The sequence below is a fragment of the Pseudophryne corroboree genome, chromosome 7, assembly GCF_028390025.1.
Source record: "Pseudophryne corroboree isolate aPseCor3 chromosome 7, aPseCor3.hap2, whole genome shotgun sequence".
Classification (NCBI taxonomy): Eukaryota; Metazoa; Chordata; class Amphibia; order Anura; family Myobatrachidae; genus Pseudophryne; species Pseudophryne corroboree.
In genome coordinates, this window is record NC_086450.1 from 478,205,053 (window position 1) to 478,277,141 (window position 72,089).

At 46.5% G+C, this 72,089-nt stretch overlaps 1 protein-coding gene and 2 pseudogenes across 1 annotated transcript; 2 read left to right on the forward strand and 1 right to left on the reverse strand.

Moving 5' to 3' along the window:
* Positions 1-10,989: 10,989 nt before the first annotated feature.
* On the reverse strand, positions 10,990-11,108 carry LOC134945966 (5S ribosomal RNA; annotated as a pseudogene).
* Positions 11,109-26,762: 15,654 nt separating this feature from the next.
* On the forward strand, positions 26,763-26,881 carry LOC134947261 (5S ribosomal RNA; annotated as a pseudogene).
* A 1,810-nt stretch (positions 26,882-28,691) lies between these two features.
* On the forward strand, positions 28,692-29,300 carry LOC134944368 (taste receptor type 2 member 41-like). Its single transcript, XM_063932946.1, has one exon. The coding sequence runs from the start codon at positions 28,692-28,694 to the stop codon at positions 29,298-29,300; it is 609 nt and encodes a 202-aa protein (XP_063789016.1).
* Positions 29,301-72,089: the final 42,789 nt, after the last annotated feature.

Sequence of the window (72,089 nt, forward strand, 5' to 3'; positions counted from 1 at the left end):
ATATCGGAGGATGATGATGAGGTGGACATCTTGCCTCTGTAGAGCCAGTTTGTGCAAGGAGAGATTAATTGCTTCTTTTTTGGTGGGGGTCCAAACCAACCCGTCATTTCAGTCACAGTCGTGTGGCAGACCCTGTCACTGAAATGATGGGTTGGTTAAAGTGTGCATGTCCTGTTTATACAACATAAGGGTGGGTGGGAGGGCCCAAGGACAATTCCATCTTGCACCTCTTTTTTCTTTCATTTTTCTTTGCGTCATGTGCTGTTTGGGGAGTATTTTTTTGAAGGGCCATCCTGCGTGACACTGCAGTGCCACTCCTAGATGGGCCAGGTGTTTGTGTCGGCCACTAGGGTCGCTTATCTTACTCACACAGTCAGCTACCTCATTGCGCCTCTTTTTTTCTTTGCGTCATGTGCTGTTTGGGGAGTGTTTTTTGGAAGGGCCATCCTGCGTGACACTGCAGTGCCACTCCTAGATGGGCCAGGTGTTTGTGTCGGCCACTAGGGTCGCTTAGCTTACTCACACAGCTACCTCATTGCGCCTCTTTTTTTCTTTGCGTCATGTGCTGTTTGGGGAGTGTTTTTTGGAAGGGCCATCCTGCGTGACACTGCAGTGCCACTCCTAGATGGGCCAGCTGTTTGTGTCGGCCACTAGGGTCGCTTAGCTTAGTCATCCAGCGACCTCGGTGCAAATTTTAGGACTAAAAATAATATTGTGAGGTGTGAGGTGTTCAGAATAGACTGAAAATGAGTGGAAATTATGGTTTTTGAGGTTAATAATACTTTGGGATCAAAATGACACCCAAATTCTATGATTTAAGCTGTTTTTTAGTGTTTTTTGAAAAAAACACCCGAATCCAAAACACACCCGAATCCGACAAAAAAAATTCGGTGAGGTTTTGCCAAAACGCGGTCGAACCCAAAACACGGCCGCGGAACCGAACCCAAAACCAAAACACAAAACCCGAAAAATTTCAAGTGCACATCTCTACCCTGAACGCCGACTGCGCCCGCCTGCTAAGGCTGGCCCGACCACCGGCGACACCGTGGTCCGCGCCCTACGTCCCGCACCCCTGGAACTCGGTAAGGTCCCAGGGGACGGGACGCCGTCCACAGGGCAAGACACCCCGTCCCTGGGACTAGCCCCACCGCCCGATGAGCGGTAACAGGCTGGGGTCCCAGCAGACCGACGTGGGCGATTGGAAGCCATAGTAGGGAGGCTTTAAAACGATAAGACAAATGTCACAAATTGAAAGGGGATAAATTCTGCACAGCAGCACTTGTTAGGCGCCGGGGTCCGCTCGTCGGTGCGGCCCGGCGCCTAGCAACCAGGGACGCCGTGCGCGTTCAGCCGCCGGCTCCCTGGCAACGCTAGACGCCGGGCGCACAGAGCCGCTCTGACCTTAGCAACGGGGACGCCACGTTCAGCCGCGTTCCCCGTTGCTGGGTCTGTCCTAAATTACCTGATTATGTGCTGGCCGTGCAGCATGCAAGCTGCACGGCATTTCCATTGATTACCCTGTCTGGATCTTGATTGTAGGGTTCCTGAATAAAGGCACCCTCAGGACTTCTTACAGACGCCGGTGATAGCTTCCTGTTTGCCTGTGTGTCAGCTACAGAGAGTTTCCAGTCCTGCTCTATCCGGTTGTTCCTGTCCTCAGTGATCCTGTACTCGGAAGTTTGTCATCTATTCCTGGAGTCTGACCGAGCACCTGTAACATCCTGTGGTGTTCGTGAGTCGCGGCGCAGCCGTGTGTTGCGGCTTGTCCGCTTACTGCTTATTATTTAGTATCTTTGTGTTCTGGAGCTTTTGCGGAGGATTCCGCTCCCACAGATCCACTCTGGTATCCAGCGGTGCTGGATAGGAGTACGGATCAGTGGATTTTTGGTTGTCCTTTTCCCTGGCGGCTAGTCCGCACATACCGTTTGTTTAAGTTAGTTAGCTTGTAACCCCTGGCCTGGTTGCTTAGTCAGAGGGCCCCTTGTTATCACCCTGTCTCGGATTTCCCTTTGTCTCCCATTAAGACCTGCGGGGGCATCGGGGTTGGGCAGACATAATCCGCCCTTCGAACGCGGCTGCCATGGGCTCAAGCAACCATAGTCTTGCAAGGGATTTCTGATAACACGGGCGAGACAACGGAGTTAGGGTGCCAGGGGTTACTAGGCTCTCCTGCTCCCACAACCAGCATATCTTCCCAGTACTCAGACCTCTGCTATAAGATCTCCTCGGGTCTGGAGTACGGGAATCATAACATTATCACCGGCCAGACAAAAGAAAAAATTTAAATTAACAGGAGTTAATTTTTTCACTTATTCAGTTGGGAGATTTTGTCGGCCTCATGAATCCCGCCGGTATTGGGCCAAATCCTGGCCAGCTTCTAGTTAGTCAGATTCAAGAACTTACTCAGATGGTTCAGGATCTGTCCCTCCGGGTGAGGTCACAGGAAGATCTGTTACGGACTTCCCCGAGGGTCATCCCTGAACCAAAAATGCATCTGCCTGACCGTTTTTCTGGGGATAGAAAACAGTTTTTTAATTTTAAAGAGTCTTGTAAACTTTATTTTCGTTTAAGACCAGTCTCCTCAGGTACGGAGGCTCAGCGGGTTGGAATTATTATTTCTCTGCTTCAGGGGGATCCTCAGACCTGGGCTTTTGGTTTAAAGACAGACGATCCGGCCTTATCGTCTGTAGACGCCTTTTTAAAGTCTTTAGGGCTATTGTATGACGACCCTGATAGAGAGGCGTCCGCTGAGAGTCAGTTACGTGCTCTTAGACAGGGTAGGAATCCCGCAGAGAATTATTGTACGGAGTTTCGCCGTTGGTCGAACGACTGTGGATGGAATGACCCAGCCCTGCGCAGTCAGTTTCGCCTCGGCTTATCTGAATCTATAAAAGACAGTCTCCTTCAGTATCCCGCTCCTGAGACTCTCGATAAACTCATGGAGCTCTCTATTAAGATAGATCGTCGGCTCAGAGAGCGGCGGGCTGAAAAAGGGGCATCTGTCGGGTCTTCTCCTTGTGTGCTTTCCATTCCTGTAGACATAGAGGAGCCTATGCAGATAGGTCTCTCCAAATTGTCTCCTGAAGAAAGAACCAGGAGGCAAAATTCTGGTCTTTGTTTATACTGTGGAGGTAGGGGACATTTTGCCCGTAGTTGTCCGAACAAATCGGGAAACTTCCTGACCAAGTGAGTTGTGAGGGGGTTCACTTTGGTCTGCAGCTCATCTCCTCAAATAATTCACTGTTAGTTCCTGCTAAAGTTTCCTTTGGCAGCCTCTGTTCCTAGGTCTCTGCTTTTGTGGACAGTGGAGCTGCAGGGAACTTTATGGATTTAACATGGGCCAAGGCCTTAGGTATTCCTCAGTTAACCTTGGGTAGGTGTGTCACCATGCATGGTTTAGATGGGAGTCCCTTGTCCAATGGGGTTATTTCTCTAGGTACACCTCCTGTTTTACTCTCGGTGGGTGCCCTGCATTCTGAAAAAATTTAGTTTTTCCTTACTCATTGTCCAGCAGTTCCTGTGGTTCTGGGTCACCCTTGGCTGGCCTTTCATAATCCCATAATTGATTGGCAGTCGGGGGAGATCTTACAATGGGGTACCATCTGTAATAAAGAATGTATTATGCTTCCTATCCGAGTAGCTGCCGCCGTTCCTGCACCCATTCCTGAGGAATATCAGGTTATTGTCGACGTGTTTTCCAAGGGCAATGCGGATATTCTGCCTCCCCATAGGCCTTACGATTGTGCCATTGAGCTAATTCCTGGTGCCACGTTGCCTAAAGGAAGGTTATATGCATTGTCTGGTCCTGAAACTGTGGCCATGAAAGAGTATGTGAAAGAAAGCCTTGGGAAAGGTTTTATCAGGCCATCTAAATCCCCATTAAGTGCAGGTTTCTTCTTCGTAGAGAAGAAGGATGGTTCACTCAGACCCTGCATTGACTTTAGAGCTTTGAATAAAATCTCAGTAAAGAATACTTACCCTCTGCCGCTGATCTCTGTCCTCTTTGATCAGCTACGTTCGGCCGTGATTTTTTCTAAAATTGACCTTAGAGGAGCATATAACCTCATCAGAATCAAGTTAGGGGATGAGTGGAAAACGGCATTCAGTACTCAATCAGGCCACTATGAGTATCTGGTTATGCCATTCGGCCTGTCAAACGCTCCGGCAGTTTTCCAGGATCTCATTAATGATGTGCTCCGTGAATTTCTTGGAAGATTCGTTGTAGTCTACTTAGACGATATTTTGATATATTCTGACTCTGTAGAACAACATGTTACCCAGGTGCGTCAGGTGCTAAAGAAATTACGTGAAAATCACCTATATGCCAAACTGGAGAAGTGTGAATTTCATGTCACGGAGGTATCCTTTTTAGGGTACATTATTTCCCCTCGGGGATTCCGTATGGAACCGAAGAAGCTCCAAGCCATCCTTAGTTGGGCGCAACCCACCAATTTAAAAGCAATTCAGCGCTTTTTAGGGTTTGCGAACTACTATAGAAGATTTATTCACTCTTTCTCTGACCTAGTTGCTCCCATTGTGGCACTTACTAAGAAGGGAGCAGATCCTACCAATTGGTCATGTGAAGCTGAGTTATCTTTTCAGGCCTTGAAACAAGCCTTTGTCTCAGCCCCTGTCCTTAGACATCCCAACCCAGAATTGCCTTTCATTGTTGAGGTTGATGCCTCGGAGGTTGGAGTAGGGGCTATCCTTTCTCAGAAGGATCCAGATTCCCTTGAATTACATCCTTGTGCCTTTATGTCCAGGAAATTCTCATCTGCAGAATCCAACTACGATGTTGGTAACCGGGAATTGCTGGCTATTAAATGGGCGTTCGAGGAGTGGAGGCATTGGCTTGAAGGAGCGACCCATACCATTTCAGTTTTGACTGATCACAAAAATCTTCAATACATTGAATCTGCTAAACGACTGAATGCCCGGCAGGCTCGTTGGGCTTTATTTTTTACTCGTTTCAAATTCATTATCACCTTCAGGCCAGGTTCCAAGAATACTAAGGCAGATGCCCTGTCACGCAGTTTTCTTCCAGTTCAAGACAACAGTCCTGTTACTCCCATACTTCCGTCTTCAGTCATTCGGGCAGGCCTCACACAGGATGTATTTACCCAGTTAAAGCTGCTTCAACATCAAGCTCCTGGAAATACTCCTGCTGGTCGTCTTTTTGTCCCTGAGTTTTTGAGAGCTACTATTTTGGCAGAGTTTCATGATAGCAAGGTTGCCGGGCATCCGGGAATCGCTAAGACTTTGGAATTAGTCTCCCGCTCAGTATGGTGGCCTGGTCTTTCCAAAGACATTAAAGAGTTTGTTTTTTCGTGTCAGGTCTGTGCACAGCATAAAGTTCCCCGTTCTTTGCCTATAGGTCAACTTATGCCCTTGAATGTTCCCCTTAGGCCATGGTCGCATATCTCCATGGATTTTGTGGTGGACCTCCCTCTGTCAGCCCGATGCCGAGTCATATGGGTGGTAGTGGACCGTTTTAGCAAAATGGCCCATTTCATTGCTCTTCCCCGATTGCCATCTGCCCAGGGATTGGCAGTCTTGTTCCTCCGCCATGTTTTCAGACTCCATGGCTTACCCACTGATATTGTCTCTGACAGGGGTCCACAATTCATTGCACAATTTTGGAAGTCCTTTTGTGCTTCGTTGAAGATGAAATTATCATTAACCTCCGGCTATCATCCCCAATCCAATGGACAGACTGAGCGAGTTAACCAATCTCTTAAACAATATTTGCGTTTGTACTCGGCCAAACTCCAGAATGACTGGTCTGAGTTTCTTCCATTGGCGGAGTTTGCTTATAATAATGCCTGTCATTCCTCCACCAATGTGTCTCCATTTTTTGCCGTTTTTGGTTTTCACCCCAGAGCTAATTCATTTTTTCAACATTCCTCTGTCTCCTCTCTGGCCCTGACCTCTCATCTTAAACTTATTTGGAAAAAAGTGCACCTGGCTCTCAGAAAAGCAGCATTCCGGGAAAAAAGATTTTCTGACAGGCTCCGGCGGCCGTGCACTTTTAAAGTAGGAGACAGGGTGTGGTTGTCAACTCGCAACATTAAACTCCGACAAACCTCAGCCAGATTGGGTCCTAGATTTATTGGACCATTTCTCATTATCAAAAAAGTCAATCCAGTTGCTTTCCGGTTACGCTTACCAAAAACTTTACGGATCGGAAATACCTTCCATTGCTCATTGCTTAAACCTTATGTTTCGTCCAGTAGATTTCCTCGTAAAATATCTCAGGGGAGATCTCCAGTAAATGTACAGGGTCAGCAGGAGTTCTTGGTGGAGAAGGTTCTCGATTCCAAGTTGTCCCGGGGTCGGCTTTATTTTTTGGTACATTGGAGAGGTTATGGGCCAGAGGAAAGGTCTTGGGTCCTGGATGAGGACCTTCATGCCCCAAGGCTCAAAAGGGCATTTTTTCGAGAATTTCCTCAGAAACCTGGCTTTAGGGGTTCCTTGACCCTTCCTCAAGGGGGGGGTACTGTTAGGCGCCGGGGTCCGCTCGTCGGTGCGGCCCGGCGCCTAGCAACCAGGGACGCCGTGCGCGTTCAGCCGCCGGCTCCCTGGCAACGCTAGATGCCGGGCGCACAGAGCCGCTCTGACCTTAGCAACGGGGACGCCACGTTCAGCCGCGTTCCCCGTTGCTGGGTCTGTCCTAAATTACCTGATTATGTGCTGGCCGTGCAGCATGCAAGCTACACGGCATTTCCATTGATTACCCTGTCTGGATCTTGATTGGAGGGTTCCTGAATAAAGGCACCCTCAGGACTTCTTACAGACGCCGGTGATAGCTTCCTGTTTGCCTGTGTGTCAGCTACAGAGAGTTTCCTGTCCTGCTCTATCCGGTTGTTCCTGTCCTCAGTGATCCTGTACTCGGAAGTTTGTCATCTATTCCTGGAGTCTGACCGAGCACCTGTAACATCCTGTGGTGTTCGTGAGTCGCGGCGCAGCCGTGTGTTGCGGCTTGTCCGCTTACTGCTTATTATTTAGTATCTTTGTGTTCTGGAGCTTTTGCGGAGGATTCCGCTCCCACAGATCCACTCTGGTATCCAGCGGTGCTGGATAGGAGTACGGATCAGTGGATTTTTGGTTGTCCTTTTCCCTGGCGGCTAGTCCGCACATACCGTTTGTTTAAGTTAGTTAGCTTGTAACCCCTGGCCTGGTTGCTTAGTCAGAGGGCCCCTTGTTATCACCCTGTCTCGGATTTCCCTTTGTCTCCCATTAAGACCTGCGGGGGCATCGGGGTTGGGCAGACATAATCCGCCCTTCGAACGCGGCTGCCATGGGCTCAAGCAACCATAGTCTCGCAAGGGATTTCTGATAACACGGGCGAGACAACGGAGTTAGGGTGCCAGGGGTTACTAGGCTCTCCTGCTCCCACAACCAGCATATCTTCCGAGTACTCAGACCTCTGCTATAAGATCTCCTCGGGTCTGGAGTACGGGAATCATAACAGCACTCACCCCAAGGCAATTCACCAGCAAAGAGACCACAAAATGGCCTAGCCTGTCCTATATATATTAACCCTCCCCTTTTCCTAAGGGCTGTACTTCCTCACAGCTAGGTCCACCCCTCACAAGATGTTTAACTCATTCCTTTCCTATGTAGTCAATTCTCTCTCCTACTGTGTAAAATGATGTATTAGATACAGTGGGGCAGATGTATTAACCTGGAGAAGGCATAAGGAAGTGATAAACCAGTGATAAGTGAAAGGTGATAAAGGAACCAGCCAATCAGATCCTAACTGTTAATTTACATATAGGAGCTGATTGGCTGGTGTCTTTCACCTTGCACATATCACTGGTTCCTTACGCCTTCTCCAGGTTAATACATCTGCCCCAGTATTCCCGGGAATGTGCCCATAACCGTAATAATGTGGCAGCTAGAAACTGAATCACCAGCCTCATATGGGGCCCATTAATCAAACAACATTTGCGACTAGTTGGGGTGTTTTTTTTTGTGGTTAGCTGCAAATATTAAGTATCCCCCAAAATTATGGAGGGATCACAGCTGGTTTCTCCGATACCTGCAACGATCCTTCCATTACCATAGGCAGCTGCATCCAGTGACGGACTGGGCCTCCATTTCGGCCAGGGCACTTGTGAAGGCCCGTCACGGGGAGGGGCACACTGTCACATTGTATGGGGGGGGGAGGGTGCCGTGAGTTGTGGACTCGTGGCACGCCCCCATTACCATGGCGATGCTTGCTGGGAGCAGGGGCACGCCGCAAGTCAGTGGGGCGTGGACGCACAGCATGCCCTCATTTCCATGGAGACTGGTGGGGTCGGCTCAGCCAGAGAGCCGCAGGATGCGCTGCCTGCTCTCTGAGGGACCAGACTGGCCCACCTGCCCATCGGCCCTGCCAGATGGGCAGTCGGGCCCTGGTTGCATCCCTTATCAGTTTCTATGGGGGATGCGATGCAGACAGATTTACCAATATCTGGAATGTGATGCATTGCCGATATAGGCCCCTGTAGCTTCCGCCATCTTCAGATTGCAGTTGCCAGTTGTAGCCTGTAGGCTACACATCGTAGATGTAGGTCCAGCAGGGTTCCCCAGGAAGTGGCTGCTGTGCATGGCGGTCGACATTGAAAAGGCAGACAGTACAAAAGGTCAACAGGGTCAAAAGGTAGAAAGGGTCAAAAGGTCGACATAAAAGTGGTCGACATAAAAAAGGAAGACACTGTTTTTTTTTTTAAATTTTACATGTTTTTGGACTATTTCATACCTTCTCTATCCATGTCGGCAAAGAGTTGGTTATGAACCTTCTGGCGAGTGCAGCGAGCCACCGAGCCCGAAGCGTTGCAAGCGAAGTGAGCCCCCTGAGGGGATGGCTTTCTATAATTGGGGGTCCCAGATGATAAAACTATCCACACAAACCACAAATATGCTAAAAAATTGTGACTACCTTTTTGATGTCGACCTTTTGACCCTGTTGACATTTTGACTGTCTAACATGTGGTGTTTATCTATTGACTGTCTAACTAGACACTGTCTATTATATCACACCCGTATTTACCCTGCACAGAAACAATATAACACACCCAAATCTAACGCTCTCTGCACACGTTACATCTGCCCCACCTGCACTGCACATGTTACATCTGCCCCACCTGCACTGCACATGGTTTTGCACATTAGAGAAAAATGTTGCTGCTGCGATCAGGTCTGAATTAGGCCCAGGGAATGCTGATTAACCCAATACACAGAAAGTCAGTATCTATTGTATGTATTTACTAACAAGTAGGGGGGGGGCGGGCTTCCCTTTCCCCGCAGGTACCCTCTTAGTGTTATAGAGGAGACAAGCCACCCTCTCCCCGCAGGTACCCCCTTAGTGTTATAGAGGGGAGAAGCCACCCTTTACCCGCAGGTACCACGTTAGTGTTATAGAGGAGACAAGCCACCCTCTCCCCGCAGGTACCACGTTAGTATTATAAAGGAGACAAACCACCGTTTCCCCGCAGGTACCCCCTTAGTGTTATAGAGAAGACAAGCTATCCTTTCCCCGCAGGTACCCCCTTAGTGTTATAGAGGAGACTAGCCACCCTTTCCCCGCAGGTACCCCCTTAGTGTTATAGAGGAGACAAGCCACCCTTTCCCCACAGGTACCACTTTAGTGTTATAGAGAAGACAAGCCATCCTTTCCCCGCAGGTACCACCTTAGTGTTATAGAGGAGACAAGCCACCCTTTCCCCGCAGGTACCACCTTAGTGTTATAGAGGAGACAAGCCACCCTTTCCCCGCAGGTACCACCTTAGTGTTATAGAGGGGACAAGCCACCCTTTCCCCGCAGGTACCCCCTTAGTGTTATAGAGGGGACAAGCCACCCTTTCCCCGCAGGTACCCTCTTAGTGTTATAGAGGAGACAAGCCACCCTCTCCCCGCAGGTACCCCCTTAGTGTTATAGAGGGGACAAGCCACCCTTTTCCCACAGATACCCCCTTAGTGTTATAGAGGGGACAAGCCACCCTTTCCCCACAGGTACCACTTTAGTGTTATAGAGAAGACAAGCCATCCTTTCCCCGCAGGTACCACCTTAGTGTTATAGAGGAGACAAGCCACCCTGTCCCCGTAGGTACCACCTTAGTGTTATAGAGGAGACAAGCCACCCTTTCCCCGCAGGTACCCCCTTAGTGTTATAGAGGGGACAAGCCACCCTTTCCCCGCAGGTACCACCTTAGTGTTATAGAGGGGACAAGCCACCCTTTCCCCGCAGGTACCACCTTAGTGTTATAGAGGAGACAAGCCACCCTTTCCCCGCAGGTACCCCCTTAGTGTTATAGAGGGGAGAAGCCACCCTTTACCCGCAGGTACCACGTTAGTGTTATAGAGGAGACAAGCCACCCTCTCCCCGCAGGTACCACGTTAGTATTATAAAGGAGACAAACCACCGTTTCCCCGCAGGTACCCCCTTAGTGTTATAGAGAAGACAAGCTATCCTTTCCCCGCAGGTACCCCCTTAGTGTTATAGAGGAGACTAGCCACCCTTTCCCCGCAGGTACCCCCTTAGTGTTATAGAGGAGACAAGCCACCCTTTCCCCACAGGTACCACTTTAGTGTTACAACAAAAGGGAGAGAAGAAGACTCTTTTGTGGGTGCACTCTTGTATGTTTAAGAGGTCTCAGAAGAGACAATAAGTAAAAATTATAAATGAATTTTTAAATATAACTTTTATTAACAACAATTGATAAAATAGTAGAGTTTACTGTCAAAAATTGGAGGTAGGGGTGGGGGGAAGGGTGGGGGGAGTTGGGGAAAAGAAAGGGGGGAACACAGAACGAATTAATTACAGTGTAAATACTGAATATTGTTCTGGAATGCCTGGGTGCGATAATAACAGCTGGAGACCCTGAAAATTGAAGTGTTTTTATTCTCTCATGAGCGATGATGAGGAGACAGATGGGATGATTAAAGATGGAATGAGCAAGATGAATCTGCTGTCAGTGTTAGACGCTGAGCAAAACCGTCCAGGAATTTCTACTAAACTGAGTATTCCTCGAGAGTCTCCCACTCGAGTACTGACCCAGCCCTACACTGCTTAGCTTCCAAGATCGGAAGGATTCGGGCGTTACCAGTGTGGTATGATAGTAGAAAAAATATTTGATATCGAGGGCTCGAGAATCACTGATGAGAGTTCACGAAAATGGAGAAATAAGAGAAAAGAAAAGACAAGAGAATGGGTGGAGGAGGAAAATAGGGGATCTGCTGCCACCGTTAGACCGGGATAATTACCCCTGAATCAGTGGTGAGAGTCCTGAAGATAGTATAAAGTGAGGAAAAGGAAACGATACTGATAGGTAAAAATTTTTGAGATTGGTTGATAGACAATGGGCTGCTTGATTGCAGGATGCTGATAGTACCTATGATAAAGGTATTAGGTGTGATAAAGAGCAATTTGTACACAATTAGCAGTCAAATAAATTGATTAGACCCATACATCACCATCAATTATCAGATTATTACAATTATACCAAAATGGTATCAGGTGGAAAAAGAAGGAGAAAATGAACAACAATTTCTTATTTGTGTTCCGCTGTATGCAGAGCTGCAGAAATACTATATAATATGATTGCAAGATGCTGATAGTACCTATGATAAAGGTACTTGGTGTGATAAGGAGCAATTTGTACACAATTAGCAGATAATTAAGTTGATTGGAACCATGCATCACCATCAATTTGATGCTGACAGATTATTGCACATTGTACCAAAATGGTATCAGGTGAAAAGAGAAAGAGATAATAAACAGTTGATTGTACAGAGCTGCAGCAGTGCTATATAATACGCAGTATAGAGGATAGTGATAAATTGCTCAGCCAAATGATTAGATCAATATTGATGACTGAAAATAAAGGTTTAAACAGTATCCTATGTGGTATTAAGCCGCTAAATGCCGACTATCTGTAAAACGGGTACTTGCAAAAAACAGCTTGATGAATGCTATTATCAAATATAAATATGCAAAAAGATGCTGAGATTGAGCAGATATTACCCGGAATTGTATGGAACGATCAGTCACTAATATGAGCAGGATACTTTCTGAGTACGGAATGTCCGTGTCAAAGTCCAGGCAAATTGAAGATGCAGGATACACTGGTTCTCAGGAGCTGAGCAGTTCGTTTATAGCCGCACTGCCGATCAAAGTACCTGATGTATTGTGGAGACGTGGTCAGGTTGGCTGAGGAGAAGAGAGACACAATGTTCCTGGTCCCATCGCGGTAGTATCTAGCGGCTGCGGGTTGATGCAGCGGCTGCTGGGGAAAGAGCGGCTCGTGGTTCAGGATGTCCGGAATCAGCTGTCACACCCAGGCAGTGGGGGTAGGGAACGGAAAACTAGTTTCACCCGTTCACCGGGCTTGATCACTTCCTGTTCCCAGAGGGGATAGTGCAGGCTTTATCTTGCAAGGGAGCTGGTCGTTGTCCAATCAAAAGAGAGGCGTGTCCTGCGTTTGTAAATTGCTGCACAGGTGGAACGGTTGTTCTGTTTAGTATTGGTTCCCTATTATGCTTGCAATTAGTGGCCCATTGCACAAAAGGAAAAAACAGAGAATAACACTTTAGTGTTATAGAGAAGACAAGCCATCCTTTCCCCGCAGGTACTGTACCACCTTAGTGTTATAGAGGAGACAAGCCACCCTTTCCCCGCAGGTACCACCTTAGTGTTATAGAGGAGACAAGCCACCCTTTCCCCGCAGGTACCACCTTAGTGTTATAGAGGAGAAAAGCCACCCTTTCCCCGCAGGTACCACCTTAGTGTTATAGAGGGGACAAGCCACCCTTTCCCCGCAGGTACCCCCTTAGTGTTATAGAGGGGACAAGCCACCCTTTCCCCGCAGGTACCCTCTTAGTGTTATAGAGGAGACAAGCCACCCTTTCCCCGCAGGTACCCCTTAGTGTTATAGAGGAGACTAGCCACCCTTTCCCCGCAGGTACCACGTAAGTGTTATAGAGGAAACAAACCACCCTTTCCCCGCAGGTACCCCCTAAGTGTTATAGAGAAGACAAGGTATCCTTTCCCCGCAGGTACCCCCTTAGTGTTATAGAGGAGACAAGCCACCCTTTCCCCACAGGTACTACGTTAGTGTTATAGAGGAGACAAACCACCCTTTTCCCCGCAGTTACCCCCTTAGTGTTATAGAGGAGACAAGCCACCCTCTCCCCGCAGGTACCCCTTTAGTGTTATAGAGGGGACAAGCCACCCTTTCCCCGCAGGTACCCCCTTAGTGTTATAGAGGAGACAAGCCACCCTCTCCCCGCAGGTACCCCCTTAGTGTTATAGAGGAGACAAGCCACCCTCTCCCCGCAGGTACCCCCTTAGTGTTATAGAGGGGACAAGCCACCCTTTTCCCACAGATACCCCCTTAGTGTTATAGAGGGGACAAGCCACCCTTTCCCCACAGGTACCACTTTAGTGTTATAGAGAAGACAAGCCATCCTTTTCCCGCAGGTACCACCTTAGTGTTATAGAGGAGACAAGCCACCCTTTCCCCGCAGGTACCCCCTTAGTGTTATAGAGGGGACAAGCCACCCTTTCCCCGCAGGTACCACCTTAGTGTTATAGAGGGGACAAGCCACCCTTTCCCCGCAGGTAAACTCCTTAGTGTTATAGAGGGAACAAGCCACCCTTTCCCCGCAGGTACCACCTTAGTGTTATAGAGGGGACAAGCCACCCTTTCCCCGCAGATACACCCCTTAGTGTTATAGAGGGGACAAGCCACCCTTTCCCAGCAGGTACCACCTTAGTGTTATAGAGGAGACAAGCCACCCTTTCCCCGCAGGTACCCTCTTAGTGTTATAGAGGAGAAAAGCCACCCTTTCCCTGCAGGTACCACCTTAGTGTTATAGGGGGGACAAGCCACCCTTTACCCCGCAGGTACCACCTTAGTGTTATAGAGGAGACAAGCCACCCTTTCCCCGCAGGTACACCCTTAGTGTTATAGAGGAGAAAAGCCACCCTTTCCCTGCAGGTACCACCTTAATGTTATAGAGGGGACAAGCCACCCTTTCCCCACAGGTACCACGTTAGTGTTGTAGAGGAGACAAGCCACCCTTTCCCCGCAGGTACCCCCTTAGTGTTATAGAGAAGACAAGCCACCCTTTCCCTGCAGGTACCACCTTAGTGTTATAGAGGGGACAAGCCACCCTTTCCCCGCAGGTACCACCTTAGTGTTATAGAGGAGACAAGCCAACCTGTCCCCGTAGGTACCCCCTTAGTGTTATAGAGGAGACAAGCCACCCTTTCCCCGCAGGTACCCCCTTAGTGTTATAGAGGGGACAAGCCACCCTTTCCCCGCAGGTACCACCTTAGTGTTATAGAGGGGACAAGCCACCCTTTCCCCGCAGGTACCACCTTAGTGTTATAGAGGAGACAAGCCACCCTTTCCCCGCAGGTACCACCTTAGTGTTATAGAGGGGACAAGCCACCCTTTCCCCGCAGGTACCCCCTTAGTGTTATAGAGGGGACAAGCCACCCTTTCCCCGCAGGTACCCTCTTAGTGTTATAGAGGAGACAAGCCACCCTCTCCCCGCAGGTACCCCCTTAGTGTTATAGAGGGGACAAGCCACCCTTTTCCCACAGATACCCCCTTAGTGTTATAGAGGGGACAAGCCACCCTTTCCCCACAGGTACCACTTTAGTGTTATAGAGAAGACAAGCCATCCTTTCCCCGCAGGTACCACCTTAGTGTTATAGAGGAGACAAGCCACTCTTTCCCCGTAGGTACCACCTTAGTGTTATAGAGGAGACAAGCCACCCTTTCCCCGCAGGTACCCCCTTAGTGTTATAGAGGGGACAAGCCACCCTTTCCCCGCAGGTACCACCTTAGTGTTATAGAGGGGACAAGCCACCCTTTCCCCGCAGGTAAACTCCTTAGTGTTATAGAGGGAACAAGCCACCCTTTCCCCGCAGGTACCACCTTAGTGTTATAGAGGGGACAAGCCACCCTTTCCCCGCAGATACACCCCTTAGTGTTATAGAGGGGACAAGCGACCCTTTCCCAGCAGGTACCACCTTAGTGTTATAGAAGAGACAAGCCACCCTTTCCCCGCAGGTACCCTCTTAGTGTTATAGAGGAGAAAAGCCACCCTTTCCCTGCAGGTACCACCTTAGTGTTATAGGGGGGACAAGCCACCCTTTACCCCGCAGGTACCACCTTAGTGTTATAGAGGAGACAAGCCACCCTTTCCCCGCAGGTACACCCTTAGTGTTATAGAGGAGAAAAGCCACCCTTTCCCTGCAGGTACCACCTTAATGTTATAGAGGGGACAAGCCACCCTTTCCCCACAGGTACCACATTAGTGTTGTAGAGGAGACAAGCCACCCTTTCCCCGCAGGTACCCCCTTAGTGTTATAGAGAAGACAAGCCACCCTTTCCCTGCAGGTACCACCTTAGTGTTATAGAGGGGACAAGCCACCCTTTCCCCGCAGGTACCCCCTTAGTGGTATAGAGGAGACAAGCCACCCTTTCCCCGCAGGTACCCCCTTAGTGTTATAGAGGGGACCAGCCACCCTTTCCCCACAGGTTCCCCCTTAGTGTTATAGAGGGGACAAGTCACCCTTTCCCCGCAGGTTCCACCTTAGTGTTATAGAGGGGACAAGCCACCCTTTCCCCGCAGGTACCCCTTTAGTGTTATAGAGAAGACAAGCCATCCTTTCCCCGCAGGTACCACCTTAGTGTTTTAGAGGAGACAAGCCACCCTTTCCCCGCTGGTACCACCTTAGTGCTATAGAGGAGACAAGCCACCCTTTCCCCGCAGGTACCACCTTAGTGTTATAGAGGAGACAAGCCATCCTTTCCCCGCAGGTAACCCCCTTAGTGTTATAGAGGGGACAAGCCACCCTTTCCCCGCAGGTACCACCTTAGTGTTATAGAGGGGACAAGCCACCCTTTCCCCGCAGGTACCCCCTTAGTGTTATAGAGGAGACAAGCCACCCTTTCCCCGCAGGTACCCCCCTTAGTGTTATAGAGGGGACAAGCCACGTTCTCCCCGCAGGTACCACCTTAGTGTTATAGAGGGGACAAGCCACCCTTTCCCTACAGGTACCACATTAGTGTTGTCGAGTAGAAAAGCCACCCTTTCCCCGCAGGTACCCCCTTAGTGTTATAGAGAAGACAAGCCATTCTTTCCCCGCAGGTATCACCTTAGTGTTATAGAGGAGACAGCCACCCTTTCCCCGCAGGTACCCCCTTAGTGTTATAGAGGAGACAAGCCACCCTTTCCCCCCAGGTACCACGTTAGTGTTATAGAGGAGACAAGCCACCCTTTCCCCGCAGGTACCACGTAAGTGTTATAGAGGAAACAAACCACCCTTTCCCCGCAGGTACCCCCTTAGTGTTATAGAGAAGACAAGCTATCCTTTCCCCGCAGGTACCCCCTTAGTGTTATAGAGGAGACAAGCCACCCTTTCCCCGCAGGTAACCCCTTAGTGTTATAGAGAAGACAAGCTATCCTTTCCCCGCAGGTACCCCCTTAGTGTTATAGAGAAGACAAGCCACCCTTTCCCCGCAGGTACCACGTTAGTGTTATAGAGAAGACAAGCCATTCTTTCCCCGCAGGTATCACCTTAGTGTTATAGAGGAGACAAGCCACCCTTTCCCCGAAGGTACCCCCTTAGTGTTGTAGAGGAGACAAGCCACCCTTTCCCCACAGGTACCACGTTAGTGTTATAGAGGAGACAAGCCACCCTTTCCCCGCAGGTACCCCCTTAGTGTTATAGAGGAGACAAGCCACCCTTTCCCCGCAGGTACCCCTTAGTGTTATAGAGGAGACTAGCCACCATTTCCCCGCAGGTACCACGTAAGTGTTATAGAGGAAACAAACCACCCTTTCCCCGCAGGTACCCCCTTAGTGTTATAGAGAAGACAAGCTATCCTTTCCCCGCAGGTACCCCCTTAGTGTTATAGAGGAGACAAGCTACCCTTTCCCCGCTGGTACCCCCTTAGTGTTATAGAGGAGACAAGCCACCCTTTCCCCGAAGGTACCCCCTTAGTGTTATAGAGGAGACAAGCCACCCTTTCCCCGCAGGTACCACGTTAGTGTTATAGAGGAGACAAGCCACCCTTTCCCCGCAGGTACCACGTTAGTGTTATAGAGGAGACAAGCCACCCTTTCCCCGCAGGTACCCCCTTAGTGTTATAGAGGAGACAAGCCACCCTTTCCCCGCAGGTACCCCTTAGTGTTATAGAGGAGACTAGCCACCCTTTCCCCGCAGGTACCACGTAAGTGTTATAGAGGAAACAAACCACCCTTTCCCCGCAGGTACCCCCTAAGTGTTATAGAGAAGACAAGGTATCCTTTCCCCGCAGGTACCCCCTTAGTGTTATAGAGGAGACAAGCCACCCTTTCCCCACAGGTACTACGTTAGTGTTATAGAGGAGACAAACCACCCTTTCCCCCGCAGTTACCCCCTTAGTGTTATAGAGAAGACAAGCCACCCTTTCCCCGCAGGTACCACGTTAGTGTTATAGAGAAGACAAGCCATTCTTTCCCCGCAGGTATCACCTTAGTGTTATAGAGGAGACAAGCCACCCTTTCCCCGCAGGTACCCCCTTAGTGTTATAGAGGAGACAAGCCACCCTTTCCCCGCAGGTACCACGTTAGTGTTATAGAGGAGACAAGCCACCCTTTCCCCGCAGGTACCCCCTTAGTGTTATAGAGGAGACAAGCCACCCTTTCCCCGCAGGTACCCCTTAGTGTTATAGAGGAGACTAGCCACCCTTTCCCCGCAGGTACCACGTAAGTGTTATAGAGGAAACAAACCACCCTTTCCCCGCAGGTACCCCCTTAATGTTATAGAGAAGACAAGCTATCCTTTCCCCGCAGGTACCCCCTTAGTGTTATAGAGGAGACAAGCCACCCTTTCCCCGAAGGTACCCCCTTAGTGTTATAGAGGAGACAAGCCACCCTTTCCCCGCAGGTACCACCTTAGTGTTATAGAGGAGACAAACCACCCTTTCCCCGCAGTTACCCCCTTAGTGTTATAGAGAAGACAAGCCACCCTTTCCCCGCAGGTACCCCCTTAGTGTTATAGAGGAGACAAGCCACCCTTTCCCCGCAGGTACCCCCTTAGTGTTATAGAGGAAACAAGCCACCCTTTCCCCGCAGGTACCCCCCTTAGTGTTATAGAGGGGACAAGCCACCCTCTCCCCGCAGGTACCCTCTTAGTGTTATAGAGGAGACAAGCCATTCTTTCCCCACAGGTATCACCTTAGTGTTATAGAGGGGACAAGCCACCCTTTCCCTACAGGTACCACGTTAGTGTTGTAGAGGAGACAAGCCACCCTTTCCCCGCAGTTACCACCTTAGTGTTATAGAGGAGACAAGCCACCCTTTCCCCGCAGTTACCCCCTTAATGTTATAGAGAAGACAAGCCACCCTTTCCCCCACAGGTACCACCTTAGTGTTATAGAGTGGACAAGCCACCCTTTCCCTACAGGTACCCCCTTAGTGTTATAGAAGAGACAAGCCACACTTTCCCCGCAGGTACCCCCTTAGTGTTATAGAGGGGATAAGCCACCCTTTCCCCGCAGGTACCCCCTTAGTGTTATAGAGGAGACAAGCCACCCTTTCCCCGCAGGTACCACCTTAGTGTTATAGAGGGGACAAGCCACCCTTTCCCAGCAAGTACCACCTTAGTGTTATAGAGGAGACAAGCCACCCTTTCCCCGCAGGTACCACCTTAGTGTTATAGAGGGGACAAGCCACCCATTTCCCGCAGGTACCCCCCTTAGTGTTATAGAGGGGACAAGCCACCCTTTCCCCGCAGGTACCACCTTAGTGTTATAGAGGGGACAAGCCACCCTTTCCCCGCAGGTACCCTCTTAGTGTTATAGAGGAGACAAGCCACCCTTTCCACGCAGGTATTCCCTTAGTGTTATAGAAGGGACAAGCCACCCTTTCCCCGCAGGTACCCCCTTAGTGTTATAGAGGAGACAAGCTACCCTTTCCCCACAGGTACCCTCTTAGTGTTATAGAGGAGACAAGCCACCCTTTCCACGCAGGTATTCCCTTAGTGTTATAGAGAGGACAAGCCATCCTTTCCCTGCAGGTACCCCCTTAGTGTTATAGAGAGGACAAACCACCCTTTTCCCGCAGGTACCCCCTTAGTGTTATAGAGGAGACAAGCCACCCTTTCCCAGCAAGTACCCCCTTAGTGTTATAGAGCAGACAAGCCACCCTTTTCCCACAGATACACCCCTTAGTGTTATAGAGGGGACAAGCCATCCTTTGCCCGCAGGTACCACCTTAGTGTTATAGAGGGGCAAGCCACCCTCTCCCCGCAGGTACCCCCTTAGTGTTATAGAGGGGACAAGCCACCCTTTCCCAACAGGTATCACCTTAGTGTTATAGAAGGGACAAGCCACCCTTTCCCCGCAGGTACCCCCTTAGTGTTATGGAGGGGACAAGCCACCCTTTCCCCACAGATACACCCCTTAGTGTTATAGAGGGGACAAGCCCCCCTTTCCCCGCAGGTACCCTCTTAGTGTTATAGAGGGGACAAGCCACCCTTTCCCCGCAGGTACCCCCTTAGTGTTATAGAGGAGACAAGCCACCCTTTCCCGGCAGGTACCCCCTTAGTGTTATAGAGGGGACAAGCCACCCTTTCCCCGCAGGTACCACCTTAGTGTTATAGAGGGGCAAGCCACCATTTCCCCGCAGGTACCACCTTAGTGTTATAGAGGGGACAAGCCAGCCTTTCCCCGCAGGTACCCCCCTTAGTGTTATAGAGGGGACAAGCCACCCTTTTCCTGCAGGTACCCCCTTAGTGTTATAGAGGGGACAAGCCACCCTTTCCCCGCAAGGACCCCTTAGTGTTATAGAGGGGACAAGCCACCCTTTCCCCGCAGGTACCCCCTTAGTGTTAAAGAGGGGACAAGCCACCCTTTCCCCGCAGGTACCCCCTTAGTGTTATAGAGGAGACAAGCCACCCTTTCCCCGCAGGTACCCCCTTAGTGTTATAGAGGGGACAAGCCACCTTTTCCCCGCAAGTACCCCCTTAGTGTTATAGAGGGGACAAGCCACCCTTTCCCCGCAGGTACCCCCCTTAGTGTTATAGAGTGGGCAATCTCCCCTTTCCCCACAGGTACTCCACGTAGTGTAATATACAGATGGGGCAACGCTAGCCCTGGCTCCATGTGTGCCTAGGCATGCTTAGGACTCAGGTGTTTCCATCCCTGACTGGGCGCGCGTACCCGTGATGGAGACACACCCCATTAACTACAATGGGAGAATGTCTCCGTCCAGGCAGGCGTGCGTGCCCAGACGGAGACGCTCTCCTATTCTATGAATGGGAGAGTGTCTCTGAGCACTCACAGCTTCACTAGGCGGATGGATTGCCTAGTCACGCCGTGAGTGCACGTCTGCGATGGAGCCGCATCAGATGAGCGCTGCTCCATTTGTAGGGGCAGGCTCACATTCTCCATCAGGCTGCCCCATTTATCCACCGCTGCACACTCTGAGAGCACCCCAAAAGTGTTATATAGGGGCAGGCACTTCACATCCCTCAGACTGCCCTGTTGTCTCTCCGCTGCATGCTCTGTGGGTGCCCCTGAAGCGTTATATAGGGGGCAGGCTCCCCTCCTCCCTCACACCGCCCCATTGTCCCTCTACTATGCTCTCTACGGGTGCCCCTGAAGCGTTATATAGGGAGCAGGCTCGCCTCCTCCCTCACACCGCCCCATTGTCCCTCTACTGTGCTCTCTACGGGTCCCTTTGAAGCGTTATATAGGGGGTAGGCTCCCCTCCTCCTTCACACCGCCCCATTGTCCCTCTACTGTGCTCTCTATGGGTGCCCCTGAAGCGTTATATAGGGGGCAGGCTCCCCTCCTCCCTCACACCGCCCCATTGTCCCTCTACTGTGCTCTCTACGGGTGCCCCTGAAGCGTTATATAGGGGGTAGGCTCCCCTCCTCCTTCACACCGCCCCATTGTCCCTCTACTGTGCTTTCTACGGGTGCCCCTGAAGCGTTATATAGGGGGTAGGCTCCCCTCCTGTTTTGCCCTGCCTCCGTAAATAGTTATTTATGAGGTAGACTCAATTTGTATGAACAGGTTCTTATATAACAGTTAATTGCTTGCATAGACTGCTTAGCTTCATCTGGTGTACTACAAGTACTACAATGGCCTGCATAGACTGTTTGCCCTAACTTCAGCTGGTGCACTTCAAATGTTACAGTAGCCTATAGGCATTAAACTGTGGTTACACTAGAAGGTAAGCAATTGCGTGGATTCTCTTGTACAATTGACTGCCTAACCTGTTACATTCTAAGTGTGTAATACTGTGTAATACTGTGTCATACAGATGGAGCCACGCTAGTCATGGCTCCGTCTGTGCCTAGGCGTGCCTAGGACTTGGCATCTCCGTCTCCGACTGGTCGCGCACGCCCTTGACGGAGAGGCGCCCCATTCACTTGAATGGAGAGCATCTCCGTCCCCGCGCCTGGACAGAGACGCTCTGAATGGGAGTGTCTCTGTGCACTCCTGGCGTGACTAGGCAGGCGGATCGCCTAGTCACGACGGGAGTGCGCTTTTGCGATGGAGTCACCTCAGATGAGCGCAGCTCCATCTGTATTTGTTACACAATTGCATTGTAAGTATTTGATACTGTTCCAAAGTGTCAGAATCAGCCTTCCTGGAGTTGGAGCCTAAAGAAAGAACTGCTTGTATCAATGTATTTCCTTTACCCGCAAAAATAGGTAATTGGGGGGTGGACTGGTGGTCCGTGAGTGAGGACATGTCTCCATGAGCTTCTGCTCCACTTGGGATATTGCAGATACATCTGTGTTCCATTTTTGGGTTCTCTCTAAAAGCTGTTGTGAGGGGCTCAGCAATCCAGGTGGCAGATTTAATCAAGCATATCATCAATGCCACAATGAGGTGGAGGCAGCAATATCAGAGGCAGCCCATAAGGTTGACTCTTCTAACAAAAAGTTGTTTAAAGAATTTGCCAAGCGACAGGGAGAATGTTAGTGTTTTTACTCCACAGGAAGTTCATCGTAACATAGCTAATCTCAACCAGAACTTTTTGTTTTTGTTTTTTGGTAATCTCACTAGCCATTTGCTGGCACATAAGATGAGGGGAAGGTTGACAAAGGAGCGGGTGCAAAATGTTTTTAATTCTAAGGGTGCCAAAGTTTCTGATCCAATAGAGATTGCAAACATGTTTGTGGTCTACTCTTCTCATTTATACAATCTCAGGGCTGATTTTAATAACCCCTCCACCCCTTCCCCTCAGCTTTCTACCGTGTCAATTGACACTTTTCTACAAGAAGTATACCCCCCCCTCCTTGGACCCTGCGACTGGCTTGTTCCTGGAATCCCCTTGGGTTTTTACACTATCTCCCATGCTTTTTGCACTGGGTGAAATAATCAGACGTCATGGCCTGGTCTACCGCTGCTATGCAGATGATACACAACTGTATATGTCCTTTGCTCCAGGCACTGAGAACCCAATAACAACCCTAAATTGCTGCCTAGCCGAGTTTCAGGAGTGGATGAGTCCCAGTTGGCTGAGACTGAACCCTGATAAAACAGAAGTCCTGATGATAGGTCTCAGGACAAGACTGCAGTATAGCCAACTGACAGGACTTACGCTTGGAAGTTCTGAACTACAAAACACTGATCACGTGCAGAATCTTGGTTTTGTCCTGGATAGTGACCTGACACTTAAACATCAGGTGTCAGCCGCAATCAAATCCTCATTCTTTCATCTGAACATAGCCAGTATCAAGCACTTAATTCCCTCAGAAGACCTGCCTAAAGTCATACATGCATTTGTATCATCACACCTAGACTACTGCAATGACCTCTACCTTGGTCTCCCAGAAAAAGAATTGCACCACTTGCAGATGGTACAAACTGCAGCTGCCAGACTACTAACCAACCAACCCCGTTCCAGCCACTTAACACCCATTCTCTACTCCAGGGACGTGCAGTGAGGTAAATGGCTCAGGAGGCACTGGCTAACACTAGAACCAGATTTACACACAATATATTAGCCAAAGGGTACATCTGGGCATTATACACAGGTGCAGCAGTATAAACTCCTGGAAATTTGGTGAGATTTGATCAGAGATGTGCAGAAAAGATAGGCAAGTGAGGCATTGTTTCACCTGCCATATACTTTTTACTCTACTGCATCGCCTGCCATATACGTTTTGGCTATAAAAATGATTAGAATAATACAACGAAGATATTGCAAACATATTCTTTGCATTTTTCATATACTTTATACAGTGAAAACTCTGGAACAAACATTAGTATGACAGGAAAGGCTCTGCCTCATCTGCCTCACCCCACCGTACGTCACTGCTCTACCCCCTTCACTGGCTGCCTGTACAATGGAGAATCGTTTTCAGGATTGGCTTACTCACTTTCAAAGTCCTACATGACCAGAGTCCAAGGTACTTGAAGCAGCTTCTGATTTTTTACTGTCCCACTCGATTGCTGTGATCTGTAGATGAAGGACTATTAACAGTACCTAGAATCTCCCGGAATTCATCTGGGGTCGAGCTTTCAACTTTGTGGGTCTGAATCTATGGAATTCTTTTCCCCGCACAGTGCGAGACACCGCAACTATATAATCCTTCAAAAATAGACTAAAGACTTATCTATTTACTCAGCATTTACTGTTAAACTTGTTTTGTATTTTGAGCTGTAAAGACAATTGCAAAGCACTTTGAGTCCTATTAGGAGAAAAGTGCTATGTAAATATCATATTCATTATTATTATTATTATTATTATTATTATTGGTCGCTTGAAGAGATAGAAGCTTATATAGACTCTTTGCAGCTAGAAAAAAAGCCCTAGAGCCAGATGCTTACCCTTCCACTTTCTATATAACTTCTAAGTATGATCTAGCATGGGTTTTGGTTTCCATGTTCAATGATGCATTGGAGGAAGGCTGGTTCCCGAAGGAGATGTTGGAGGCATAGATTGTTGCTATCCATAATCTGGGAAAGGCTTCTACTTAGGTGCAAAACTATGCAAAACTATACTACCCAATGATCTTATTGAATTTGGATATTGAGCTAAATGTTAAGCTGTTACAGAAGCTGATAAACCCGGACCAGGTAGGGTTCATCTTGATCAGGCAGGCCGCAGATAGCACTCAATTGGTTTTTACATTATTGATAAAGATGTGCACCGCCCCCAGGTATTATTTTTGGTTCTATTATGTTGTCTGGTTTTGGTGTTTCCAAAACTGCCCTCAAGTGTTTGGATTTTGGATGTTTTTTTTCCCTAAAAATTTATAAAAACAGCTAAAATAACATAATTTTGTTTTTTGTGTTCCTACATTATTATTAACCTCAATAACATTATTTTCCAGTCAGTTTTGACCAACTCACAGCTCAAATTATTGTTTTCATCCAGTTTAGGCCAAAAGGTTGCACTGACCTAGTTGACTGACTATGCTAAGTGAGAAAAGTTACCAGATGTCACTCTACGCTAATACCGAATACCAGGCATCAAACTGGGTGGAGTCACATGAAACCAATACGTGTATTTAATTTTTTATTTTATATATTTTTTATGCATAAAATTTTAAAAACAGCAACACAAAAACACAAACATAAAAGACCATATATGCATCAACAGTGTTATATAAGCATACAATTTATAAAACAAATGATCTCAATATTAAAAATTGCATAGACTAATAAAACTGAGGTGGATCAGTTTAACTGTTCTCTTTGCACAATGAGAACAAAAATGTAAAAAACTATTGAAAAATTACTGTAGCCACGTATAGTTAAACTAGAGATGAGCGGGTTCGGATTTAATGCAAGAATTAACGCGAGTTCGGTTTTATCTGCATTTTTCTTATTCGCTATCCAAAACACATGACATCCGTGAGCCAATAAGATGCCATTTTGAGATCTGAGTAAAACCAAACCTGCTCATCTCTAGATCAAACACAAGATGTGTGCAGTACAGTTGTTCATTTATGTAGTGCTGTTCCTTGAGTCCAGACCCTCGACTTATATCAAATAAGTCCTAGGTAGGATCTCACTGCAGGCAAGTGTGATACAGTGTCTCAATCCCGGCCGTATACAGCAATACAGTGTTTTATATCTGTGCGCTATGGAATCATCAGCGCCTGTAATAGAGCTCACTGTGAGATGGGTTTGCAGATGGGGTCCCCTGGCTGGAGACCTTATGCCAAATAGGAAGGAGCCAACTAGGAGGCAACATGACTTCTCTGTTCTCCAAGATGAGGTGCTGCTGCTACTTCCAAACAAGCCAGTGCGCTGTTTGCGGAGTCTGACTACAATCATGATAACAAAGCTGGGTGTTCACAGCAGGTCTCTGGTATGTCCTGCCATGCTAAGTGGAAAAGGGTTGGGTTAGGGATGCCGCACAGGACAGTAGGATGGTGTATAAATAAGAATTTTAGAACTATGTAGTCTCTGAGGTAACTGACTTGTATTTGAGACAAATATTCTTGTAATGTATTACTATATACCCTTTGCTTTCTGCTCATTGGGTAACATGCCAAGTGATTGTCAGTGGTGACTGAAGGGTTAAGGGCAAAGGTTGATGTATGAAACAGACGTACGTTTCACTTGTGTTAGTTCATGGGCGGCATGCACCCATGAACAAACACTAAGTGAAACGTACATTGGGAGGAGTGACCCGGATCACGTGAGGCGCGCACACATGATCTGCGGAGCTGGCAGCACATGGAGCACCGGACCATTCCCCAGCATGCCCGTCATCTTATCTAGAAGACTGCTTACTGTATGGTAACACTGGCAATTCTGCATCAAGGACCCGTTGTTGATTATAACATACATGAATCTGTATCCGCATTTGTGCAATCTTTTATCAGCAAGTTAATGCAGTGAGGCAGACTCAGGAATTTTCTATATACTAGGGCTCCACTAATTATGGTATACCATGACAATATATAAATATCTATCAACAGCATTTATACCGTGTACCAGGATACCATAGAGTGTTTTATTATATATTGCCAGCCATCCGATACACCAAACACTGGTATTTCAGCTGTTTATTATCTGATACATACTATCAGCCCTTTGATACATTTATTAATGGTAACAATTGTTACAGATATCTGTTACGCTGCTACAGGTCTGATTAGAGGATAAAGATTAGAACATTGAACATACCTCCATTTTTTATTCATTGACTTGTGCACGAATCTTAAGTACGCGCATATATATGCAGTAAGCCATGACGAGCACATCGCACAGTGGCAGGGTGTGGGAGGTAATTCCCTGCACTGCAATACTTTGCACCAGGGAGGACCTTCTCACCACCACAGTGCTTGATAGCTCATTCTTTCTTCCTTCCAGCTAAAGAATGGCATCACACCCTCTCTCATTCCCCATCCTATACCAATTTATTGGCACGACGGGAGAACAGCAGAAGGGTGAGAATGCCACGATCTCAGCCTCTATCATAACCATCATAATCTTTAATAGTACGTTGGTCATTCAAACATTCTGAGGCATCTGTGCCTCCTAGTACAGATAAGACCTATGGTGTAACAAACAATCAGAGGTGTTTGTGTATGGTTTTACTAAGTGATCAGATTATTTAAAACCTCTGTATACCCTAAGATCTGGGATACTTGTGGGCCAATGACGATCACGTACACATATTTGTCAAAGTTCTTCATTTCATCTTGTTAAGGTATACTTTAAACCCTTAGATATATTTCTCTACAGACATATTTTCCCTGTAACAGTGGTTTTGTTTGCCGTTGATGGTCCGGTGGAACCTACAACCATACCACGCTATATATGCCCAGCCTCGTCCGATCTTGGAAGCAATATAGTGTTGGGCCTGGCCAGTACCTGGTTGGATGACCACCAGGGAATACCTGGTGTTGTAGGTTAAGACTTGCACTATCACCAGCATTAAGGACCCTGTGCATGGTCTCTGTCTTGTATAATTTACGCACTTGTGCAAAGGAAATATTATAATCTCTATAAGATTTTCATGAAAAGGGTGGTCAAATAAGGTGGACAACTATTAAATTGTCCCAAACATATTGGGCTCATTGTGTGCTTTTTTATATTTTTATATCCAAAGATAATTATTAAGAGTTATGTTTTATTGAGAATTTAACATAGCCCTGTCTCGGAGATAGAGTGCTCCCACCCAAGGGTACTTTTCTTCTTTTTCTTTTTCATACATTGGCCATGCCAAGTGACAGCAGTGGGTGGCACAAACATGTAGAAGATCAAGTTGAAACATGGCACATCTAGGAAACAGAGTGGCACTGCAGTGGCAGACAGGATGGCAGTTTAATAAACTCAACAACCCCATAGAAAGTAACCAAAAATGTTTTCATTAATAAAGAACTTGAGAAAGAGGGGGTTGGGATGTACTTTTTTTGTTTTCGGGGGTTTTATCACATTTTTCGTATGTACTATCACCTGCCCGCTGCGTTTTAGCCGATGAGGGTATCGGGAAAAAGAAAGGGGGGGAGAGGGGGAGGTAAGGAGAGAGAGCGGATGCATGATGCAACACATTTCGCATGCAATGTATTCCACTACTGATGAAAGCATAACTGTGTTGTTTTTTTTTAGCGCCATCTGTTTGAAGAAAATAGCAAAGGATGGCACTCCAGGTAAGAGGTGTCCTTTGCGATAAAAGGACTTCTATCTGCAGAGTAACGCATGCACCATGCGTGGTTTTGGTTCATGCATCCCGCCCTCTCTCTCCCCCTCTCTCTCTCTCTCTCTGGACAGGAATTATCAAGCATCGCATTTTGAATGCAATACATTCCACCGCTTATTACATGCATAAGGTCATTTAGTAACACTGTATGCATTAATGCAATAAAAACACAAAATACAGTTAAGAGCTGTCATTCGCTTTCTGAGAATGTTCCCCCCCGTGCAGAACACACGCTGCTGGCCACTCAGATCACCTGGACCTGGTGCAGCTGTCAGCGCTACTAGGTAAGATAGATGGAACTGTATATTGTATAAATATGTATGTACAGTATATATAACTTTATAAGGAAGTCTTTTAAATTGAAGGTCAACTTTAGTATATGTCGATTAATATATAATTAATAGGAATTTTGGATATCTTTTATATATGCCAACCAAGCGTCTCTTTATATTTGTACTGTTACATTTCACTAATCCAATAGATGTATCATTATTTGTGTGCATTTAGTATAAGTCGTGCACTATAAGCAAATCCCATTGTAATTCCTCCCCTCCCAACAGTTCAAGTTTCAGTGGTGGAATTAAATGTACAGTAAACACACAGGGAACAAGATATTGCCCAGATTTGCATGTCTCCCCCTGCTCCGTGCTCCCTCTGCCCGGCATGTAATCATTACACCACTGGCACTTGTCACATCTGCTGTCATTATATTAGTAAGGGAAACAGGACAGGTCGCCCGGCTGTGCAGAATGCAGCTGTCTGTGCAGAGTGTGATAAGCATCATTTTATCTATAATCGGGATACCTGGAATCATCATAAACTCCGCCACCCTCTCTGTGTACATCAGACTCTGGAGAACGAGCAATAGACTCGGAGCCAGTGACCCAATCCTGCTCTCTATGGCTCTCACCAATCTCCTCCTGGTGTGTCAGTTGTTGGTGACTTATTACTTGTATTATTTTCACACTCAATTTAACACAGGAATATTATTTTTGTTTTGCGTCCTGTACGTCCTGTACAATATGAGTTTGTGGAACACCGCCTGGCTCTCCATCTGCTACTGTGTGAAACTCGTCACCGTTACCCACCAGATCTTCCTCTGGGTGAAAATGTGGTTTCCCTCTTCCATCACCAAACTCCTCATAGGATCAGCAATATGGTCAGTTCTGGTGAATTTGCCCTTTATCTGGACAGTACAGATGATGTTTCCACAGAACACAAATATTACTGATGGGTCAGTACGTTCTGCAATGAAGTTGAAAATCCTTTATACTGTGCTGAACCTGCTGCTGAGTTACGTCCTGCCCTTTACCCTGACTGCCACCTGTATTGGGCTCAGTGTGACGTCTCTCCTGCACCATGTCTGGAGGATCAGGCAGAACGTGTCCCAGGACAGCTCATCCCCTCAGCTCCAGGCTCTTGTTCGGGCGGCTGTGACAATGACGCTGCGTGTGGTGTTGGACCTGACATTCCTTATTATCCTTATTTATTCATTTGCTGTGTCTCTCAATGTCAGTCCTGTCATAGAAACATTATTCTGGGTGTATCTCATCTCATATCCATCTGTACAAGCTTTCATACTAATCTTTGGAAACCCCAAATTGAAGCGAAGTCTCATGGTCATTAGATAACAGGCAGGACGTGTAGTTGGGTATCAGGCAGTGATTATATCTTACACATAATCTCAGCAGGTACAAGATAGATACACTTTAAGATTTTATTCTTATATTTCCCCTATTATGTAGTAGATGTGATTTTGTTTTATTTCTTAAGAATAAAGAAATCCTGAGTAGATGTACAGTATACATTAAAGTACAATCGTAGTTCATTGTGAGTTTCAATATTGTCTCTTACTTGCTGACTTCTGACAACCCCGGGCTTCTAAGGTAAAGCTTGGAGGAAGGCTGTAACCCAAAGTATTGTGCCCCTAGCACGCCCCCTGTCAGCAAGGTGATAATAACTTTACTGACCCTGACATACTTCTCGCTTCAATAAGGGACAGATACACTGAGCAGCAAAGGCCCAAATAATAATGTATGGTCCTATACTGCCTGGGTGAGATGGGGGGGGCAGCCATAGGCAGGAGTAAGTGGCAATATATATGGAAGTGATGGTATTATGGGAAGGAATGCAGAGATACTCACACTACACAGCCCAATGTATTGTGTCAGTCACACCTATTGCTGACAGGTGCATCAGATCCAGCATACAGCCATACACTCCCCATACACATACATTAGCAGTAGATTGGTAATAAGAGCTCACTGACTGTAAACATGGCACGGTCACAGGATGCCGCCTGTCCACCAGTTCAGATTGTCAGATCTCTGCCCTGCTAGAGCCGCCCCGGTCACCTGTAAGTGCTGCTACTGTGAGGTGGAAACATCTAGGAGTAACAGCAGCCCACCCCGCGATGCAGCAGCTGCACCACCTAACAACACGGGTCCACCAAGTGCCAACTCTACAGTTTAGTAGAGAAGAAATTATTCTCTGGATATGTTTCCCATGGTGGGGCCTGAGGAAAGGGAATGACACTACAGGATTGTGTGTCCCACCTGTGTGGCAGCAGGTTGGGAAGTCCCTATACTGTGTCATTATGACAGTGCCCCCTGTGCATATAGTGAGGTCCATCATACAATGGCTTGCTGCCTGGTACCGCTAGTCCTGAGTGTGATCAGCAGTAAGTGGTTCCAGTAGGAAGCCCCCAGTGTGGCAATCACCAGTCCTGCATTGCTTCTAGGGGATGCAGACTCAGCAGTCCATAGAGCCGCATCAGTGCTGCCGCACAGCGGGGAAATTAATTGTCAGGCACATACTGGCGGTGGCCATCTGATGTCATTGTGAGTGGCGGTCATCAACATCAGACCCTCGGTGTATGATCAATTACTGTTACTGTAGGTAAAACACATTTAATAAAAATGAAACCCATATAATTGTCAGTTGTGGTGTTATAAATGCATTGATGTAATCATAGAGTTCTACAATAATTATAACCAATGGGCTGTACGTTGCTATGAAGTACTCAGTGGTGCTATATGGAACATATACGACAACAGCTGTTACAATAGGGTAATGAATTTGTGTAATGATTTAGAGGTGATTTTAGTTCCTTCATGTAACGTGTGATTTGTCAGTGACATTTAGGATATAAATCTCTTCTTTCTCATCTTCCTGTTTTACTTCCTGTGTGTCACATGTGATATTCCTTACTCCTAACATTAATTAATAACTAACGTGAAATGTGATAATTAAAACTTTATTACACCAAATTACTGATGACCCCTTTTCATATAGATTGTTATTATAAATGAATGAATATGCAACACTGAAATATCAGGGATCCAAATGGAAATATAATGTACTGTAGCGGATTGGCGTGTCCGGACACCGGACCAGATTCAGTTTGTCCGGTCCGGTCATCCCATCGGTGGCTGCAGGTCACCCCCATGCCGGACAGCTGCCACGATTGGCTGGGCCGACAAGTAGGAAATGGATGAGAACACTGTCACGGCGGAGTGGCCCTATTTCACCCTACTTGCCGGTCTGGCCTGACACATGCATCTGCTGCCGGATGCTGAATTTCCAGGATTTGTGTTCCACCACTGTGGAGGGCAAACTGGAAAACGTGATCTTACAGGCTAGTGGATGCTTCCGGTAATCCACAGCCTGAGAGAGGCTGATGCCGGTGTGACGGTACTGTGGCAGCCGGAGACAAGGAAACCCATGCACCCACCAGCAGGCAGCCGCACACAGCAAGCCTCGACACTCCCGGTAAAAATGGGGGCGACACCCCCCTGTTTTCCACAACACCATCTGCCCCCGCCCCTCCTCCAGTCAATCAGGCAGAGGCGTTCGCATCTCTGCGATGTGATCACAGGACCCGACCATCACCACAATGGCCTGCTTCTGTGTGTTTAAAAAGTAATAAAAGAAAAATCTTGCATGACTATCTCAGTAACACTGAGCTTTTTCTTCTTCTACATCATGCTGTATAATTAATCAATCAATTAAATATACAAATAGTGTCACTAGAAAATAATTGCTGCACTTGGTGAAGCCGTCACTACCAGTGTTATGAATAGAGCGCTCACCACGCAGGGTCTGCACGTGCTGTAATGGATAATGAAGGTGGATCCAGGGAATGCTGATCAACCCAATACAGAGAAAGTCACTATCTATTGTATGTACTATTTACTACAAAATGACCACGCATGTAACACACAGCACAAACATGCGCAGTATAAACGCTGGACAAACAGTATGGTTATAGTGCCCCAATAGATAAGAAATGGACCCCCTTTATATTGTTTATGTGTGTGTATTTTATATTAAGGAGGCCATTAGATCTTTTGGAAGACTAGGGTGAAGTCTAGGTGACCTTGTCTTCTTGTCTGGCAGGGAGTTTGGTGCCACTAAGAAGTGCGGTGTCACCGCTGGCCAGCCTGACCCGGGAAAAATCCCCCCAAAGGATTGGGACCCTAGGACACAGGGCAGAAACAGAGGTGGGTGGGCTGTTACTGGGGAGCTGGGAATAGGGATGGCCATTGGTGGGCTGCCATCGTTGGCACGTGAACCATCTATGGCGAACCATCGATGGTTTGCACCACTCAATGGCCATCACTGAAAGGTGCTGGCCGGGCCGCGGGCCAATAAAAAAAATGGGGCTGGGCTCAGCGGGTGTTTGTGGGCGGAGCCATGCTCCGTGTCCCGTCACCTTGCAGAAAAAATAAATACAAAAAATATTCGTTTAGGCTGTGCCATCAATGGAGAGAATCCATCTGGTTCTCTCCCATCGATGGCAATAAATTTCGACATCGGCCATAAACCATCAATGATTTGGAATCATCGATGGTTGATGCCATACGTATCTGGGAACCAGTCACAATTAGAGATGAGCGGGTTTGGTTCTCCGAGACCGACTCCACGTGGTTATCACGGGTCTGAGGCAAACTCAGTTCTTCCCGCCTGACTCGGAAAACCCGAACGAGGCAAAACGTCATCATCCCGCTGTCGGATTCTCGCGAGATTCGGATTCCATATGAAGAACCGCGCGTCGCCGCCATTTTCACTCATGCATTGTACAGGGTACAGAGAGGACGTTACTACGTTCTCATTGTCAAATCTCAGTATCAGTGCTCAGTATCAGTGCTAATTGCTGCTCAGTAATACTAGTACAGTGTCTTGTGCTGCATCTTGCTGCTGTAGGGTGCTGTGGTAGTGTCCTGTGACCGTGCATCGGTCATCATCATTCCAGTCACAGTGGTATCTGGGGGTGACAATTCCAGAGAGCTTTTGTGCTGCTCAGTAATACTAGTACAGTGTCTTGTGCTGCATCGTGCTGCTGTAGGGTGCTGTGTTAGTGTCATGTGACTGTGCATCGGTCATCATCATCATTCCAGTCACAGTGGTATCTGGGGGTGACAATTCCAGAGAGCTTTTGTGCTGCTCAGTAATACTAGTACAGTGTCTTGTGCTGCATCGTGCTGCTGTAGGGTGCTGTGTTAGTGTCATGTGACTGTGCATCGGTCATCATCATCATTCCAGTCACAGTGGTATCTGGGGGGTGACAATTCCAGAGTGCTTTTGTGCTGCTCAGTAATACTAGTACAGTGTCTTGTGCTGCATCGTGCTGCTGTAGGGTGCTGTGGTAGTGTCCTGTGACTGTGCATCGGTCATCATCATTCTAGTCACAGTGGTATCTGGGGGGTGACAATTCCAGAGGGCTTTTGTGCTGCTCACTTATACTAGTACAGTGTCTCTCTTGTGCGGCATCTTGCTGCTGCAGAGTGCTGTGGTAGTGTCCTGTGACTGTGCATCGGTCATCATCATTCCAGTCACAGTGGTATCTGGGGGTGACAATTACAGAGTGCTTTTGTGCTGCTCAGTAATACTAGTACAGTGTCTTGTGCTGCATCGTGCTGCTGTAGGGTGCTGTGGTAGTGTCATGTGACTGTGCATCGGTCATCATCATCATTCCAGTCACAGTGGTATCTGGGGGTGACAATTCCAGAGGGCTTTTGTGCTGCTCAGTAATACTAGTAGAGTGTCTCTCTTGTGCTGCATCTTGCTGCTGTAGGGTGCTGTGGTAGTAGTTAGAGATGAGCGGGTTCGGTTTCTCTGAATCCGAACCCGCCCGAACTTCATGTTTTTTTTCACGGGTCCGAGCGACTCGGATCTTCCCGCCTTGCTCGGTTAACCCGAGCGCGCCCGAACGTCATCATGACGCTGTCGGATTCTCGCGAGGCTCGGATTCTATCGCGAGACTCGGATTCTATATAAGGAGCCGCGCGTCGCCGCCATTTTCACACGTGCATTGAGATTGATAGGGAGAGGACGTGGCTGGCGTCCTCTCCGTTTAGAGTGACTAGAGTACTAGAGAGAGACACAAATTTTGGGGAGCATATAGGAGGAGTACTACTTGCTGCTGATAGTGTGACCAGTGACCAGTGCCACCAGTTAGATTAGAAGAGAGAGAGAGAGAGAGAGAGATTGACCTGATTTACTGGAGCTTAGGAGTACTGTAGAAGTGTAGAGAGTGCAGAGTTTACTAGTGACTGACCACAGTGACCACCAGACAGTGCAGTTTTATTTAATATATCCGTTCTCTGCCTGAAAAAAACGATACACACAGTGACTCAGTCACATACCATATCTGTGTGCACTGCTCAGCCCAGTGTGCTGCATCATCTATGTATATATATCTGACTGTGCTCAGCTCACACAGCTTATAATTGTGGGGGAGACTGGGGAGCACTGCAGTGCCAGTTATAGGTTATAGCAGGAGCCAGGAGTACATATTATATTAAAATTAAACAGTGCACACTTTTGCTGCAGGAGTGCCACTGCCAGTGTGACTGACCAGTGACCTGACCACACTGACCACCAGTATAGTTAGTAGTATACTATATTGTGTGATTGCCTGAAAAAGTTAAACACTCGTCGTGTGACTTCACTTGTGTGGTGTTTTTTTTTTTATTCTATAAAAAACTCATTCTGCTGACTGACAGTGTCCAGCAGGTCCGTCATTATATAATATATATACCTGTCCGGCTGCAGTAGTGATATATATATATTTTTTATATCATTATTTATCATCCAGTCGCAGCAGACACAGTACGGTAGTTCACGGCTGTAGCTACCTCTGTGTCGGCACTCGGCAGTCCGTCCATAATTGTATACCACCTACCCGTGGTTTTTTTTTCTTTCTTCTTTATACATACATACTACTACATCTCTTTATCAACCAGTCTATATTAGCAGCAGACACAGTACAGTATGGTAGTTCACGGCTGTAGCTACCTCTGTGTCGGCACTCGGCAGTCCGTCCATAATTGTATACCACATACCCGTGGTTTTTTTTTCTTTCTTCTTTATACATACATACTACTACATCTCTTTATCAACCAGTCTATATTAGCAGCAGACACAGTACAGTACGGTAGTTCACGGCTGTAGCTACCTCTGTGTCGGCACTCGGCAGTCCGTCCATAATTGTATACCACCTACCCGTGGTTTTTTTTTCTTTCTTCTTTATACATACATACTACTACATCTCTTTATCAACCAGTCTATATTAGCAGCAGACACAGTACAGTACGGTAGTTCACGGCTGTAGCTACCTCTGTGTCGGCACTCGGCAGTCCGTCCATAATTGTATACCACCTACCCGTGGTTTTTTTTTCTTTCTTCTTTATACATACATACTACTACATCTCTTTATCAACCAGTCTATATTAGCAGCAGACACAGTACAGTACGGTAGTTCACGGCTGTAGCTACCTCTGTGTCGGCACTCGGCAGTCCGTCCATAATTGTATACCACCTACCCGTGGTTTTTTTTTCTTTCTTCTTTATACATACATACTACTACATCTCTTTATCAACCAGTCTATATTAGCAGCAGACACAGTACAGTACGGTAGTTCACGGCTGTAGCTACCTCTGTGTCGGCACTCGGCAGTCCGTCCATAATTGTATACCACCTACCCGTGGTTTTTTTTTCTTTCTTCTTTATACATACATACTACTACATCTCTTTATCAACCAGTCTATATTAGCAGCAGACACAGTACAGTACGGTAGTTCACGGCTGTAGCTACCTCTGTGTCGGCACTCGGCAGTCCGTCCATAATTGTATACCACCTACCCGTGGTTTTTTTTTCTTTCTTCTTTATACATACATACTACTACATCTCTTTATCAACCAGTCTATATTAGCAGCAGACACAGTACAGTACGGTAGTTCACGGCTGTAGCTACCTCTGTGTCGGCACTCGGCAGTCCGTCCATAATTGTATACCACCTACCCGTGGTTTTTTTTTCTTTCTTCTTTATACATACATACTACTACATCTCTTTATCAACCAGTCTATATTAGCAGCAGACACAGTACAGTACGGTAGTTCACGGCTGTAGCTACCTCTGTGTCGGCACTCGGCAGTCCGTCCATAATTGTATACCACCTACCCGTGGTTTTTTTTTCTTTCTTCTTTATACATACATACTACTACATCTCTTTATCAACCAGTCTATATTAGCAGCAGACACAGTACAGTACGGTAGTTCACGGCTGTAGCTACCTCTGTGTCGGCACTCGGCAGTCCGTCCATAATTGTATACCACCTACCCGTGTTTTTTTTTTCTTTCTTCTTTATACATACATACTACTACATCTCTTTATCAACCAGTCTATATTAGCAGCAGACACAGTACAGTACGGTAGTTCACGGCTGTAGCTACCTCTGTGTCGGCACTCGGCAGTCAGTCCATAATTGTATACTAGTATCCATCCATCTCCATTGTTTACCTGAGGTGCCTTTTAGTTGTGCCTATTAAAATATGGAGAACAAAAATGTTGAGGTTCCAAAATTAGGGAAAGATCAAGATCCACTTCCACCTCGTGCTGAAGCTGCTGCCACTAGTCATGGCCGAGACGATGAAATGCCAGCAACGTCGTCTGCCAAGGCCGATGCCCAATGTCATAGTACAGAGCATGTCAAATCCAAAACACCAAATATCAGTAAAAAAAGGACTCCAAAACCTAAAATAAAATTGTCGGAGGAGAAGCGTAAACTTGCCAATATGCCATTTACCACACGGAGTGGCAAGGAACGGCTGAGGCCCTTGCCTATGTTCATGGCTAGTGGTTCAGCTTCACATGAGGATGGAGGCACTCAGCCTCTCGCTAGAAAAATGAAAAGACTCAAGCTGGCAAAAGCAGTAGCACCGCAAAGAACTGTGCGTTCTTCGAAATCCCAAATCCACAAGGAGAGTCCAATTGTGTCGGTTGCGATGCCTGACCTTCCCAACACTGGACGTGAAGAGCATGCGCCTTCCACCATTTGCACGCCCCCTGCAAGTGCTGGAAGGAGCACCCGCAGTCCAGTTCCTGATAGTCAGATTGAAGATGTCAGTGTTGAAGTACACCAGGATGAGGAGGATATGGGTGTTGCTGGCGCTGGGGAGGAAATTGACCAGGAGGATTCTGATGGTGAGGTGGTTTGTTTAAGTCAGGCACCCGGGGAGACACCTGTTGTCCGTGGGAGGAATATGGCCGTTGACATGCCTGGTGAAAATACCAAAAAAATCAGCTCTTCGGTGTGGAAGTATTTCAACAGAAATGCGGACAACAGGTGTCAAGCCGTGTGATCCCTTTGTCAAGCTGTAATAAGTAGGGGTAAGGACGTTAACCACCTCGGAACATCCTCCCTTATACGTCACCTGCAGCGCATTCATAATAAGTCAGTGACAAGTTCAAAAACTTGGGCCGACAGCGGAAGCAGTCCACTGACCAGTAAATCCCTTCCTCTTGTAACCAAGCTCACGCAAACCACCCCACCAACTCCCTCAGTGTCAATTTCCTCCTTCCCCAGGAATGCCAATAGTCCTGCAGGCCATGTCACTGGCAATTCTGACGAGTCCTCTCCTGCCTGGGATTCCTCCGATGCATCCTTGCGTGTAACGCCTACTGCTGCTGGCGCTGCTGTTGTTGCTGCTGGGAGTCGATGGTCATCCCAGAGGGGAAGTCGTAAGCCCACTTGTACTACTTCCAGTAAGCAATTGACTGTCCAACAGTCCTTTGCGAGGAAGATGAAATATCACAGCAGTCATCCTGTTGCAAAGCGGATAACTGAGTCCTTGACAACTATGTTGGTGTTAGACGTGCGTCCGGTATCCGCCGTTAGTTCACAGGGAACTAGACAATTTATTGAGGCAGTGTGCCCCCGTTACCAAATACCATCTAGGTTCCACTTCTGTAGGCAGGCGATACCGAGAATGTACACGGACGTCAGAAAAAGACTCACCAGTGTCCTAAAAAATGCAGTTGTACCCAATGTCCACTTAACCACGGACATGTGGACAAGTGGAGCAGGGCAGGGTCAGGACTATATGACTGTGACAGCCCACTGGGTAGATGTATGGACTCCCGCCGCAAGAACAGCAGCGGCGGCACCAGTAGCAGCATCTCGCAAACGCCAACTCTTTCCTAGGCAGGCTACGCTTTGTATCACCGGTTTCCAGAATACGCACACAGCTGAAAACCTCTTACGGCAACTGAGGAAGATCATCGCGGAATGGCTTACCCCAATTGGACTCTCCTGTGGATTTGTGGCATCGGACAACGCCAGCAATATTGTGTGTGCATTAAATATGGGCAAATTCCAGCACGTCCCATGTTTTGCACATACCTTGAATTTGGTGGTGCAGAATTTTTTAAAAAACGACAGGGGCGTGCAAGAGATGCTGTCGGTGGCCAGAAGAATTGCGGGACACTTTCGGCGTACAGGCACCACGTACAGAAGACTGGAGCACCACCAAAAACTACTGAACCTGCCCTGCCATCATCTGAAGCAAGAAGTGGTAACGAGGTGGAATTCAACCCTCTATATGCTTCAGAGGTTGGAGGAGCAGCAAAAGGCCATTCAAGCCTATACAATTGAGCACGATATAGGAGGTGGAATGCACCTGTCTCAAGTGCAGTGGAGAATGATTTCAACGTTGTGCAAGGTTCTGATGCCCTTTGAACTTGCCACACGTGAAGTCAGTTCAGACACTGCCAGCCTGAGTCAGGTCATTCCCCTCATCAGGCTTTTGCAGAAGAAGCTGGAGGCATTGAAGAAGGAGCTAAAAGGGAGCGATTCCGCTAGGCATGTGGGACTTGTGGATGCAGCCCTTAATTCGCTTAACAAGGATTCACGGGTGGTCAATCTGTTGAAATCAGAGCACTACATTTTGGCCACCGTGCTCGATCCTAGATTTAAAACCTACCTTGGATCTCTCTTTCCGGCAGACACAAGTCTGCAGGGGTTCAACGAACTGCTGGTGAGAAAATTGTCAAGTCAAGCGGAGCGCGACCTGTCAACATCTCCTCCTTCACATTCTCCCGCAACTGGGGGTGCGAGGAAAAGGCTCAGAATTCCGAGCCCACCCGCTGGCGGTGATGCAGGGCAGTCTGGAGCGACTGCTGATGCTGACATCTGGTCCGGACTGAAGGACCTGACAACGATTACGGACATGTCGTCTACTGTCACTGCATATGATTCTCTCAACATTGAAAGAATGGTGGAGGATTATATGAGTGACCGCATCCAAGTAGGCACGTCACACAGTCCGTACTTATACTGGCAGGAAAAAGAGGCAATTTGGAGGCCCTTGCACAAACTGGCTTTATTCTACCTAAGTTGCCCTCCCACAAGTGTGTACTCCGAAAGAGTGTTTAGTGCCGCCGCTCACCTTGTAAGCAATCGGCGTACGAGGTTACTTCCAGAAAATGTGGAGAAGATGATGTTCATTAAAATGAATTATAATCAATTCCTCCGCGGAGACATTGACCAGCAGCAATTGCCTCCACAAAGTACACAGGGAGCTGAGATGGTGGATTCCAGTGGGGACGAATTGATAATCTGTGAGGAGGGGGATGTACACGGTGATATATCGGAGGATGATGATGAGGTGGACATCTTGCCTCTGTAGAGCCAGTTTGTGCAAGGAGAGATTAATTGCTTCTTTTTTGGGGGGGTCCAAACCAACCCGTCATATCAGTCACAGTCGTGTGGCAGACCCTGTCACTGAAATGATGGGTTGGTTAAAGTGTGCATGTCCTGTTTATACAACATAAGGGTGGGTGGGAGGGCCCAAGGACAATTCCATCTTGCACCTCTTTTTTCTTTTATTTTTCTTTGCGTCATGTGCTGTTTGGGGAGGGTTTTTTGGAAGGGCCATCCTGCGTGACACTGCAGTGCCACTCCTAGATGGGCCCGGTGTTTGTGTAGGCCACTAGGGTCGCTTATCTTACTCGCACAGTCAGCTACCTCATTGCACCTCTTTTTTTCTTTGCGTCATGTGCTGTTTGGGGAGGGTTTTTTGGAAGGGCCATCCTGCGTGACACTGCAGTGCCACTCCTAGATGGGCCCGGTGTTTGTGTCGGCCACTAGGGTCGCTTATCTTACTCACACAGTCAGCTACCTCATTGCGCCTCTTTTTTTCTTTGCGTCATGTGCTGTTTGGGGAGTGTTTTTTGGAAGGGCCATCCTGCGTGACACTGCAGTGCCACTCCTAGATGGGCCAGGTGTTTGTGTCGGCCACTAGGGTCGCTTAGCTTAGTCATCCAGCGACCTCGGTGCAAATTTTAGGACTAAAAATAATATTGTGAGGTGTGAGGTATTCAGAATAGACTGAAAATGAGTGGAAATTATGGTTTTTGAGGTTAATAATAATATGGGATCAAAATGACCCCCAAATTCTATGATTTAAGCTGTTTTTTAGGGTTTTTTGAAAAAAACACCCGAATCCAAAACACACCCGAATCCGACAAAAAAAATTCGGTGAGGTTTTGCCAAAACGCGGTCGAACCCAAAACACGGCCGCGGAACCGAACCCAAAACCAAAACACAAAACCCGAAAAATTTCAGGCGCTCATCTCTAGTAGTAGTGTCCTGTCACTGTGCATAGGTCATCATCATTCCAGTCACAGTGGTATCTGGGGAGTGACAATTACAGATTGCTTTTGTGCTGCTCACTAATACTAGTACAGTGTCTCTCTTGTGCTTCATCTTGTACTGTAGGCTGCTGTGGTAGTGTCCTGTGACTGTGCATCGGTCATCATCATTCTAGTCACAGTGGTATTAGGGGGTGACAATTCCAGATGGCTTTTGTGCTGCTCAGTAATACTAGTTAGTGATGAGCGGGTTCGGTTCGTCGGAATCCGAACCCGCCCGAACTTCACCTTTTTTGCAAGGGTCCGAGCGACTTGGATCCTCCCGCCTTGCTCGGTTAACCCGAGCGCGCCCGAACGTCATCATCCCGCTGTCGGATTCTCGTGAGATTCGGATTCTATATAAAGCCGCGCATCGCCGCCATTTTTCACTCATGCATTGGAAATGATCGTGAGAGGACGTGGCTGGCATCCTCTCAGTTTCTATGTTCAGGAGGCTGCAAATATCTGTGCTCAGTGTGCTGCAAATATCTGTGCTCAGTGTGCTGCAAATATCTGTGCTCAGTGTGCTGCAAATATCTACGTTCTCTGCCTGAAAAATGCTCCATATCTGTGCTCAGTGTGCTGCATATATCTGTGCTCACACTGCTTTATTGTGGGGACTGGGGACCAGCAGTATTATATAGGAGGAGTACAGTGCAGAGTTTTGCTGATCAGTGACCACCAGTATTATACGTTCTCTGCCTGAAAAACGCTCCATATCTGTGCTCAGTGTGCTGCAAATATCTGTGCTCACAATGCTTTATTGTGGGGACTGGGGACCAGCAGTATTATATAGGAGGAGTACAGTGCAGAGTATTGCTGACCAGTGACCACCAGTATTATACGTTCTCTGCCTGAAAAACGCTCCATATCTGTGCTCAGTGTGCTGCATATATCTGTGCTCACACTGCTTTATTGTGGGGACTGGGGACCAGCAGTATTATATAGGAGGAGTACAGTGCAGAGTTTTGCTGACCAGTGACCACCAGTATACGCTGTCTGCCTGAAAAATGCTCCATATCTGTGCTCAGTGTGCTGCATATATCTGTGCTCACACTGCTTTATTGTGGGGACTGGGGACCACCAGTATTATATAGGATGAGTACAGTGCAGAGTTTTGCTGACCAGTGACCAGTGACAACCAGTATTATACGTTCTCTGCCTGAAAAACGCTCCATATCTGTGCTCAGTGTGCTGCAAATATCTGTGCTCACACTGCTTTATTGTGGGGACTGGGGACCACCAGTATTATATAGGAGGAGTACAGTGCAGAGTTTTGCTGATCAGTGACCACCAGTATTATACGTTCTCTGCCTGAAAAAACGCTCCATATCTGTGCTCAGTGTGCTGCAAATATCTGTGCTCACAATGCTTTATTGTGGGGACTGGGGACAAGCAGTATTATATAGGAGGAGTACAGTGCAGAGTTTTGCTGACCAGTGACCACCAGTATTATACGTTCTCTGCCTGAAAAACACTCCATATCTGTGCTCAGTGTGCTGCATATATCTGTGCTCACACTGCTTTATTGTGGGGACTGGGGACCAGCAGTATTATATAGGAGGAGTACAGTGCAGAGTTTTGCTGACCAGTGACCACCAGTAAACGTTGTCTGCCTGAAAAATGCTCCATATCTGTGCTCAGTGTGCTGCTTATATCTGTGCTCACACTGCTTTATTGTGGGGACTGGGGACCACCAGTATTATATAGGATGAGTACAGTGCAGAGTTTTGCTGACCAGTGACCAGTGACAACCAGTATTATACGTTCTCTGCCTGAAAAATGCTCCATATCTGTGCTCAGTGTGCTGCAAATATCTGTGCTCACACTGCTTTATTGTGGGGACTGGGGACCACCAGTATTATATAGGAGGAGTACAGTGCAGAGTTTTGCTGATCAGTGACCACCAGTATTATACGTTCTCTGCCTGAAAAACGCTCCATATCTGTGCTCAGTGTGCTGCAAATATCTGTGCTCAGTGTGCTGCAAATATCTGTGCTCAGTGTGCTGCAAATATCTACGTTCTCTGCCTGAAAAATGCTCCATATCTGTGCTCAGTGTGCTGCATATATCTGTGCTCACACTGCTTTATTGTGGGGACTGGGGACCACGAGTATTATATAGGAGGAGTACAGTGCAGAGTTTTGCTGATCAGTGACCACCAGTATTATACGTTCTCTGCCTGAAAAACGCTCCACTTCTGTGCTCAGTGTGCTGCAAATATCTGTGCTCACAATGCTTTATTGTGGGGACTGGGGACCAGCAGTATTATATAGGAGGAGTACATTGCAGAGTATTGCTGACCAGTGACCACCAGTATTATACGTTCTCTGCCTGAAAAACGCTCCATATCTGTGCTCAGTGTGCTGCATATATCTGTGCTCACACTGCTTTATTGTGGGGACTGGGGACCAGCAGTATTATATAGGAGGAGTACAGTGCAGAGTTTTGCTGACCAGTGACCACCAGTATACGCTGTCTGCCTGAAAAATGCTCCATATCTGTGCTCAGTGTGCTGCATATATCTGTGCTCACACTGCTTTATTGTGGGGACTGGGGACCACCAGTATTATATAGGATGAGTACAGTGCAGAGTTTTGCTGACCAGTGACCAGTGACAACCAGTATTATACGTTCTCTGCCTGAAAAACGCTCCATATCTGTGCTCAGTGTGCTGCAAATATCTGTGCTCACACTGCTTTATTGTGGGGACTGGGGACCACCAGTATTATATAGGAGGAGTACAGTGCAGAGTTTTGCTGATCAGTGACCACCAGTATTATACGTTCTCTGCCTGAAAAAACGCTCCATATCTGTGCTCAGTGTGCTGCAAATATCTGTGCTCACAATGCTTTATTGTGGGGACTGGGGACAAGCAGTATTATATAGGAGGAGTACAGTGCAGAGTTTTGCTGACCAGTGACCACCAGTATTATACGTTCTCTGCCTGAAAAACGCTCCATATCTGTGCTCAGTGTGCTGCATATATCTGTGCTCACACTGCTTTATTGTGGGGACTGGGGACCAGCAGTATTATATAGGAGGAGTACAGTGCAGAGTTTTGCTGACCAGTGACCACCAGTAAACGTTGTCTGCCTGAAAAATGCTCCATATCTGTGCTCAGTGTGCTGCTTATATCTGTGCTCACACTGCTTTATTGTGGGGACTGGGGACCACCAGTATTATATAGGATGAGTACAGTGCAGAGTTTTGCTGACCAGTGACCAGTGACAACCAGTATTATACGTTCTCTGCCTGAAAAATGCTCCATATCTGTGCTCAGTGTGCTGCAAATATCTGTGCTCACACTGCTTTATTGTGGGGACTGGGGACCACCAGTATTATATAGGAGGAGTACAGTGCAGAGTTTTGCTGATCAGTGACCACCAGTATTATACGTTCTCTGCCTGAAAAACGCTCCATATCTGTGCTCAGTGTGCTGCAAATATCTGTGCTCAGTGTGCTGCAAATATCTGTGCTCAGTGTGCTGCAAATATCTACGTTCTCTGCCTGAAAAATGCTCCATATCTGTGCTCAGTGTGCTGCATATATCTGTGCTCACACTGCTTTATTGTGGGGACTGGGGACCACGAGTATTATATAGGAGGAGTACAGTGCAGAGTTTTGCTGATCAGTGACCACCAGTATTATACGTTCTCTGCCTGAAAAACGCTCCACTTCTGTGCTCAGTGTGCTGCAAATATCTGTGCTCACAATGCTTTATTGTGGGGACTGGGGACCAGCAGTATTATATAGGAGGAGTACAGTGCAGAGTATTGCTGACCAGTGACCACCATTCTCTGCCTGAAAAATGCTCCATATCTGTGCTCAGTGTGCTGCATATATCTGTGCTCACACTGCTTTATTGTGGGGACTGGGGACCAGCAGTATTATATAGGAGGAGTACAGTGCAGAGTTTTGCTGACCAGTGACCACCAGTATACGCTGTCTGCCTGAAAAATGCTCCATATCTGTGCTCAGTGTGCTGCATATATCTGTGCTCACACTGCTTTATTGTGGGGACTGGGGACCACCAGTATTATATAGGATGAGTACAGTGCAGAGTTTTGCTGACCAGTGACCAGTGACAACCAGTATTATACGTTCTCTGCCTGAAAAACGCTCCATATCTGTGCTCAGTGTGCTGCAAATATCTGTGCTCACACTGCTTTATTGTGGGGACTGGGGACCACCAGTATTATATAGGAGGAGTACAGTGCAGAGTTTTGCTGATCAGTGACCACCAGTATTATACGTTCTCTGCCTGAAAAAACGCTCCATATCTGTGCTCAGTGTGCTGCAAATATCTGTGCTCACAATGCTTTATTGTGGGGACTGGGGACCAGCAGTATTATATAGGAGGAGTACAGTGCAGAGTTTTGCTGACCAGTGACCACCAGTATTATACGTTCTCTGCCTGAAAAACGCTCCATATCTGTGCTCAGTGTGCTGCATATATCTGTGCTCACACTGCTTTATTGTGGGGACTGGGGACCAGCAGTATTATATAGGAGGAGTACAGTGCAGAGTTTTGCTGACCAGTGACCACCAGTAAACGTTGTCTGCCTGAAAAATGCTCCATATCTGTGCTCAGTGTGCTGCATATATCTGTGCTCACACTGCTTTATTGTGGGGACTGGGGACCACCAGTATTATATAGGATGAGTACAGTGCAGAGTTTTGCTGACCAGTGACCAGTGACAACCAGTATTATACGTTCTCTGCCTGAAAAATGCTCCATATCTGTGCTCAGTGTGCTGCAAATATCTGTGCTCACACTGCTTTATTGTGGGGACTGGGGACCACCAGTATTATATAGGAGGAGTACAGTGCAGAGTTTTGCTGATCAGTGACCACCAGTATTATACGTTCTCTGCCTGAAAAACGCTCCATATCTGTGCTCAGTGTGCTGCAAATATCTGTGCTCACACTGCTTTATTGTGGGGACTGGGGACCACCAGTATTATATAGGAGGAGTACAGTGCAGAGTTTTGCTGACCAGTGACCACCTGTATTATACATTCTCTGCCTGAAAAACGCTCCATATCTGTGCTCAGTGTGCTGCATATATCTGTGCTCACACTGCTTTATTGTGGGGACTGGGGACCACCAGTATTATATAGGAGGAGTACAGTGCAGAGTTTTGCTGACCAGTGACCACCAGTATTATACGTTCTCTGCCTGAAAAACGCTCCATATCTGTGCTGCATTGGAGTATATATAGTAGGAGTACAGTGCATAATTTTGCTGACCACCAGTATATAATATATAGCAGTACGGTACAGTAGGCCACTGCTCTACCTACCTCTGTGTCGTCAATTATACTATCCATCCATACATGTGGTGCATTTCAGTTTTGCACAGTTTGCTGACCACCAGTACATAATATATAGCAGTACGGTACAGTAGGCCACTGCTCTACCTACCTCTGTGTCGTCAAGTATACTATCCATCCATACCTGTGGTGCATTTCAGTTTTGCATAGTTTGCTGACCACCAGTATATAATATATAGCAGTACGGTACAGTAGGCCACTGCTCTACCTAACTCTGTGTTGTCAAGTATACTATTCATCCATACCTGTGGTGCATTTAAGTTGTGCGCAGTATATATATAGTAGTAGGACAGTGCATAATTTTGCTGACCACCAGTATATAATATATAGCAGTACGGTACAGTAGGCCACTGCTCTGCCTTCCTCTGTGTCGTCAAGTATACTATCCATCCATACCTGTGGTGCATTTTGGTTGTTGTGCGCAGTATATATAGTAGGAGGACAGTGCATTGCCACTCCTAGATGGGCCAGGTGTTTGTGTCGGCCACTTGGGTCGCTTAGCTTAGTCACACAGCTACCTCATTGCACCTCTTTTTTTCTTTGCATCATGTGCTGTTTGGGGACTATTTTTTTGAAGTGCCATCCTGTCTGACACTGCAGTGCCACTCGTAAATGGGCCAGGTGTTTGTGTCGGCCACTTGGGTCGCTTAACTTAGCCATCCAGCGACCTTGGTGCACCTCTTTTTTTCTTTGCATCATGTGCTGTTTGGGGACTATTTTTTTAAATCTGCCATCCTGTCTGACACTGCAGTGCCACTCCTAGATGGGCCAGGTGTTTGTGTCGGCCACTTGGGTCGCTTAGTTTAGCCATCCAGCGACCTCGGTGCAAATTTTAGGACTAAAAATAGTATTGTGAGGTGTGAGGTGTTCAGAATAGACTGGAAATGAGTGGAAATTATGGTTATTGAGGTTAATAATACTATGGGATCAAAATGACCCCCAAATTCTATGATTTAAGCTGTTTTTGAGGGTTTTTTGTAAAAGAATACCCGAATCCAAAACACACCCGAATCCGACAAAAAATTTTCAGGGAGGTTTTGCCAAAACGCATCCGAATCCAAAACACGGCCGCGGAACCAAATCCAAAACCAAAACACATAGGTCATCATCATTCCAGTCACAGTGGTATCTGGGGGGTGACAATTCCAGAGGGCTTTTGTGCTGCTCAGTAATACTAGTACAGTGCAGTGTCTTGTGCTGCATCGTGCTGCTGTAGGGTGCTGTGGTAGTTTCATGTGACTGTGCATTGGTCATCATCATTCCAGTCACAGTGGTATCTGGGGGTGACAATTCCAGAGGGCTTTCGTGCTGCTCACTAATACTAGTACAGTGTCTTGTGCTGCATCCGTTCAGATGGTCGACCATGTTATGGTCGACAGTCATTAGGTCGACCACTATTGGTCGACATTGACATGGTCGACATGGACACATGGTCGACACATGAAAGGTCGACACATGAAAAGGTCGAAATTAGTTTTTTAACTTTTTTTTCTTTTGGGGAACTTTTCCATACTTTACGATCGACGAGGACTACGATTGGAACGGTAATCTGTGCCGAGCGAAGCGAGCCATGCGAGGGGACGTGGTGCACTAATTTGGGTTCCCAGTCACTTAACTCAAAAAATGACACCAAAAAAAGTTTAAAAAACCTCATGTCGAACTTTTCATGTGTCGACCTTTCATGTGTCGACCATTTTCATGTGTCGACCATGTGTCAATGTCGACCATGTCAATGTCGACCAATAGTGGTCGACCTAATGACTGCCGACCATAACATGGCCGACCATTCATAGCGGAACCGTCTTGTGCTGCATCTTGCTGCTGTAGGGTGCTGTGGTAGTGTCCTGTCACTGTGTATAGGTCATCATCATTCCAGTCACAGTGGTATCTGGGGGGTGACAATTACAGACGGCTTTTGTGCTGCTCGCTAATACTGGTACAGTGTCTTGTGCTGCTCAGTGTCAGTTCTCCGTAGTATCATCAGTGCTCAGTATAATCAGTGCTCAGTATAATCAGTGCTCAGTATCACTGCTCATTGTCTTGTGCTGCATTGTGGTGCTCATTATACTACTGCAGAACATTACTAATAGTCCAGTGTCTTGTGCTGCATCTTGCTGCTGTAGGGTGCTGTGGTAGTGTCCTGTCACTGTGTATAGGTCATCATCACTCCAGTCACAGTGGTATCTGGTATCTAATATCTAGTGGTATCTAATTCCAGACATTACTGCCGTCTAATTCCAGATATATTACTGGCATATAATTCCACACATTAAAAAATTAAGAACAAAAATTTGGAGGGTAAAATAGGGAAAGATCAAGATCCACTTCCACCTAGTGCTGAAGCTGTTGCCACTAGTCATGGCCATCAACGTCGTCTGCCAAGGCCGATGTCCAATGTCATGGTAGAGAGCATGTAAAATCCAAAAAGCAAAAGTTCTGTAAAATGATGACCCAAAAATCTAAATTAAAATCGTCTGAGGAGAAGCGTAAACTTGCCAATATGCCATTTACGATACGGAGTGGCAAGGAACGGCGGAGGCTCTGGCCTATGTTCATGGCTAGTGGTTCAGCTTCACATGAGGATGGAAGCACTCAGCCTCTCGCTAGAAAAATGAAAAGACTTAAGCTGGCAAAAGCACAGCAAAGAACTGTGCGTTCTTCGAAATCACAAATCCACAAGGAGAGTCCAATTGTGTCGGTTGCGATGCCTGACCTTCCCAACACTGGACGTGAAGAGCATGCGCCTTCCACCATTTGCACGCCCCCTGCAAGTGCTGGAAGGAGCACCCGCAGTCCAGTTCCTGATAGTCAGATTGAAGATGTCAGTGTTGAAGTACACCAGGATGAGGAGGATATGGGTGTTGCTGGCGCTGGGGAGGAAATTGACCAGGAGGATTCTGATGGTGAGGTGGTTTGTTTAAGTCAGGCACCCGGGGAGACACCTGTTGTCCGTGGGAGGAATATGGCCATTGACATGCCTGGTGAAAATACCCAAAAAATCAGCTCTTCGGTGTGGAAGTATTTCAACAGAAATGCGGACAACAGGTGTCAAGCCGTGTGTTCCCTTTGTCAAGCTGTAATAAGTAGGGGTAAGGACGTTAACCACCTCGGAACATCCTCCCTTATACGTCACCTGCAGCGCATTCATCATAAGTCAGTGACAAGTTCAAAAACTTTGGGCGACAGCGGAAGCAGTCCACTGACCAGTAAATCCCTTCCTCTTGTAACCAAGCTCACGCAAACCACCCCACCAACTCCCTCAGTGTCAATTTCCTCCTTTCCCAGGAATGCCAATAGTCCTGAAGGCCATGTCACTGGCAATTCTGACAAGTCCTCTCCTGCCTGGGATTCCTCCGATGCATCCTTGAGTGTAACGCCTACTGCTGCTGGCGCTGCTGTTGTTGCTGCTGGGAGTCGATGGTCATCCCAGAGGGGAAGTCGTAAGACCACTTTTACTACTTCCACCAAGCAATTGACTGTCCAACAGTCCTTTGCGAGGAAGATGAAATATCACAGCAGTCATCCTGCTGCAAAGCGGATAACTGAGGCCTTGGCATCCTGGGCGGTGAGAAACGTGGTTCCAGTATCCATCATTACTGCAGAGCCAACTATAGACTTGTTTGAGGTACTGTGTCCCCGGTACCAAATACCATCTAGGTTCCATTTCTCTAGGCAGGCGATACCGAAAATGTACACAGACCTCAGAAAAAGACTCACCAGTGTCCTAAAAAATGCAGTTGTACCCAATGTCCACTTAACCACGGACATGTGGACAAGTGGAGCAGGGCAGACTCAGGACTATATGACTGTGACAGCCCACTGGGTAGATGTATTGACTCCCGCCGCAAGAACAGCAGCGGCGGCACCAGTAGCAGCATCTCACAAACGCCAACTCTTTCCTAGGCATGCTACGCTTTGTATCACCGCTTTCCAGAATACGCACACAGCTGAAAACCTCTTACGGCAACTGAGGAAGATCATCGCAGAATGGCTTACCCCAATTGGACTCTCCTGTGGATTTGTGGCATCGGACAACGCCAGCAATATTGTGTGTGCATTAAATCTGGGCAAATTCCAGCACGTCCCATGTTTTGCACATACCTTGAATTTGGTGGTGCAGAATTATTTAAAAAACGACAGGGGCGTGCAAGAGATGCTGTCGGTGGCCAGAAGAATTGCGGGACACTTTCGGCGTACAGGCACCACGTACAGAAGACTGGAGCAACACCAAAAACGCCTGAACCTGCCCTGCCATCATCTAAAGCAAGAAGTGGTAACGAGGTGGAATTCAACCCTCTATATGCTTCAGAGGTTGGAGGAGCAGCAAAAGGCCATTCAAGCCTATACAACTGACCACGATATAGGAAGTGGAATGCACCTGTCTCAAGCGCAGTGGAGAATGATTTCAACGTTGTGCAAGGTTCTGCAACCTTTTGAACTTGCCACACGTGAAGTCAGTTCAGACACTGCCAGCCTGAGTCAGGTCATTCCCCTCATCAGGCTTTTGCAGAAGAAGCTGGAGACATTGAAGGAGGAGCTAACACAGAGCGATTCCGCTAGGCATGTGGGACTTGTGGATGGAGCCCTTAATTCGCTTAACAAGGATTCACGGGTGGTCAATCTGTTGAAATCAGAGCACTACATTTTGGCCACCGTGCTCGATCCTAGATTTAAAACCTACGTTGTATCTCTCTTTCCGGCAGACACAAGTCTGCAGGGGTTCAACGAACTGCTGGTGAGAAAATTGTCAAGTCAAGCGGAGCGCGACCAGTCAACATCTCCTCCTTCACATTCTCCCGCAACTGGGGGTGCGAGGAAAAGGCTCAGAATTCCGAGCCCACCCGCTGGCGGTGATGCAGGGCAGTCTGGAGCGACTGCTGATGCTGACATCTGGTCCGATCTGAAGGACCTGCCAACGATTACGGACATGTCGTCTACTGTCACTGCATATGATTCTCTCACCATTGAAAGAATGGTGGAGGATTATATGAGTGACCACATCCAAGTAGGCACGTCAGACAGTCCGTACGTATACTGGCAGGAAAAAGAGGCAATTTGGAGGCCCTTGCACAAACTGGCTTTATTCTACCTAAGTTGCCCTCCCACAAGTGTGTACTCCGAAAGAGTGTTCAGTGCCGCCGCTCACCTTGTCAGCAATCGGCGTACATGGTTACTTCCAGAAAATGTGGAGAAGATGATGTTCATTAAAATGAATTATAATCAATTCCTCCGTGGAGACATTCACCAGCAGCAATTGCCTCCACAAAGTACACAGGGAGCTGTGATGGTGGATTCCAGTGGGGACGAATTGATAATCTGTGAGGAGGGGGATGTACACGGTGATGAATCGGAGGAAGATGATGAGGTGGACATCTTGCCTCTGTAGAGCCAGTTTGTGCAAGGAGAGATTAATTGCTTCTTTTTTGGTGGGGGTCCAAACCAACCCGTCATTTCAGTCACAGTCGTGTGGCAGACCCTGTCACTGAAATGATGGGTTGGTTAAAGTGTGCATGTCCTGTTTATACAACATAAGTGTGGGTGGGAGGGCCCAAGGACAATTCCATCTTGCACCTCTTTTTTCTTTCATTTTTCTTTGCGTCATGTGCTGTTTGGGGAGTGTTTTTTGGAAGGGCCATCCTGCGTGACACTGCAGTGCCACTCCTAGATGGGCCAGGTGTTTGTGTCGGCCACTAGGGTCGCTTATCTTAGTCACACAGCTACCTCATTGCGCCTCTTTTTTTTCTTCTTTGCGTCATGTGCTGTTTGGGGAGTATTTTTTGGAAGGGCCATCCTGCGTGACACTGCAGTGCCACTCCTAGATGGGCCAGGTGTTTGTGTCGGCCACTAGGGTCACTTATCTTAGTCACACAGCTACCTCATTGCGCCTCTTTTTTTTCTTCTTTGCGTCATGTGCTGTTTGGGGAGTATTTTTTGGAAGGGCCATCCGGCCTGACACTGCAGTGCCACTCCTAGATGGGCCAGGTGTTTGTGTCGGCCACTAGGGTCGCTTAGCTTACTCACACAGCTACCTCATTGCACCTCTTTTTTTCTTTGCGTCATGTGCTGTTTGGGGGGTGTTTTTTGGAAGGGCCATCCTGCGTGACACTGCAGTGCCACTCCTAGATGGGCCAGGTGTTTGTGTCGGCCACTTGGGTCGCTGAGCTTAGTCATCCAGCGACCTCGGTGCAAATTTTAGGACTAAAAATAATATTGTGAGGTGTGAGGTGTTCAGAATAGACTGAAAATGAGTGGAAATTATGGTTATTGAGGTTAATAATACTTTGGGATCAAAATGACCCCCAAATTCTATGATTTAAGCTGTTTTTTAGGATTTTTTGGAAAAAAACACCCGAATCCAAAACACACCCGAATCCGACAAAAAAAATTCGGTGAGGTTTTGCCAAAACGCGTTCGAACCCAAAACACGGCCACGGAACCGAACCCAAAACCAAAACACAAAACCCGAAAAATTTCCGGTGCACATCTCTAGTGCTAGGGGCTATTTCCTTCCCATTTCCCAATCCCAGCATTCCGTCTTGGTGCTCAGGACTCACTACATAAGATCTCCCCTGTCCTGAGCATCAGAATCGTAACATTATCACCGGCCAACATAAAAAAAAAGGGGTTTAATTTTTTCCGTTGTATTGGTGGGCCTAGAAATTCGGCCTCATGAATCCGGCAGGTTTAGGGCCAAACCCCAGTCAGCTTTTGGTTAACCAAATACAGGAATTAACTCAGATGGTTCAGGACCTTACTCTTCGGGTGAGATCGCAGGAAGATCTTTTGCGAGCCTCCCCGAGTATGGTTCCAGAACCAAAGATGCATTTACCTGACCGTTTTTCGGGTAACCAAAAGGATTTTTTTTATTTTAAGGAAGCTTGTAAGCTTTATTTTCGTTTAAGGCCCCGTTCCTCTGGTACTGAGTCTCAGCGGGTCGGGATTGTGATGTCTCTACTTCAGGGTGATCCACAGACCTGGGCGTTTGGGCTAAGAGCGGATGATGCTGCTTTGTTATCAGTAGACGCCTTTTTTATATCCTTAGGCCTCTTATATGACGACCCAGATAGAGAAGCATCAGCTGAGAGTCACCTGCGTGCCCTTAAGCAAGGCAAAAATCCAGCAGAGGTGTATTGTACCGAATTTCGCCGTTGGTCGAACGACTGTGGCTGGAATGACCCGGCCCTGCGCAGTCAGTTTCGCCTCGGACTGTCGGAAGTGATTAAAGACAGTCTCCTTCAGTACCCCGCTCCTGAGACTCTAGACAAACTCGTGGAGCTCGCTATTAAAATTGATCGTCGTCTCCGAGAGCGGAGGGCTGAAAGAGGAACAACTTTTAGGCCTAATCCATGTGTATATACTTTTCCTGAGGACGTCGAGGAGCCCATGCAAATGGGTCTCTCCCGGCTGTCCCCAGAGGAAAGAACCAGAAGGTTAAGTTCTGGTCTTTGTTTGTATTGTGGTGGTAAGGGACATATCGCACGTAACTGCCCGAACAAGCCAGGAAACGCTCTGACCAAGTGAATTGTGAGGGGGTTCACTTGGGTCTGCAGTTAATCTCCTCTAATAATTCTCTATTAGTTCAGGTAAAGATTTCCTTTGGCAGCCTCAGTTCGTTGGTGTCGGCCTTCGTCGACAGTGGAGCTGCAGGAAATTTTATGGATTTAGCTTGGGCTAAGGCTTTAGGCGTTCCACTTATACCCTTAGATAGACGTATCACCATGCACGGCTTGGATGGGTGTCCGCTTTCCAATGGGGTTATTACTCACCGCACACCTCCAGTATTGCTGACAGTGGGGGCCCTACATTCAGAAGAAATAGAATTTTTCCTTACACATTGTCCGGCAGTTCCAGTAGTTTTGGGTCACCCCTGGCTTGCCTTTCATAATCCCACCATAGATTGGCGGTCTGGGGAGATTTCCCAATGGGGTCCTTTTTGTGTTAAGGAGTGTATTTCCCATCCTGTCCGGGTTGCGGCAGTTACCCCAGAACTTATTCCTCTGGAATATCAGGATTTTGCTGATGTGTTCTCCAAGGGTAATGCGGACGTTCTGCCTCCCCATCGGTCCTATGACAGCGCTATAGATTTAGTTCCCGGGGCCACTTTACCTAAGGGGAGATTATATGCCCTCTCCGGGCCAGAAACCACGGCTATGGATAATTATATCCAGGAAAGCCTGAAAAAAGGCTTCATTAGGCCTTCGAAATCTCCTTTGAGTGCAGGATTCTTTTTTGTTGAGAAAAATGATGGGTCGCTCAGACCATGTATTGATTTTCAGGCTCTGAATAAAATTTCTGTTAAAAACACCTACCCTTTGCCTTTGATTTCAGTACTTTTTGATCAGTTACGCTCTGCCGTTATCTTCTCAAAAATCGATCTTAGAGGAGCGTACAATCTCATCCGAATAAGATCTGGGGATGAGTGGAAGACGGCTTTCAGCACACAGTCGGGTCATTATGAATACCTGGTGATGCCCTTTGGGCTGTCAAATGCTCCTGCGGTATTTCAAGACCTCATCAATGATGTTCTTCGTGATTTTCTTGGAAAGTTTGTTGTCGTTTATTTAGACGACATTTTGATTTATTCTGAGTCTATGGAACAACATATTACCCATGTGCGTCTGGTTCTTCAAAAACTACGGGAGAATCATTTATACGCAAAACTAGAGAAATGTGATTTTCACATCACGGAAGTGTCCTTCTTGGGGTATATTATTTCTCCCCAGGGATTTTTTATGGAACCGAAAAAACTCCAGGCCATCCTTAATTGGGCGCAACCCACAAATTTAAAAGCAATTCAGCGCTTTTTAGGGTTTGCAAACTATTATAGGCGGTTCATTCATACCTTTTCTGATTTGGTCGCTCCTATAGTAGCATTGACTAAAAAAGGAGCGGACCCTTCCAATTTGTCGCCTGCAGCCGAGTCTGCCTTTCGGGCCTTAAAACAGGCCTTTGTCTCGGCTCCTGTTCTCAGGCACCCTAACCCGGAGCTCCCCTTTATAGTCGAGGTAGATGCCTCAGAGGTTGGAGTGGGGGCTATCCTATCTCAGGAAGATCCGGAGTCTCAGGAATTACACCCTTGTGCCTTCATGTCCAGGAAATTCTCCTCCGCAGAATCCAACTATGACGTTGGTAATCGAGAATTGCTGGCAGTTAAATGGGCTTTCGAGGAGTGGAGGCATTGGCTGGAGGGAGCTAGGCATACTATTACAGTGTTTACTGACCATAAAAACCTGCAGTATATTGAGTCAGCTAAACGGCTTAATGCTCGGCAGGCACGTTGGGCATTGTTTTTTTACTCGTTTCAGGTTTATTATCACCTTCAGGCCCTGTTCCAAAAATACTAAAGCTGATGCCCTGTCACGTTGTTTTCTTCCGGTTCACAATAACCATCCTGCTACTACCTCCATAGTTCCATCATCTGTCATCCGGGCAGGCCTCACACAGGATTTATTTACTCAGTTAGTCTAGCTTCAACAGCAGGCTCCTAAACCGACTCCTGCTGATCGTCTCTTTGTCCCTGAATTTCTGAGAGGCACTGTTTTAGCTGAGTTTCATGACAACAAAGTCTCTGGTCATCCAGGTATCACTAAGACCTTGGAGTTAGTCTCTCGCTCAGTGTGGTGGCCTAGTCTTTCTAAAGATGTAAGGGAATTTGTCCATTCCTGTCAGGTTTGTGCACGGCATAAGGTTCCTCGTTCATTGCCGATCGGGCAACTCGTACCTTTAGCCGTTCCTCTCAGGCCATGGTCACATATATCCATGGATTTCGTGGTGGACCTTCCTCTTTCAGCCGGATTTCGAGTCATTTGGGTGGTAGTAGATCGTTTTAGTAAGATGGCTCATTTCATTGCTCTTCCCCGATTACCCTCTGCTCAAGGGTTGGCAGTCTTGTTTCTCCGTCATGTGTTCAGGCTCCATGGGTTGCCCAGGGATATTGTCTCTGATCGGGGTCCGCAATTCATTGCTCGTTTCTGGAAACGTTTTTGTGCCTCATTAAATATGAAACTCTCTTTAACATCTGGGTACCATCCACAATCTAACGGACAAACCGAACGAGTTAACCAGTCATTAAAACAGTATTTACGGTTGTATTCGGCCAAACTCCAGAATGATTGGTCTGAATTTCTTCCGTTAGCCGAATTTGCTTATAATAACTCTTGTCATTCTTCCACCAAGGAGTCCCCATTCTTTTCAGTCTTTGGCTATCATCCTAGAGCCAACTCTTTTTTTCCTCATTCTCCAGTTTCCTCGTTGACCTTAACCTCCCATCTCAGAACAATTTGGAGAAAGGTGCACCTTGCCTTGAGAAAAGCTGCCTTCCGAGAAAATACATTTTCTGATAGGCTCCGACGTCCTTGCAACTCGCAACATCAAGCTCCGACAACCTTCGGCTAGATTGGGACCCAAATTTATTGGACCATTCCTTATCATTAAGAAGGTCAACCCAGTTGCTTTTCAGCTACGCTTGCCGAGATCTCTCAAAATTGGCAATACTTTTCACTGTTCTCTTTTGAAACAGTATTTTTCTTCCAGGAGATTTCCTCGGAGGACTTCCCAGGGTAGATCTCCGGTGGATGTTCAGGGGCAACAAGAGTTCTTGGTGGAGAAGGTTTTAGATTCTAAGCTTTCTCGGGGTCGGCTCTATTTTTTGGTCCACTGGAAAGGTTATGGCCCTGAAGAAAGATCTTGGGTGTTGGATAAAGATTTACATGCTCCCAAGCTTAAGAGGATTTTCTTTCAGGAGTTTCCTCAGAAACCTGGCTCTAGGGGTTCTTTAACCCCTCCTCAAGGGGGAGGTACTGTTAGGCGCGGCGGTCTTCGGCCGTGCCCTGACTGAGCAGCGGTCACGGCCGCCGCGCCTCTCTCCTTCCCTGTCCCCCGCACGGCGTCTAGCAACGCCAGGAATCCGAACCCACCCGAACTTCAGGTTTTTTTACACGGGGCCGAGCGACTCGGATCTTCCCGCCTTGCTCGGTTAACCCGAGCGCGCCCGAACGTCATCATCCCGCTGTCGGATTCTCGCGAGGCTCGTATTCTATCGCGAGACTCGGATTCTATATAAGGAGCTGCGCGTCGCCGCCATTTTCACACGTGCATTGAGATTGATAGGGAGAGGACGTGGCTGGCGTCCTCTCCGTTTAGACTAGAGTACTAGAGAGAGACACAAATTTTGGGGAGCATATTATTAGGAGGAGTACTACTTGCTGCTGATAGTGTGACCAGTGACCACCAGTTTAATTAATCCGTTCTCTGCCTGAAAAAAAACGATACACAGTGTGACACAGTCACATACCATATCTGTGCTCAGCCAAGTGTGCTGCATCATATGTAATACTGTATATCATTATCTGACTGTGCTGAGTGCTCACTGCTCACACAGCTTAATTGTGGGGGAGACTGGGGAGCAGTTATAGCAGGAGTACATATTTTAAGTACAGTGCACACTTTTGCTGCCAGAGTGCCACTGCCAGTGTGACTGACCAGTGACCACTGACCACCAGTATTGTGATTGTCTGCTGACCACCTGTATATTGTGATTGTCTGCCTGAAAAAGTTAAACACTCGTCGTGTGGTGTTTTTATAAACGCATTCTGCAGACAGTGTCCAGCAGGTCCGTCATTACATAATATATATACCTGTCCGGCTGCAGTACTAGTGTGATATATATATATATATTTTAATTTTATCTCATTATCATCCAGTCTATATTAGCAGCAGACACAGTACGGTAGTCCACGACTGTAGCTACCTCTGTGTCGGCAGTCGCTCGTCCATCCATAATTGTATACCACCTACCCGTGCTTTTTTTTTTTTTCTATCTTCTTGATACTAGTAGCTTACTTTAGGAGTCTGCAGTGCTGAGTCTGACAGACAGTGTCCAGCAGGTCCGTCATTACATAATATATACCTGTCCGGCTGCAGTACTAGTGTGATATATATATATATATTTTAATTTTATCTCATTATCATCCAGTCTATATTAGCAGCAGACACAGTACGGTAGTCCACGGCTGTAGCTACCTCTGTGTCGGCAGTCGCTCGTCCATCCATAATTGTATACCACCTACCCGTGGTTTTTTTTTTCTATCTTCTTGATACTAGTAGCTTACTTTAGGAGTCTGCAGTGCTGACAGTGTCCAGCAGGTCCGTCATTACATAATATATACCTGTCCGGCTGCAGTACTAGTGTGATATATATATATATTTTAATTTTATCTCATTATCATCCAGTCTATATTAGCAGCAGACACAGTACGGTAGTCCACGGCTGTAGCTACCTCTGTGTCGGCAGTCGCTCGTCCATCCATAATTGTATACCACCTACCCGTGGTTTTTTTTTTTCTATCTTCTTGATACTAGTAGCTTACTTTAGGAGTCTGCAGTGCTGAGTCTGACAGACAGTGTCCAGCAGGTCCGTCATTACATAATATATACCTGTCCGGCTGCAGTACTAGTGTGATATATATATATATATATATTTTAATTTTATCTCATTATCATCCAGTCTATATTAGCAGCAGACACAGTACGGTAGTCCACGGCTGTAGCTACCTCTGTGTCGGCAGTCGCTCGTCCATCCATAATTGTATACCACCTACCCGTGGTTTTTTTTTTTCTATCTTCTTGATACTAGTAGCTTACTTTAGGAGTCTGCAGTGCTGAGTCTGACAGACAGTGTCCAGCAGGTCCGTCATTACATAATATATACCTGTCCGGCTGCAGTACTAGTGTGATATATATATATATATTTTAATTTTATCTCATTATCATCCAGTCTATATTAGCAGCAGACACAGTACGGTAGTCCACGGCTGTAGCTACCTCTGTGTCGGCAGTCGCTCGTCCATCCATAATTGTATACCACCTACCCGTGGTTTTTTTTTTTTTTCTATCTTCTTGATACTAGTAGCTTACTTTAGGAGTCTGCAGTGCTGAGTCTGACAGACAGTGTCCAGCAGGTCCGTCATTACATAATATATACCTGTCCGGCTGCAGTACTAGTGTGATATATATATATATTTTAATTTTATCTCATCATCCAGTCTATATTAGCAGCAGACATTTTAGCATCATATTTTATCATTTTAGCATTATATTAGCAGCAGACATTCATTTTTCTTTGCGTCATGTGCTGTTTGGGGAGTATTTTTTTGAAGGGCCATCCTGCGTGACACTGCAGTGCCACTCCTAGATGGGCCAGGTGTTTGTGTCGGCCACTAGGGTCGCTTATCTTACTCACACAGCTACCTCATTGCGCCTCTTTTTTTCTTTGCGTCATGTGCTGTTTGGGGAGTGTTTTTTGGAAGGGCCATCCTGCGTGACACTGCAGTGCCACTCCTAGATGGGCCAGGTGTTTGTGTCGGCCACTAGGGTCGCTTAGCTTACTCACACAGCTACCTCATTGCGCCTCTTTTTTTCTTTGCGTCATGTGCTGTTTGGGGAGTGTTTTTTGGAAGAGCCATCCTGCGTGACACTGCAGTGCCACTCCTAGATGGGCCAGGTGTTTGTGTCGGCCACTAGGGTCGCTTAGCTTAGTCATCCAGCGACCTCGGTGCAAATTTTAGGACTAAAAATAATATTGTGAGGTGTTAGGTGTTCAGAATAGACTGAAAATGAGTGGAAATTATGGTTTTTGAGGTTAATAATACTTTGGAATCAAAATGACCCCCAAATTCTATGATTTAAGCTGTTTTTTTGTGTTTTTTTAAAAAAACACCCGAATCCAAAACACACCCGAATCCGACAAAAAAAATTCGGTGAGGTTTTGCCAAAACGCGGTCGAACCCAAAACACGGCCGCGGAACCGAACCCAAAACCAAAACACAAAACCCGAAAAATTTCAAGTGCACATCTCTAGTTTATAGCCCCTAGCGTGGTTGTTTCAGTTAGAGGTCCCCTTGTTATTACCCTGTCTCAGTTCACGCCTTGTCTCTCTTTAAGACCTGAGGGGGCATCGGAGTTGGGCAGACCTAAACCGCCCTTCAAACGCGGCTGCCATGGGCCCAAGAAACCATAGTCGTTAAGGCGTGAATTGATAACACGGGTAAGACAACGGAGGTAGGGTGCTAGGGGCTATTTCCTTCCCATTTCCCAATCCCAGCATTCCGTCTTGGTGCTCAGGACTCACTACATAAGATCTCCCCTGTCCTGAGCATCAGGATCGTAACAGATCCTAGATTTAAAGCCTAAGTTGTAGCTCTCTTTCTGGCAGACACAAGTCTGCAGATGTTCAAAGACCTGCTGGTGTGACAATTGTCAAGTCAAGCGGAACGTGACCCGCCAACAGCTCCTCCTTCATTTTCTACCACCACTGGAGCTGCAAGGAAAAGGATAAAATTTCCAAAACCACCCGCTGGCGGTGATGCAGGGCAGTCAGGAGCAAGTGCTGACATCTAGTCTGGACTGAAGGACCTGCCAACGATAACTGACATGTCGTCTACTGTCACTGCATATGATTCTGTCACCATTGAAAGAATGGTGGAGGATTATATGAGTGACAGCATCACTGTAGGCAATTTGGAGGCCCTTGCACAAACTGGCTTTATTTTACCTAAGTTACCCCCCCTCCAGTGTGTACTCTGAAAGAGTGTTTAGTGCAGCTGGTCACCTTGTCAGTGATCGGCATAGGAGGTTACTTCCAGAAAATGTGGAGAAGATGATGTTCATCAAAATGAATTATAAATTCCTCCGTGGAGACATTTTCCAGCAATTGCCTCCAGAAAGTACACAGGGACATGTGATGGTGGATTCCAGTGGGGATGAATTAATACTCTGTGAGGAGGGGGATGTATACAGTGAAAGGGGTGAGGAATTGGACAATGAGGATGAGGTGGACCAGTGCCGTAACTAGGCATTTTAGCGCTGTGTGCAAGAAAAGACAGTGGCGTCCCCCCTCATGTAAGATAGGGGCAGTGCGCGCCTACGACGCGCGAAAAAATTATAGGGGCGTGGCTTCACGGTGAAGGGGCGTGGCCACAAAATAATAGCAATTCATACTACGGTGCACAGTAGTCTACATTATTCAAATTATGCTGCAAAGTAGCGCCACTACACCAGGTAGAGCCCCTTTTATACATTACAGCAGACAGCGTCCCCCTTTTTACACATTACGGCAGCCAGTCCCCCTTTTTACACATTGCGGCAGCCAGGACCCCTTTTTACACATTGCGGCAGCCAGGCCCCCTCTTTACACATTGCGGCAGCCAGGTCCCCTTTTTACACATTGCGGCAGCCAGGACCCCATTTTACACATTGCTGCAGCCAGGCCCCCTTTTTACACATTGCGGCAGCCAGGACCCCTTTTTACACATTGCAGCAGCCAGGACCCCTTTTTACACATTGCGGCAGCCAGGCCCCCTCTTTACACATTGCGGCAGCCAGGCCCCCTTTTTACACATTGCGGCAGCCAGGACTCCATTTTACACATTGCGGCAGCCAGGACCCCTTTTTACACATTGCGGCAGCCAGGCCCCCTCTTTACACATTGCGGCAGCCAGGCCCCCTTTTTACACATTGCGGCAGCCAGGACCCCATTTTACACATTGCGGCAGCCAGGACCCCTTTTTACACATTGCGGCAGCCAGACCCCCTTTTTATACATTGCGGCAGCCAGGACCTCTCTTTACACATTGCGGCAGCCAGACCCCCTTTTTATACATTGCGGCAGCCAGGACCCCTCTTTACACATTGCGGCAGCCAGATCCCCTTTTTATACATTGTGGCAGCCAGGACCCCTTTTTACACATTGCGGCAGACGGTGTCCCCCTGAGAGAGAGAGAGAGAGAGAGAGAGAGAGAGAGAAAGAAAGAGAGAGAGGGATATACTTACCTTCTCCCCGCTGACAGGCTCCTCGTGCTGGCATCTCCCTCTCGGTGCAGGCAGTGAGATGAGAAGGAGGAGGAGGGAGGGGGAGCAGGGAGCCGCAGCAGCGCTATTTGATTGGTAGTAAGCGCCGCTGCAGCATCCCCCTCTCCTTCTGTATTGGCTGCCCGGCGCTGCTATTGATGCTGGGATGAAGGAACCGCATCCCAGCATCCATAGCAGCGCCGGGCAGCCAATACAGAAGGAGAGGGGGATGCTGCAGCGGCGCTTACTACCAATCAAATAGCGCTGCTGCGGCTCCCTGCTCCCCCTCCCTCCTCCTCCTTGAACCCGGCGCTGGTCTCCTCTCCCTCCAGCCGCGCACGGCGCACACAGAGGCGGCATGTAATGAGTCAATTTGACTCATTACATGCCGCTGGCCGTTGCGCCCTCAGAGCAACTGCGCTGTGTGCCAAGCCCCCTTGGCACACACGTAGTTACGGCGCTGAGGTGGACATCTTGCCTCTGTAGAGCCAGTTAGTAGATAAAGACAACCTTTCTGTCAAACTGACAGGTGGTAACACCCCCTTGCTCCTAGGCTCCACCCCCTTTAATATTAAATGATAGTGTTTTATATCGCTTTAATATAAAATTTTATATTAAATTTTATATAAATTTATAGTGTTCGATATTAAACCGTATTAAAAATTGTCACGTAACACCAGTCGCAGAGTGTCACGTAACACCAGTCGCAGAATGTCACGCAACGCAGCGCGTCAAATCAAGCGGATGAAAGATGCATATTACACAGTGTTAAAACCAGGTAGTTTTAGCGGCATTGATAAATATTATGGGTCGGTTAAAAATAAATTTAAAAGATCCGACGTAAGAAAGTGGTTACAAGAACAAGACGCCTACACGCTGCACAAGCCAGCAAGAAAAAACTATAAAAGGAACATGATTTGTGTATCGGGTATAAACCAACAGTGGCAATGCGATTTGGTCTCGCTGATAGATTTGTCAAAATACAACGATGGCGTTAAATACATATTAACAATCATCGATATATTCAGTAAGAGGGTGTGGGGTGAAAGTCTGACCGCTAAGAATGCAGCAACAGTCGCTAAAGCTTTTCAAAAAATATTTCAGCGCGGTGATGTGCCGATGAAGCTACAAACCGATAATGGTAAAGAGTTTCTAAACAGAAACCTAAAAAAGGTGTTAGAAAAATACGGTATAAATCATTTCACGCATGTGGCGCTATTTCACGGCAAAGAATACCTACAGATATATAGACGTTTTATAAGACTTCATACGCAGCTATAATAACACATACCATAGAACGATTAAGTGCGCTCCAAACGATGTGAATGACTCTAACGCATTGAGTGTCTTCAAAACGACCTACGGTGATTGCTTTAGAAGTAAGAAAGCCCCCGTTTGTTTAGGAATCGGTGACCACGTCCGTATTTCTAAATATAAGGACATATTTCAGAAAGGTTACGAACAGAGCTTTTCTGAGGAGATTTTTGTTGTACATAGTGTGAACACTAAAGGGCTTAAACCGCTTTATAAATTGGCAGATCTGTACGGTGAAGTTATAACAGGTAGTTTTTACCCCGAAGAGCTTCAAAGCATACCAAAACACTATAACAGAGTTTACAAAGTGGAAAAGATTTTAAAAAATAAGACGGTCAGAGGCCGTAAATACGCGTTAGTCAAGTGGCGCGGGTACCCCGCAAAATTTAACAGTTGGGTCGCAGCATCGGTGATAAAAGACATATAAAGATCATCAGTATCTAAACAAGACGAGCGATGGATGACAAGGCATTCTACATAACCTTACCCAGCAACGCATCGGCTGTTACCTTCCCACAAAATAAGATTTCTAACTATACGACAAAGTTGGCTAAACCGATAGACTTAAATGGCGAATGGGAAGTGGCACTTACTGAGATACAATACCCGCATACGTGGAATACATTGGATTTACAAGATTGTAGACTGCAATTATCATGGGATGGAACGGCGGACCAGCCGGTGGCGAGAGTCGCGAGTTTGTGCATTAAACCCGGTTTTTATGAAACAATCGAGGCGTTACTGAACGTAATCAACACTGAAATTGTACAACTGAAACTGGACGTTGGATTAAGACTAACGTATGATCCATTTGCACGCGTTGTAACATGCGATAGTAAACTGTTGTATCAAATCCACGCCGGTTCTAAGCTGACATGGATACTGGGTTTACAGCCTAAAACTAATATTTCTAAACCATGCGCCGACATCAAAGGCGGCCAATATACGATGTACGTGTACACAGACATTATCGAACACCAACGGGTCGGGGATAGTTATGTGCCGCTACTTCGCACTGTTGAAATGAAGGGTTATAACAATGAGGTTGTCACAATACGATACGAGAAACCCGATTACGTACCATTGTGCAAAACACATTTTGACACGATAGCCATAGAGATAAAGAACGACCAAAACGAGAACATGACATTTAAGTTTGGGAAAGCGATCGTGAAGCTACACTTCAGATGCCGCAAAACTGAATTTTATTAACTAAGCAGAATGGTCGCTGTTAAAAATTATGGCGATCCGGGCCTCTATGCGCAATATTATAAATCTCAAGCCGGTAATGGATTACCAGGTTTTCACGGCAGCGCATACATGTACGGCTGCAGTTTAGGCGGTATTTTTCGAAGTCTTTTCAGAAAAGCTGTTCCTCTTTTCCGGAGAGGTTTAGAGTTGGCTAAACCGCATATGAAGACAGCTGTTCATAATATAGCGAAAGATGTTATCGGGCAAGCCACAACGGCCGTGGTGAATAAGATACACGAGGCGAACCAAGCAAAGCAAGACGGTTCAGGACTAATATATACAAGAAAAGGCGTGTCTAAAAGAAAACGGAAGCGTATGATAACGCTTCCGCCTTGGGACATACCCTTTTTAAATAAAAAACAGAGACGACGCAACTCAAAGAAGAAGAGAAAGCCGAAGAGCGCCGTTGGTGATATTTTTGAAACATGTCTTTCATACACCACGAATCCGTTGAATGTGCAAAAACAGAGCTGGATCTTTTTGACGTGCCCCCGACACAAACTAGCATAGAGAAAAGTCTATACGTCGAAGTTCAACCTTTAGCGGCGTTATCCGACACAGCTCCGCTTGAATTTTATATAGCAGCCAGCGGTGAACACTACTACGATCTGAACAACACGCTGTTGTACGTGACATGCAAGATCGTACGAACCGATAACACGCCGATACCGCAAGGTGCGCGGGTCGCACTTATTAATTACCCAATAGCGACTTTATTCAACCAAATGGATGTAACTTTGGGCGACAGGCTCATATCACAATCCAACAATCTTTACGCATACCGCGCGTACATTGAGACTATATTGAATTACAGCTCGGATGCATTGTCAACAAAACACACAACAGGATTATTTTACAAAGATGCGGATGGTGAATTTAACAACACGGCGCTGGACGGGCCGAATACGGGTTTCAAAAAACGAGCAGGAGCAACAGCGCAGAGTCGCACTGTTGAACTGCTAGGCCCGCTTCACTGCGACCTTTTCCATCAACATAAACTAATTTTAAACGCCGTTGATCTGAAGATTAAACTAACCAGAAACAAAGACGCATTCTGCTTAATGTCGTCTGAGGCGGATGCCTTTAAAATACAGATCACAGCTGCATCCCTGTTCGTGAAAAGAGTTCAGGTCTCACCGGCCGTGCGGATTGGGCACGCGCAGGCCCTGTTAAACGGTAACGCGAAATACGCGATTGACCGCGTTGGGATGAAAATCTACAGCGTACCAACAGGCAGTAGAGTATTTAATCTAGAAAATTTATTTTTAGGACAAGTGCCGAAAACAGTTATAGCCGGCTTTGTGGATAACGAATCATTTTCAGGAATCCATAACCGGAACCCCCTTTGCTTTGAACATAAAAATGTAAGTTTTGCGTCCCTTTATCTGGATGGAACGCCGCACCCCGCCAAGCCATTTCAACCCGACTTTGAAAGCGGTAATGCTGTAAGAGAGTATATGTCACTCATACAGATCACAAATAAGCAGAAATCTGACAATGGTATACTGATTGACCGCGAAGAGTACCTCAGGGGCTACACGCTATTTGCTTTTGACCTTTCACCAGAACAGGAGTGTGGAGAACACCTTTCCCTGATAAGAACAGGCACTCTACGTGCCGAATTCCGCTTTGCAGAAGCGTTGGACCGGACAGTCAATGTGATAATATACGCTCTATTTGATAACATCATCGAGATTAATCAAAGGCGCGATGTGCTGTACGATTATGTATAAATGAAATAAACTAACACTACGCTGCTGAAAAAATGAACACATTACAGATAAACTGTATTCTGTACGCCGTGCAAAGCACGAGGCATATTTTTAAAGGAACGTATCCGTGCGATATGTTACCGGTCAGTAAACTGTCGCAATATCCCTGCGCGTTTGTAATCAATACGCATAGCAGCGGGCAGCCGGGTGAGCACTGGTCGGCCGCTTATTTTAACGAACAGCGTGAATGTTACTTTTTTGATTCTTACGGGTTAGCCCCTGACAGCCCCCTATTCCCAAAAGCAATAATACATTTTTTAAACTTGAATTCAAAAAGTGTTTATCACCAAAATAAGCAGTTGCAAAATTTTAACAGCACCGTTTGCGGTCAATATTGCATATACTTTATATTTTACATGTGTAAAAAATACAAATATGTGGATGTACTGGCCCGTTTTAGTGATGACACAAAACGTAATGATTGTTTTGTTTCAAATTTTGTAAGACGACTCCCAAGAAGCCATTGTCTGAGTCATTATGCATATAGATATATACAGAATTGTGTAACTTGTAACCAACGCTGTGCGTGAAGCGTTTTATGTACAACGCGTCATAACTATGGCACGTTGTACATAAAACGTTTCACGCACAACGTTGTGTGTGAAGCGTGTTATGCACAACGTTGTATTGTTTGTGTAACTTGTAATCAACATTCTGTTTGATACGTTTTATGTACAACGCATCATATCTATGATGTTTTTCTAATAAACAACGTTGTTTATTAAACTTTATATCGCGTGCTTGAAATTTCTTCCGTTTACAGCAATAGAAACAAAGAACAAAACGTTGTTTTATAAAGCATAAGCATATTTTATTGATATATATATATATATATATATATATATATATATATATAACACGGTAAAGAAGCATTTAAAACATTACGTAAAATATTATTGACATAACTTAAACATTGTGGCGCAAAATACCAACACAAAATACAGTGTATAAAAATATTATAAATTAGTTATATGTTATAGTTTCAGCCACTGTGAATCCTGAAATAGATTTACGGATCTTTTCCTAGGCAGTAAGTAACCGTGCGGTGTTGTTAAACCTGGGGGACTTAAAACATTTATTCGACCTTTGTTAAGGGTTTGTAACGACATGGGCGATGTCACAGCGCCATCAGAGTCGTCCTGCTTCTCAGCTTTTAAGCGTTCTAAACACATTCTATTTGCCGCATTGGCTATGACGGTTGAGGGAATATTCAATTCAGACATTGCCCGCATAAATTCAGGCCACCCGTTCGGTATATTACGGATCGACACACTGTTACTTTGCGTGATGCTTCTTATTAAATCTAACATGTTGGAACCAGGCACAGTGACGCCTTTGTACAGAAACTCCCCTTTACTGTTCCAGTCTGTGATGTGTTTAGAGTGTGTCATTTTACTCAATAGTATTTCACAGTTTTTCTTATACCGGTCATTAACACCGCTCAAAAGCTCATGATAAACAGCATCGGGTGCAATAGGCTCTGTCGTATTATTTGATTCATCGACAGATTTTGCAACGGGTGATAAAAGAGCTAAAGTTGACATTTCACTATCAGCCTGTTTACTCAACACCAGGTATCTCTGCAACAACATTGCATATCGCTTTGCTTTTTCATATTCTGATAAATCATTATTCTGTAGTATTTTCACGATCTCTACATCTAGACCATGCGTTGCTGTTTTACGTATGTCGTCGCTGTTCGGTTTATTATGTAAACGGTCTATCTGATTCTGAGGTACCAGATACATTTTCTCAGCGTACTCCATCAGCGATTAGACAATAGTCCTGTAATTAGCGGTATAGCAAAACCAAGCAGCGAACCGATAAAACCACCCGACTGTTTAACCAACCTCTTCTTTTTTCCAATGGCACATTTCTTATTACAAAGTGATTTTATAAGCGCTCGCTTCTTTTTAAGGTAGTTCAACTGTCGTTGAGACAGCGGTATTTTACCTTTAAGCGTGTTGAGCGCTATCTCACAAATAGCCGTGACTAAATCGTTTGAAGCGTTGGATAAAATAGCATTTCTTTGGATTGGTGTTGCTTTAATTAACGTTTTTAAAAGCACCCAATTACGTCTTATCCGCCCCGACATGTTCACCGTTGTTAGAATGACAACAAATGACTAAAGGTTGTACGGTTATAGCTTTATAGAACCACGCTTCTTAATGACAAAAGCGACAGGCGTGTCTGGTGGGAATAAGCCGCTTCGTAAACGATAATCGTCAAGAGCGTTGTTTCTTAAATCAACCAGTAAATAACCATAAGGGGCAGCCGTCGCGGATTCATAGGATTCGAGAAAAAAACGATGTTTCGATGGGTACATTTGTCTAGCCAGAATGCCCACCTGCATTTTATCCCTGGGGTTTTTGAACAGGACCATATATTTTGTGTTTAAATGTATAGTTCTGCTCTTTTTACCTTGATAAAATATGTTTTGGACAAGGTACAGGATACTGAGATTACGATGGTGTACATACTTTGTGAAAGCTTTCTCAACCTCAGAATTATTACTTGCCGCGTCCATCAAATCATCAATCACTGTTAAATTAATCTTATCAGGGGGAAAAAGTTGATCATCGCTAAAAGACTCTGGTAAGCCCTCTATAAAACGCGTACAGGGGTAATCACACAGAAGTTGGTCGTATATAGGTTGCCAACAGGTGTAAAACCAAACAATATTATCAGGTACATGAGTCATATGTGTTGCAGCGTGTTGCAACAGCGTTTTCACAAAATAACTTTTACCCGAATTGGACGGACCCGCTAAAATACATGAGAAAGGGTGCTGAAATCTGGTGTCTATCTTAATAGCCGAACGGCAGTGTTGTGAAGTTGTCCGTAAGAGACCGTTTAGTATAAACACACCTTTGCGTCTTCTGCAAAGTACGCGTCTCTATCTGCCAGCACTTTTTCACACGTACTATACCGGGTTGACGGATCACAACCTTTTTCTGGTCATCGCCTTCGGGATTTAAAGGATAATCTAAGACCAGTTCTTTCAGACTGTCAAAGTTAACGTGCTGCGCATTATCAACATTGAGCGTTATACCTTTAACTTTTAAACAGGTCTTTCCGTTGTTTAGTCGATAGCCGTATGACTTGGGACCGGCTGTGACAAATTCTGTTATATGGGTGCCTGTGGGTAGTTCGCTGGTCAACTCGCCTAAATAATCACCCAATGGCGGGCACCAGTCACCGGGTCTACTGACAAAAATTACAGAATCTGTGTCGTGATAAAGACATCTATCTTGTAATCTATACAGTAGTTTGTACAGTTCAACACGTGCATAAGCCGTTGTAAAGATGGCTATAGTTACATTTGAAATTGCGCCCCTGGTGTAATGATCTTTGGCATACTTCCAATTTACCATAACTGTATCATCGTCAACAAAGTCCAAAGCGGACACATCATAGTACGGTAAGAACGCGTATTCAAAAAGTTTGTCGGGATCGGTCACTAGACACGTATTGGGCATGTTGCTACGTTGACCAAATTTACCCCATAAGGAATTTAAAAACAATTTTGAAATTTGTCTTTTAGCGGGATTGATTTCTATGTGATCGGGTCGTAAAGACACGCCTTCATTTTTTTGATAGGCATCTATATACTCTTGGCGTTTCTCGGCGTCTGTACACCATTCGGGATAACCAGAGGCCTCTTGTTTATCCCTGAGGTGCGTTTTAATGTAGCCTGAAAACAATTTGTCAAAGCTCTCATCAAAATGCCACACCTCATAGATTTTACACACCATGTACCCCATTTCTACAGCCAAGTTTAGTTCCACGGTACACCATGTACCGATGAGTGCACGTTTTTCTGAATCATGAACGCACGGCTCAGACTGGCCAGACTCAGCGCATGTGCGACATAATGGAAACATTAACTTGCCACCCATTTTAACCGGCAGAACCGGAAAGAATAGGCCACGAGGCGGGTAAACTTTAACCCTGGCAAAACCGAAATACTTTGTGACATCAGCAAAGTCCTTATAAATAATGCGTGGGTGCTGTATAGGATACGTTTTGGTTTTGTTAACATATGGGTACAGGCTGGTGAGATCAAAATAGAGAATTTTTTCATCACAGCCTGTTTTGTGATACAGCTTTATGGCGTTTGTGCGCCCGCCATAAAGAGCATCACGCGGCTCCAAGGGTTCGGGTAATTCTTTACCCTTCAGAAAAGCCTGTAGATCCGCATCAGAATCTAGCAAAGACTTCCATTCACAACCCCAGATTTCACGTATCTGAAATCCACAACGTTTAAGGTAGTGCAACTTTACCTGCGTCTTGTGGTGTAATTGACCGTAGGTCGTTTTAGTCAGTTTGTTTTTATCATCGGCGTTGTAACAAGCACCACAGCCGTGATAAAAACAACCTTGGAATTCAAATGCAGTGGGTGTTCCGTTAATCACGGCGTAACCATCCAGGCTGTATTTACCAACTTTCTTCTCGCCCCCTTGTAAAGCGTGTCTTATACTCACACCTTCTTTGTGCTCTATGTACATTAACCACTGTATGGCTGGCGTTGAGTAACGCTTCTGAGTCTTGTGATAGTTATCACCCGGTACAAGGGCCAGTGTCTTTTCCTGTAAAAATTTACAACGGTACATGGCCATGCATACGGAAGCCAACGTGACTAATTGAAAAGCTTCGATGTGACGTTTAACCACAACCTTTTTTTTTTTCTTTGTTATTAGAAATTCCTGTTCTGTCATGGCTATAACAGCCGATCTGAAAGCATCACAAGCTTTTTGTAATATTTTCACATCTTCTTTACAATATCGTACGAGCTCTATTTGAAAGTTAAACGGTTTGTGTACATGCTGTTTATACCAGGCTGTAAACTCAGATAATTCATCAGGCATCATGTATTGTGGACCAAAATACTCTATTGACGGCATAGCGCCTATGTAATTTTGGTTATCAGCTGTGTTAAAAAAATGTGGGAAATAACCTTTGGTACCGTCAAACCCCATCGCCTTTGGTAACTTGCTAAGCCGCATGGGTAAAAAATTTAAAGAGTCGATAAATCTTATCTTCAAATCTTTTACCGTGATGCACATTATGTTGCCGCCTCTAGATAATAATTCCATCTTTAATTTCTCCTTAATCAGCTGGCGCAGCACAAAATACGCATCATAGCGACCTGCATTATGGGCTATGAATGTGTAATGCTCAAATTTTGGTTTCATGAACGTCTTTACAAAGTCTTCGATACACGCAACACCCTTAAACTCCCAGTCTTTCTCCCCCGTTAATGTTAAAGCATAACAGTAGTTTGGTATGTGCACACCCGTCTCCTGCATACACTCAAAATCATAAAAGATGTATTTCTTTGTGGGGTCTTCCGGCCTGATGGTTTGTATATAGCACAAATGGTTCGAAAACCCATCAACGAACACCTTACAAATGGGGCACTTTAGGCCTCGGCAGTTATGATCTATTCGCCTGTAGAGACAACACTTGTCACAATATACATGTTCAAGACAGGATATTTTGTGATCAAGAGCTAAAGCTTTGTGTAGCTCTAAACACTCGTTTGATCGACAAAATACCCTACTCACCGAACACCTTAACGCAGTCACACCGTCGTCAATACAATCCGGCCTGTGACAAGCCTTACAAAAGAAAAGACAATCATGATTATTTCTATGATGGTAAGCGCTATGACAACGAATGCAATAATACCGGGCACCAAGAAACGCTTTGATATCGAGTATCCCATAAAAGTGACAATCGTGATATAGCACAAACAGCGTGTCTTTGTAACAGCTGTCCGTACAGTAGTATTTCCAATCCCCTTGACTGTAATAGAGGAGATTGATCGAAACATTTAAATAATTTTAAAAAATTGCAACATCGCTAAAGCTGACCGCTTTATCAAGCGGCAGATTCAAAGCTTTATGTAGTTGGATCGCTCTCT

Coding starts and splice junctions, on each gene's coding strand:
- LOC134944368 (XM_063932946.1), top strand. CDS start 28,692: ATGAGTTTGTGGAACACCGCCTGGCTCTCCATCTGCTACTGTGTGAAA.